Source organism: Phoca vitulina, unplaced genomic scaffold (genome assembly GCF_004348235.1).
Source record: "Phoca vitulina isolate PV1807 unplaced genomic scaffold, GSC_HSeal_1.0 scaffold111, whole genome shotgun sequence".
Classification (NCBI taxonomy): Eukaryota; Metazoa; Chordata; class Mammalia; order Carnivora; family Phocidae; genus Phoca; species Phoca vitulina.
Genome location: NW_022589814.1, coordinates 1,564,975 through 1,637,063, shown reverse-complemented (window position 1 = coordinate 1,637,063; position 72,089 = coordinate 1,564,975). Strand labels below are relative to the sequence as shown.

The 72,089-nt window shown below is 43.8% G+C and overlaps 2 protein-coding genes and 1 long non-coding RNA gene across 4 annotated transcripts; all 3 read left to right on the top strand.

Annotated features, from left to right (window-relative positions):
- Positions 1-14,939: 14,939 nt before the first annotated feature.
- Positions 14,940-38,129, top strand: GPR173 (G protein-coupled receptor 173). The gene is made up of 2 exons (XM_032398203.1): positions 14,940-15,647; positions 34,053-38,129. Exon 2 carries the CDS (start codon positions 34,150-34,152, stop codon positions 35,269-35,271), a length of 1,122 nt encoding a protein of 373 aa, XP_032254094.1. The 5' UTR covers positions 14,940-15,647; positions 34,053-34,149; the 3' UTR covers positions 35,272-38,129.
- Positions 38,130-39,234: 1,105 nt separating this feature from the next.
- TSPYL2 (TSPY like 2) lies at positions 39,235-46,510 on the top strand. Its single transcript, XM_032398213.1, is given in 8 exon segments — positions 39,235-39,747; positions 39,749-40,231; positions 41,500-41,577; positions 41,702-41,813; positions 41,899-42,044; positions 42,181-42,278; positions 42,815-43,653; positions 45,772-46,510. Coding segments are annotated over 8 exon segments (2,265 nt in total). The 5' UTR covers positions 39,235-39,423; the 3' UTR covers positions 45,957-46,510.
- A 4,491-nt stretch (positions 46,511-51,001) lies between these two features.
- Positions 51,002-71,190, top strand: LOC116628095. Of its 2 annotated transcripts, none has more exons than XR_004298571.1 (3): positions 51,002-51,196; positions 51,308-51,381; positions 65,101-71,190. It is a non-coding gene; the product is annotated as an uncharacterized LOC116628095 (long non-coding RNA). The 2 variants fall into 2 exon arrangements; XR_004298572.1 differs by lacking the exon at positions 65,101-71,190 and adding an exon at positions 61,951-63,649.
- The last annotated feature ends 899 nt before the right edge of the window (positions 71,191-72,089 follow it).

Below are 72,089 nucleotides of genomic sequence, written 5' to 3'. Positions count from 1 at the left end.
TTATTGAGGTATGACTGACAAATGGAATTGTGGGCAGATGGGTGGGGGGATGGGTGAAATGGGTGGTGGGGATTAAGTGCAGACTTATTGTGATGAGCCCTGACTCATGTATAGAATGGTGGAATCATTATATTGTACACCCGAAACTATTATAACACTGTATGTTAATTATACTTGAATTAAAAAATAAACAAAATTTTAAAAAAAAGAAAAGAAAAAAATAAAGTGTACAACATGATGATTTGATATAAGTTTGCATTGTGAAGGTATTCCCAGCATCATGTCCATTGCCTCACATATTAACCTGTGTTTTTTTTTTGTGGGTTTTTTTGTTTTGTTTTGTTTTGTTTTTTTGGTGAGAACACTTAAGTTTCACTCTCTTAGCAAATTTCAATTATATAACACAGTATTATCAACTATAGTAGTCACTTTGTTATGTATTATATCCTCAGACCTTATTCATCTTATAACTGAAAGTTTTTACCCTTTTACCAGCCTCTCCCTATTTACCCCCTGCCCCTCAGCCCCTGGCAACCACCAATCTACTTTCTATTTCCATAACTTCAACTTTTTTTATAGATTCCACATATAAGTGATATCATGCATAATGCCCTTCAAGGTCATCCATGCTATTGCAAATGGCAAGATTTCCTTCTTTTTTTTAAAGTAGTTTTCTTTTTTAAAAAAATATTTATTCATCCATTTTTAGAGAGGGGAAGAGGGGCAGAGGGAGAGAAAATCTCAAGCAGACTCTGTTGAGCACAGAGCCCAACGTGGGGCTCGATCCCACTGCCCCAGATCACGACCTGAGCTGAAACCAAGGGTGGGACACTCAACCGACTGCACCACCCAGGCGCCCCAAGATTTTTTTCTTTTTTAAGGCTGAATAATATTCTTTTGTGTGTGTGTATGTATATATAAGTTATATAGGCATACATATGCACATATATAAATATATATAACTTTCATGTATTTGTATGTGTATATATGTATATGTATAATATATGTATGTGTATAATATATATACATATATAACACACACACAAAAACCACATTTCCTTTATCCATTCATCTGTTGATGGACACAGGTTGTTTCCATGCTTTGTCTATTGTGAATAATGCTGCAGTGAACATGGGAGTACAGATATCTTTTTGAGATAGTGGTTTCATTTCCTTTTGGTATATACCCAGAAGTGGGATTGCTGGGTCATATGGTATTTCTATTTTTCATTTCTTGAGAAACCTCCATACTGTTTTCCATAGTGGTTGCACCAGTTTACATTCCCACCAAGAGTGCACAAGGGTTCCTCTTTCTCCACATCCTCACCAACATGTGTCATCCCTTGTCTTTTTTAATAACAGACATCCTAAGATGTGTGAGATGATATCTTATTGTGATTTTGATTTGCATTTCCCTGATGATTAGTGATGTTGAGCATCTTCAAAAAACCTACAGCTAATATCATACTCTATGGAGGAAAGACTGAATGCTTTCTCTTTAAGATCAGCAATAAGGCAAGAATGTCTGACCCCACTTCTATTCAACATTGTAGTGGAGGTTCTAGCCCTTGCAGTATGGTAAGAAAAAGAAATAAAAAGTATCCAGATTGTAAAGAAAGAAGTAAAGCTGTCCTTTTTTCATATTACCATACTGTCTATAGAAAATCCTAAAAAATCTACAAAACAAAAACAAAAAACCTCTACCAAATGAGTTTAGCAAGGTTGCAGGATAAAAGCTCAATGTTCAAAATAAACTACATGTCTATATACTAGCAAGTAACAATTGGAATTTGAAATAAAAATACCATTTATGATAGCATTACAATATATAAAATACTTAGAGATAAATTTGACAAAAAAATGTGCAAGGCCTATGCACCAAAAATTACAAAACATTACTAAGAGCAACTAAAGAAGTTCTAGATAAATGGAAAGATATCCTACGTTCACAGACTGGGAGACCCAATATTACTAAGATGCATAAATTGACAAGCCAATTCTAAAATTCAAATGAAAATGCAAAGGATCTAGAATAGTCAAAAAAAATTCTTTAAGGAACAAAGTTAGAAGACTTACACTACCTGATTTCAAGCTACAGTAATCAAGACAATGTGGTATTGGTGTAAAGATCAGTGAAAAAGAAGTCAAGAAATAGGCCCATATATACATAGTTAATTAATTTTCCACAAAAGTATGTGATTCAATGAGGGTAAGAATAATATTTTCAATAAATGGTGCTGGAACAATTGGGCAGCCATATGCAAAAAAATGAACTTTAACAGTTATCTTACAACATATACAAAAATTAATGCAACATGGATCATATAACTTAATGTCAAACCAAAAACTACAAAAATTTATTAAAGAAAACATAGAAGGAAATCTTAGTCACCTTTGGTTTGGCAAATATTTCCTAACTAGGACTCAAAAAGCATGGGTATAAAATAAGCATTGATAACTTGGACTTCATCAAAACTAGAAATTTTTTCTTCAAAAAGAGATTGTTAAGAAATTCAAAAGAAAAAGAAAGAAAGAAAAGAAATTCAAAAGCAAGCACAGACTGGGAGAAAAATTTTTGCAAAGTATATATGTAATAAAGTACCTGTATCCAGAATATGTAAAGAACTCTGAAAACTCAATAATAAGAAATCAAACAACCTAATTTTTTAAATGGGCAAAAGATCTGAATAGACACTTCTCTAAAGAAAATATACAGATGACAAACATGCACATGAAAAAAATGTTCATCATCATTAGTCATGAGGGAAATGCAAATCAAAACCATGATTAAGTACTAATACACACTTATTAAAATGGCTAAAATTTGAAAGCTGATGTTAGCAAGTTTTGGCAAGGAATGAAGGAACTGGAAGTTTCATACACTGCTGATGGGAATGAAATGCTACAACCACTTTGGAAAACAGTTTAACTGTTTCTTACAAAATGAAACACACATCTACTATACAATCCAGCCTACTCATTCTTATGTATTTACCCAGGAGAAATGAAAGCATATGTCCATACAAAGCTGTGTGCACAAATCTTCATAACAGCTTTATTTGTAATAGACAAAAACTGGAAACAACCAAAATGTCCATCAACATGCGAATGGCTAAAGAAATTGTGGTATATAAATACAATGAAATACTACTCAGCACGAAAAGGAATGAACTATTGACACATGCAACCTCAAGGATGAATCTCAAACTAATTATGCTGAGTGAAAGAAGGCAGGCAAAAAAGAAGAAAACATATTGTATGATTCCATTTATATGGAATCTAGGAAATGAGAATGGATAGGTTAGTAGACTTCAGGATGGATTGCATGTGGGGTGTGAAAGAGAGAGGAGTGAAGAAGAACTCTAAGAATGTGGCCTGAGCAACCAGAAGGATTGGAATTGCCAACAAGATAAGAAAGACTGCGAGAGGAGCTGGTTTTAGGGGTAAGGTCAGGAGATCATTGTTGGTTGTGTTGAGTTTGAGAACGCCTATTAAACATTCAAGTGGAGATGTTGAGTGGAAAGTTGGATATGAGAGTCTAGAGATCAAGAGAGAACTGGGCTGAACAAACTTTGGAAGCCTGACTCCAGGACTTTCACTCTTAACCACCAATATGTCTCCTAGCCTCCTGCTCTTCCGCCTCTAATCCATCATTCCTGCCATGGCTGGGGGTACCCTTCTAAACTGCAAAATAGTCCATATGATGCTCCTGCTTTAAAAATTAAGGGAAAAAATAGGGGCGCCTGGGTGGCTCAGTCGGTTAAGCATCTGCCTTCAGCTCGGGTCATGATCTGAGGGTCTTGGGATGTAGCCCCACATGGGGTTCCTTGCTCAGCTCGGAGTCTGCTTCTCCCTCTCCCTCTGCCCCTCCCCCCCGCTCGTGCTCACTCTCTCTCTCTCAAATAAATAAATAAAATATTTTTAAAAATAAAAATAAAAATAAATAAATATAAAGGAAAAAATGAACAAAGAGGAGAGAAAACAATCTTTCAATAGCGTTCCAATCCCCTAAGGGATAGAGTCTCATCTTTATCCTAGCACCCTAGGACTTTTGTGACACATCCTTTGCCTTACCAACCTACCCTGCAACCTCAGTTCTCCCCTCCACCTCTAAATGCAGCTCCCTCTGACTCAGCCTTGCCAAAATGCTACCAGTTCCCAGATCTTCACCATGCTCTCCCTCTGCCTGGAAGCTCCCTGTCTCTTTCTTTCTCTGTCTCTCTCCCTGTATCTTTTTATTTATTTATTTATTTAACATATAATGTATTATTTGTTTCAGGGGTACAGGTCTGATATTCATCAGTCTTACACAATTCACAGCACTCACCATAGCACATACCCTTCCCAATGTCCATCACCAAGACACCCCATCCTTCCCACCCCCTCCATTCCAGCAACCCTCAGTTTGTTTCCTGAGATTAAGAGTCTCTTATTGTTTGTCTCCCTCTCTGGTTTCATCTTGTTCCATTTTTCCCTCCCTTGCCCTATGGTCCTCTGTCTTGTTTCTCAAATTCCTCATATCAGTGAGATCATATGATACTTGTCTTTCTCTGATTGACTTATTGTGCTTAGCGTAATACCTCTAGTTCCATCCACGTCATTGCAAATGGCAAGACTTCGGGTTTTTTGATGGCTGCATAATATTCCATTGTATATATCTTCTTAGAGAGATCCTATCTTCTCATCCTTCAAAACTTACCTCCAACATCTCAAAGTCCATTTATCCATAACTCCACATATATAACCCTCATGGAGAGCTTGTTCTGCAACTCTGCCTCATTTGTCTGTCTCACCTATGGTGCTGTGATCTGCAGGTTATTTTTTCTTTCTTTTACAAGCCATGTATATACAACTCAAGTTCCCAGCAATGCCAGTGAAGCCGATTTTTTAAATTGTGGTATATTTATACAACGGGATGCTATTCAGCAATAAGAATTAACTATCTTCAGACAACAGTGGATAAATCTCACAAACATAATTAAGTAAAAGAAACACGTACTCAACAATGAATCATGGAACACTACATCAAAAACTAATGATGTAATGTATGGTGATTAACATAACATAATAAAATAAAATTTTAAAAAAAGAAGCACATACTCTATTAGCTTTCCACTTATATGAAGAGCAAAAGTAAACCATGGTCTTAGAAGTCAGAGTAGTGGCTGGGAGGGGACACAGGTGGGGCTTCTAAGGTGCTGGTCATGATCTGTTTCTTGACTTGTGTATACTGGTTTTGTGAAAACTCATCAAGTTGTCAATAATTTTTGTGCACTTTTGTGTGTGTGTGTTATCCTTGAATAAAGGCAAAACTAAACTAAGGTGGTTAACCATAAAGAAAAGCAAAGAAATTATATGTCAGTTATAGTTCAGTAAAAAAAGAAAGAAAAAAGAAAAGCAAGGAAGTAAATACCATAACATTCAGGATGAGAGAGAGGGAGCCATGATTGACAAAAGTCACCCAGAGGACTTTTAGGGTGCTGACAATGTCTATTTCTTAACCTATGTGGTGGTTATATATTTATTCTTTTAAAATGAATGTATGTTCACTCATATGTGAAATATAAGAAACAGTGCAAGTAAGGGAGGGAAAACTGAATGGGAAGTCATCAGAGAGGGAGAAAAACCACGAGAGACTCTTAACCATGAGAAACAAACTGAGGGTTACTGGAGGGGAAGTGGGTGGGGGGATGGGGTAATTGGGTGATGGGCATTAAGGAGGGCATGTGATGTGATGAGCACTGGGTGTTATATGCAACTGATAAATTATTGAACACTACATCTGAAACTAAGTATGTACTATATGTTGGCTAATTGAATTTAAATAAAAATAAATAAATAAAATGAATGTTTTATGTACTTTTCTGCATTATAGTTTACCACTAAAATGTTTTTGTAAGTATATACATTTTCAGGATTTATTTGTAAAGCAAATAGTGCAAAAAAAACCAAAGTGCAAGACAGTATCTATAGTATGCTAAATTTTGTGTAAGAAGTAGAAATGGGGGCGCCTGGGTGGCTCAGTCGTTAAGCGTCTGCCTTCGGCTCGGGTCATGATCCCAGGGTCCTGGGATCGAGCCCCGCATCGGGCTCCCTGCTCAGCGGGAGGCCTGCTTCTCCCTCTCCCACTCCCCCTGCTTGTGCTCTCTCTCTCACTATGTCTCTCTCTGTCAAATAAATAAATAAAATCTTAAAAAAAAAAAAAGAAGTAGAAATGAAAAACACATATTGTTTGTTTGTCAAAAAGAAACACAGTAAGGGTAAACCAGAAACTAGTGGGATTTATTACCCACAGGGGATGAGTGGGAATGGGTTGAAAAAGATTGGAGGATGGGAATGTGGTACAGAGGATGGGAATTATTCCCACTTCTTTGGTTATATTTTTTTGTATAGTTTTGACTTTTAAAATCATGTTAATGTTTTACACAATCAACCAATCAACAATGATGGGGGAAAAACAAAATGGAATACGAACAGAAACAAATGAGCCTAATTCAAATGAATAACATAACTACACTGAAGGGGAAAAACAGAAAGAACTGTAAACAAATATTAAGCCCTTGTTAGTAGCTTTATTTTTCACAGTGGTGTGGGTTGGCAGTTCTGAAACTACTGAATGTGTATACGTTAGAATGTGTATACAATAGAACCGAACAAGTTAGTATATTGTGGATAATGAGAACCAGGTTTCTCACTGTTAGAGAAGGGAGTTAGAAATATAGAAAGGGAGGGCGCCTGGGTGGCTCAGTTGGTTGGGCGACTGCCTTCGGCTCAGGTCATGATCCTGGAGTCCCTGGATCGAGTCCCGCATCGGGCTCCCTGCTCGGCAGGGAGCCTGCTTCTCCCTCTGACCCTCCCCCCTCTCATGTGCTCTCTCTCTCATTCTCTCTGTCTCAAATAAATGAATAAAATCTTAAAAAAAAAAAAAAGAAAAGAAATATAGAAAGGGAGAAGGCTAGAATGAACCTTGAGGTTTGAGATTGGAATTGGAGTACCAGGATGAACTCATGATTTTTAAGATGATAACAGAGATTGGATAGATAGATAGATAGATAGATAGATAGATAGATAGACAGATACATAGATAGATAGATAGATAGATAGATAGATAGATAGATAGATAGATAGATTTTTAATATATATATGAATATATATATATGAATTCCTATACTAGCTCTGTCCACTGAAATGGCCTAGAAGCAATGAGTACACCTAATACCCATATCTTGGTATCTCTAACAAAAGGAACCAAGGCTGAATTCTTGGAGAAGTGGCTGATTCCAGAGCTAGTACAGGAAAAGTACAAGATGAGCCTGGAACATCTTGCTGTTCCAGAAAATAAGGAAGTGTTCAAGGAATGATGGGCATATCAAAAGGACACAAAAGCAAGCATGAAAAGACTCTCCTTGTCAAATTCTGGGACAATTTGGGCATCAAAATAAATAATGAATGTTGCCATTTATAACCCATTGAAAAAAATGAGAATCCACAAATCCATATGACAAAACTAAATAAATGAACAAAGAAATAAATAAAGGAGAAGAAAAAGCTCTTCCTTATTGTAGAATGTGAACTAATAAATGTAGAAGGAATAATGGAATTAGAAAATCACCATTTGGGGGCACCTGGTGGCTTAGTCAGTTAAGCGTCTGCCTTCAGCTCAGGTCATGATCCTGGGGTCCTGGGATGGAGCCTCGCATGGCATCGGGCTCCCTGCTTAGCGGTGAACATGCTTCTCCCTCTCCTCCCTGCTCATGCTCTCCCTAGCTATCTCTGTGTGTGTGTCTCTCTCTCAAATAAATAAATAAAATCAATGAAAAAAAAAAGAAAAGAAAACCACCATTTGGGAACCACCATCGGAATAATTATTTCAGTCAAGTGTAGCGGGATTGGGTGAGAGTGAGGGCAAACAATGGCTTGTTATTTCATACACTTCTGTGTTGTTCAAGCATCTCACAATGTGCATGTTCTCATGCATAACTTGTGGAATTAAAAATATGTTTATTCTTCTGACATGCTGAGGGACAAGTGTTTGTCACTGTCAGTGCTTACTGCAAGATAGTAAGAGATAAACAAGTCACACTGAGGGGCACCCAGGAGCACCGTGTCCTGTGAGACAGAGATAACAGCAGCAGCCTTAATGAACTGTAATACTGAAAAATACACTACAACATGGTGATAAGTGGGATTGCTCCTACCTGAGTTGCTCAGCCCAGTGCTGGAAATATAATAACCACTCAATAGATGCTTGTAGAAGGTGAAAACAGTATATCCAGTCTGCTACCTTTGCGTAAGAACACAGGGAATGCAAAGTGTAAGTATTATATATATATATTCCAGATCTGGGGCAGGAAATGCCCAATATGAGTTCCAGACATCTTTTCATACTAGAAACCAAGAAAACTATCAAAAACTATTAGTGTCACATCAAAAAAGCACAGAAGCAAACTTGAAGGGGTTCCCACTGGCCAAATGAGGGATAATTTGAACATCAAACAGAATGATTACAAGGGATGGAAACACACTAAATATATATTTTTAAAAACCCATAAGTTCAGAGTGACACTAAAAACAAGAAGAAGCAAAAAACAAAGAAATAGTCCAAACAAAAACCTCATTTGAACCACTGGAACCATAAAGCATCAGTTACTCTAAAATTGGCGTTTGTAATGACAGAATTACACCTTCATCTTGTCTTAACTGTATTTTGGGTAACACAATAGCCCAAGTTGATGAAGGAAAGTTTTTACTTACATAAGAATGTAGAAAATTGATAGAATTTTAGAAAAGTTTTCAAAAAATTACTGATTCAGGCAACAATCATCAACAGCTGAGATCATTAGATAAATGGTTGATGGGGAAATTTTCCATGAAGGGATCAGGCTATTACCACCTTAACCCACTGATGAACCTTAACATCATTAAAAGTAGGACCACCAGATATTGTATGCCTCCTGGTGTGATGAAATAGGAATCTCACAGCATCACCTATGAAGTGTTCTTGCAAGAATAATAATGATAATATAAAACCTGAGTGCAATAGAGCCCTCAGGGCTAACTTCTATCTCCAGGAAAAATGGAGAGTAAAGAACATGGTCAATGACACCCCCAGGAAGCAAACAGACAAAATCAGAAGATGAGTCCCTTCTATAGCACAACTGCAACAAGTCAAGAGCATGACACAAAAAAAGCAGGAAGAGAGGACCTGCTCTAGATTAAGGGACCCTCAAGAGACGCATCGGACAGTGCAGTATATTCTGATTAGAACAAGCCCACTGTAAAAAGACATTTAATTATGAAGACAATTTGGTGACTGTGGACTTGCTTATTACTAGACATTAACAAGGAATTGTTGCTATGCTTAAGTGTAATAAAGGCATAGGGGTTTTAAAATTATGTCCCTCTTTAGAAATGCATACTGAAGTATATAGGAATGTGATGTGATGCCTGGGATTTGCTTTGAAATACTTCAAAAAAAAAGAAAGAAAAAAATGGAAAAGATGGAACAAATACGACAGAATCTTATTGTCCAATCTTCCTGGTGTGTGTGTGTGTGTGTTCATGCTATTCTCTTCTTTATATGTTTGAAATGTTCATAAAAAACTAAAGTTTGTTGAGAGAATGAATGAGAGCCCTGACTAAGAAAAATTGTAGAATAAATTGGAAAGAAGCATTTTTATTCAAGCCTGGGGTAAAAGCCTTGTTTAGATTCAGTAACTAGGACAGTTAAACATGGGTGAGAAATGTACCAAACCATTCCCAGCTGTTTAGAGACCAAGTAGAACATTCCTTATGACAGGAAGGTGTTTTATCTTCTTTAAAATAAAAGAATCATTAATGCTAGGGGCTTCTGGATACCATTACTATTCTATTTCTTGAACTGAGCCGTGGTTACATGGGTGTTCACTTTCTATTTGTTAATCTGCATGCATAAATGTTATGTACATTTCTATCTGTATATTACATCTCACACTTCAAACTGTTAAACTTTTTAAAGATTAACTGAGTGGTAAAACATGGCACTCTTTCTCCCAATTCAATACAGACTGGATCCATCAAGCAGAACACAGCAGCCCCGCTAAGATGTTTTTGCCCACCTGGTGGTGGAGTACTGTCATTTCTGAGAAAGGAACAAGAGGGAAAAAAAGAACATCTAAAATCCTCTAAAAATGTGCTTCTGTCCCCACCTGCTCAGGGGGTAGACAGAGGGGCACAAGCAGAAGGAAAGCAAGGTTCTCCCATTCCTAGAATGTTGGAGTGGACTCAAGATGGGAGACTGTGGCTATAAGTGTATGACTCAGTTTCCCCTGTCTATTCCCCCTGTGGCCCTGCCTGTTGGTTCCTATGTGCTTATCTCATAGAGACAGGCCTTTTTGGAGAACCCTTTCTTCCCCCTGCCAAGGGAAGAAGGCTGCTTCAGGGTGAAGGATGGGGGGGGGGGGGGCTTGAATTCAGCTGGTCTCTCCTATGCTCCTTTGTAAGCCCTTCCTTCTTCATTGTTGTTCCTCACCATCTCCAGTGGCCTCACCAGAACAATCCTTTCTGTGAGGGCTTTAGAAGGACATGGGTCAGAGGCTAACTGAGGGAAAACCAAGATAGCAAGAGTCAAGGTCAGGATCTCTGTCTTCAAGAGAAAGTCTGAGATCCTCAGCCTGGCATTCAGGGCCTGGCCTATGCCAGAGTAACATCCCTCACCCAGGCCACAGCAAATTGCTTTCACCGTGCTCCAAGCACATCTTGCCGTCTGGGACCCCCAAACTTTTGCACAGGACGTTCCACTTACCTAGGCCACCACTTTTTTTTATTTAATTAAGATGTGCATGGTACTAATTATATGTCTTGGCGCTATTATAAACACTTTACAAATATTACCTCATCTGTCCTCACAACCCTATACTGTAAGCACTATTATGACCCCATTTAACAGATAAGGAACTTGAGGTGCAAGGAGGGTGAGGGGCATGGATTCAAACCCAAGCAGCCTGGAGCCAGAGTAAATGCTCTTAGCCACTACACTGTATTACCTCTTAAACTTCTTCCAACTCACTTTCACTTCTTCCACACTCATCTTGGGTATCAATACCTCTCCCCACACTGCCCTGACATCCTTGAGCGCCCACAGCTCCCAGTTCCCACCTTTACAGCCCATTAGGATGAAACAATCTGCTTATTTTACTCCCTCATTTTAAAAAACTTTCTTGATTGAAGTATAACACACATAAAGAAAGGTACAAGGAGGCATAAATGCACAGCTCTCAATGAACTGTTACTAAGTAACCACCCATGTAATCAGCACGGAAATCAAGAAACACAACGTTCCTAGCACTCTGGAAGTCTCCTTAGGCCTCCTACTCAGGCCTTAAAGGCAATCACGAATCTGACTTCTATCACCATAGATTAGTTTCACCTGTTTCAGAACTTTACGTGAAATCATACAGTGGGTGCTCTTTTGTGTGTGGTGTATTCTGCTCAGCTTAATGTTTGTAGAATTCATCCATATTATATGTATGTGTGGGGCATTTCTCCTCATCGATGTGTAGTATTTGTGTGAATATACCACAATATATTTCTCATGTTTCTGTTGTTGGCATTTGAGTCGTTTCCAGTTTGGACTATTACAAATAGTGCTTTTATGAGCATTATTGCATATGTCTTTGGTAAACATATATAAGCATTTCTGTTGGGCAGATACCTAGAAGGATTGCTGGGTTATGGGGTGTGCATATGGTCACCTTTAGTTGATATTGCTAAGCAGTTTCCGAAGTGATTATATCAATTTATACTCTCATCAACATTTTATGAGAATTTCGGTCAACTCCACATTCTCAGCAACATTCAGTACTGTCTTTTTCTTTTTAGTCATTTTAGTGTGTTGATTTATTTCATGTTTTCTTAACTAATGAAGTTGTATGTTCTTATCTTCCTTTCTAATCCTTATGTCTTTTATTTATTTTTCTTGCTTTAGTGCACTAGCCAGGACTCCATACAATTTGAATAAAAGTAGTTATTGTGGGCCTCTTTACAGAAAGCATTCAGCATCTCTCATCAGGTATGATATTTGCTATAGGCTTTTTTGTAGATAACATGTATTAGATTAAGGAATTTCCCTTACATTCTTAGTAAACTTTGTCATGATGCTTTTTTGCATATATTGAAGTGATCGTACAATTTTTCTTCAATTTCCTGGAAGAATTTGTACAAAATTAGAAAATTAGTGAATTTCTTTAAGAATCTTGTAGAATTCACCATTGACAGTCTCTGAATCTGGAGGACTATGGAAAGCTTTTTAATTATAAATTCAATTATTGGGGTGCCTGTGTGTCTCAGTCGTTAAGTGTCTGCCCTCGGCTCAGGTCATGGTCCCAGGGTCCTGGGATCGAGCCCCGCATCGGGCTCCCTGCTCCGCAGGAAGCCTGCTTCTCCCTCTCCCACTCCCCCTGCTTGTGTTCGCTCTCTCGCTGTGCCTCTTTCTGTCAAATAAATAAATAAAATCTTTAAAAAAATAAAATAAATTCAATTATTTAATAGTTATAGGATTATTTATATTTAAATTGTTTTCTTGTGTGAGTTTTAGTGTATTGTATTTTTCCAGGAATTTTCCCACTTAGCAAAATTTTCAAATTTGCTCATATAAAGTTCTTCATAATACTGTCTTATATTTTAATGTATCCATGACCCATATCGTACTTCCTCCTTTTGTTCCTGTTACTAGTTATGTGCCTTCTATATACTTTTTTCTGGATCAGTTTTAGTGGTTTATCATTTTTCTAGTTTTTTAAAAGAACCAACTTTTAGGGGTGCCTGGGTGGCTCAGTCATTAAGCGTCTGCTTTCAGCTCGGGTCATAATCCCGGGGTCCTGGGATCGAGCCCCGTTAAGCATCTGCCTTCAGTTCAGGTCATGATCCCGGGGTCCTGGGATCAATCCCCGCATCGGGCTCCCTGCTCAGTGGGGAGCCTGCTTCTCCCTCTCCCTCTGCCTGCCGCCCCCCCCGCTCGTGCTCTCTCTTTGTCAAATAAATAAAATCTTAAAAAAAAAGAACCAACTTTTAGCTTTGTTGATCCTCTCTGTAATAGTTCTTCTTCTATTTTGTCGATTTCTTCTTCTTCTTTTTTTTTTTTTTAAAGATTTTATTTATTTGTCAGAGAGAGAGAGAGAGGACAAGCAGGGGGAGCAGCAGGCAGAGGGAGAAACAGGTCCCCCACTATGCCAGGATCCTGACCACGTGGGACTCCATCCCAGGACCCTGGGACCATGACCAGAGCCAAAGGCAGACATCTAACCAACTGAGCCGCCCAGGCTTCCCATGTCGATTTCTACTCTTATCTGTTATTTCTCTCCTTCTACTTTCTTTAAGTTTAATTTGCTTTTTCTAACTTTTTGAGATGGATTTGCCACCTTTTGAAAAATAATATATAATTTAAGGCTACACATTTCTAAGCATGGCCTTAGCAGCTCCCCACAGGATTTCAAATATAATATTGTCTTTATCAGTCAGTTCAAAATATTTGCTAATTTCCACTGTGAATTTATCTTTGACTCATGGTTTTTTCTCCCTCTCCAAAGCATGGTGTCCAAACTTCCGTAAGCATAAAAATAACCACCTGAGGGCCTTGTCAAAATACAGGTTTTGGAGCCTCATCTCAAACCTCCTAGATTGGTATTTCTGGAAAGTAGGTCTGGGGATCCACATTTCACAAGCTCTGCAGGGGATTCGGATGCAGGTGGGCTGCAGGATTGGTGATAGCACAGCAAGAGTTTCCTAAGGGCAGAGAGCAAGTCTGATTCACCAGTATCTCCAGTGCACACCACTGGGCTTAGCAAGAAGCCATGTTTAAGAGTGAGCCAATGGGTGAGAGAAGGAAACAAAAAAAAAGAAAATTGTTTCTATGGAGAGACTTGGAGTTTTCGAATGCTATGAATTAGCGAACCACTACGGCATCATTTGGTCCCAATTTAATACATTCAGGACAGAAATATTTTTTTCCCTTGTCTTCAAATCTCTGCCTACTAAGCTTTCTCCTCACCTGTCCCATTCCGTTGTCCTGGAACATGGCCTTAGGTATGAGTATGTGCCTGTCTACTGGCACAGAGAAAGTAGGGGTGGCCCGGGACGTGTCCTGAGAGGGGCTGTTCAGGGCTGAGCAGCGTTCCCTGCCCCTCTCCTGCCACCAGCCCACAGGCCTTGGTGGGAAAATGCCCGCAGAACCCATTCTAAAAGAGGTTATCTATCCTACCTCGCGGAGCTCTAAGCATCCTCCCATCCCAAAGCTTTTGAGAAACTTCCGCAGGACCTTTCTGCCCCGACCGGCCCCCGGCCCCCTATCCTTGCCTCCTCCGCACTTGTAAGCCCAGGTGAGTCGCTCTCTCAGCAGCCCCTTGGCCACCTCTCCCCCCCTCCCCGCGTGCCTCCCTCAAGCATCTCAGAAAGGCCGGAGTCTGACTTCCCCAGCCAGCTATTGTCCTGGCAGCACGGCCGCCACGCCAGCATCCCCACCCAGCCGGCCAGCCCGCGAGCCCGCGGCTCCCCAGCCCCGCCAGCCCCCACCCCGCCCCGCCCCGCCCCGCCCCAGGGAGGACCCGGCTGGCGGCTGGGAGTCTCCCTGCCTGCTCAGCCTCCCTCCTTCCCTCCTTCTCCCTCCCTGCCTGCCTTCCTCCCCCGCCCGCCCCTGAGGCAGGGACCGTGCAAATCGAGGAGAGGGGGGGACAGACAGGCCGGGTGGGGTCCAGCTTAAAGCCCTGGGCTCCCCACTGATACCCCGTCCAGGCTGGGGATCCCCAACATCTTGGGACCTGGATTTGTGTGAGCTGGGGTGGTTCCCAGGCCAGGAGCGTGCCTCCGGCAGGCCCACTGTGCCCCCGTTTTGCATCAGGACCCCCCCCCCTCGGATGCTCTGAGCCACCCTCCTCAACCCGGATCTAAAACCCGGGACACAGCTATCAGGCCAGCCTCTCTCTCCACCCCACCCCCTCTTTCTGGCGTCCATCCCCTCCCCAACACCACCTCTGCTGCTGCCTCTGGCTGTGGACCTGCACCTCTTCCCTATCCCCGCCAGGCCTGGGGAGCGGGGTGAGCCTGGATGAGAGCCCCCCAACCTGGGGCTCTCCCAGGCCATGGCCAGAGTGCTCCCAGAGAGGAGCCCTGGCCCCTGAGCATCTGCTAGAGGCTTGGCAGAGGCCCCGCGGGGACCGTGTCTTCTGAGGACAAAAGGCGGCGGCCAGCAGGCAGACGGGGCGGGGGGAGGGGGGACCGGCAGCCAGGCGGGCAGACGGATAGCAGGGGCCAGAGCTGGCCCCCCTCCCAGCTTGGCGGTGGCATGAAGATGGGGGTGGGAGTGTGTAGTGGGGGAAGCACCTGCCTGGACCCTCACCTGCCAGCTAGCTGGGCACCCCAAGGCTGTGTGCTGCCCACTTGGTGTTCCCCAACGCCCCCAGCCCTGCCCGGTGCACCCCTCCGGTGCTTGCTTCCCCTGATGTCTGCGTTTTAGACCAGCCCGACTGGTGTATCCACGGCAACAGAAGCAGGAGTGTCACTGGCCGCCAGATCACTGAGGGTCCCACAATGTGGCCTGGGCTGTGATTTATCCTGGGTGAGACAGCTTGAGCCCCCTCCTGGGATTCCAAGACAGCCCTGCTAAGAGAGCCCAGGTAAGTAGTCAGCATCCCTCCACCCAGGATGGGGGGGGGGCTGAGATTTCTCTTCTGTCTCCCCACACATATTTCAGAGTCTCCATCACTGCCATGCTCTGTCTCTCTCTGACTCGGTTAGTGTGTCCCCAACCCCCCATCCCCACTCCATCACAAGGACTACTTGGGCACCCAAGCCTGGAGAGTCCTCTAGCCATCTCCATCTTCCTCAATCCCAAATGTCCCATGAGAAAGGGAACTACCACCTGTTTCCCCACTCCCCACACAGGGTCTGTTTTTATCATTATGGTCGCGTTGGGGCATGAGGCTGTGTTAATACTCCCTTGTGTGCTAGCAATGGAAGGCATGCCTGGGAGCCCGGCAGTGCTCTCGCGCCTGCACCCTGGGCAGGCTCAGCCTCCTGCAGCTGGCTTCTCCCCCTCTCCCTCCTCCTCCACTCTCCTCCAGGTTCCTTGGCCTGCATGCAGGGTATGTGTGTCTCTGTCTGTGTGTGAGAGCAGGCAGGTGGGTAGACATGACGGAGAAGCGGATCCCAGCCCAGACCACCCCCCACTCTTTCTTTCCTTCTTCCCTCCCTCTCTGCTTCCCTTCCTTTCTACTTTCCCCTGTCTCTCCCCACAGGTAGTACAGACTTTTGCTCCCTCCCCACTGAGGATATTGCTGTGATTCCCGGGGGGAGGAAGCCGCTGTAGGGAAAGTGGGGTGGAGGTGGCAAGCATTTCCAGGCCCCGGGCTGCTTGATGGCTCTGTGGGGGCCAGGACCATGCCACACAACCTGCAGGGGCCACAGTGTGGGCCCCAGCCTCCATCCAAGGCTCTCTATCTCTGTTTCACATGCCCATGTTGTGACTGGGACCCTCAGATCTTATGGCCTTGTGCACAGTGGCCAGTGATCCCTATGTCTGGAAGGGCAGGAAAGCCCGATACATGGAGAACGTGGATTCTCCTGGGATGCTTCCCCCAACTACTAGCTCTGCAACTTGAGTGAGAATGTGCCACTTATTGAACCTCAGTTTTCCCATCTGTCGAAGAGACCGGTAACCCTTCCATCATGGGCGTGTGTGGTGACTAAATGAGTTGGTGCATGCAAGTAAAGGATGTGCATAGTAGTGGCCCTGAAACAGTATCAGCAAAGCTCATGGTCGATATTGCTGATTATTCATGATTAATATTGTTATTGATTATTTGGAGAAGGGACTGGCCCCTCTTCTCCAGGGTATGCAAATGGGGGTTGGGGAGTGGAGGGGAGGCAGGAACAGCTCAGTGTTGGCACTCTCCCTTTGTAGGGAGTGATAAGTGGTGGCTATTGGCACAGCCTCCCACCCCCACTCCACTCCAGTCTCCTTTCCCTGTACTTGCCCCTGTGCACGCGCGCGTGTGCGCACACACACACACAGGCTTGAGCTCCCTTGAGCTAGCAGAGGCCTGGCTTGCAGCCTGCAGCATTCCTGGCCCTGGTGATGTAGGCGTCTCCCTGTTGAGGGGAGACTTGGCAAGAGTTGGGCCTGTGGTCAGTGGTTGGCAGTGCCTGGAGACAAGGCTGAAGCTTCCGAGATCGCAGGGCTTCGGGTAGAGCTGGGGTGTGGCCCATGCAGCAGTCAGACCCATGGGGGGACGGGTCCCAGGGATTTGCTAACCTAGAGCCTGGACTGGGGGGGACAGTGGGGTCTGCTGGCTGGTTTCTGGGTGCGGAGATGTGGTGGAACATTGAGTGAGGGGTGGGTGGCTGGAAGAGGGTCCTTAAGGCCAGGGGAGGAGGAAGAGGAGGGGAGAGTCTGAGACCCAGAAGACCCCGTGGTGAGGGTCGGAAGGGGTAGGGCTTTGGGGTATAGAGTAGACTTTTCTGAAGAAGCATTTGGTGTGGAAGGGAGAGGACCCAGGCTGTGGTTTAGAGGCATCTGGACCTGAGAGTGGGTATATATGTGTAACTGTGAACGTGTGCAGTCTGTGAGCATATGTGTCTGTCCGTGGGAATTATGGATGTATATGAGTCTGTGTGTGAACCAGACCACACGATGGTGTATGCAAGTGTGTGAATGTCTGGATAGGCTTTTGTGTGTACAGGGGAGTGGGTATGACTTTGCATGTCTGTCTGGGTGAGCAAATGGGCATGTTTGATTCTGAGGCTGGGTAAGATCTTGTTTCTGTGAGCCAACAGGCCTGTTGAATGTCTAGTTGTATATGTGTGTGGTATCAGTTTGTCTCTGAGTGTCCATGTCTGGTTGTATGCATATGAGTATGAGGGTTTCAGAGTGCCTGGGTATGCATGCCCAATTAGATGAACGTCTAGCCTTATCTGTGTACATTTGTGTGTGTCTATGTGTGCACGTGAGTGTAGGTATATCTAAATGGTGTGTTTGTGAGTGTGAGGGCGTGTGTGTGTGTGTCCATGCATGTATGGGAGGGTCTGTGTGTGTCAGTATGCTTCTGGGTGGGCATGTCTGGCGTGTATGTATATGAGTAGGTCCGTGTGTTGATGTCCATGTGGATTCTCCAGCATTTTCAATTGTGTGTATGTCTGCGTGTGTGTTTGAGTACATAGGTCTGTAGACAGACCTACAGGTTCACATCTGGTTAGGAAAGTGTTAGTGTAGATGATCACCCTCATATAAAGAGAACTAATTGTGTGGGGGGGGGAGTGTGTGAATACATGTTTTGTGCATGAAAACATATTTTGTGTGCCATTGTGTACACATTTGATTCTGTGTATGGTTATGGCTCTGGGGGGGTCTATGCCTGTGTATACATGCACAAAAGGCTGTGTGCATAGGTGAAAGAATGCATTTGGGTACATGTCTGATTGTGTTTGTGGGTACACTCTTATGTGTGAGTGCAAGTCTGGTTGTATGCATGAATAACTAGATTTCGTAATACCTGGTGCACATACCTCAATATGTGTTTTGTCTGAATTTCTGAGTACAAGTGTGAATGTGTGAGTGTGGATAAGCCTGTGAGTGATCATGAGTGTACATGTGTGTATATGCTAGTATGTGTGAACATCTGGCTGTGTGTGCATTTGAGTGAACATGTCTTTATATTTGCCCATGTGTTCATATACATCTAAGTGTGTGTGTATGTGTGTGTGTGTGTGTGAGAATATGCCTGTGTGTGCCTGTCTGAATGTACAGGTGTGTGAATGTACCAGTCTGTGTAGTTCTAATTATTTGTATATGTGTGTTTGGATTTATTCTGGAACATACATCGTAGAACAGTGTAAGTGGATGAATTTGCACGCCATACATATGTTTGTGTGTGTATGTCTTTGCATGTGTATGCGCTAAGTGTTATCACTTCTTGTGCAGATGTATAAGTATGTGACTGTTCTTCCATGTGTGCATGTGTGTGAACATAGCTTTGTGTCCAAATCTATCTGAGAATTTAAATATAAATGAATCTTCATTTGTTTGCATGGCTTCTCATACGGGTGTGTGAACATGTGTTGAACACACATGGTGTGCATTCTTATTATGATTGTGTGAGTGTGTTTTGTAAGTACATTTGTGTCTCCATGTCTGGTTGTGTGCATATAGGAATGAATGATATACACGTCTGTGTGCATGTGAATGTGCTCATGGGCATCCACTCCCAGTTGTATGTATATGTCTGCGTGTATTACAGCGTCTGTATATGAACACATCGTCTCGTTGACAAGCAGGTCAATGGGTGTTTATGTACATGAGTACACCCACACGTGAGTGTGTGTGAAAATGCTTATGTGGTCACATCTGGGTATGTGTGTGTATACATTTGGGAGCTCACCTCTGTGTGTCCTGTTTGTTCGTTGTCTCATGGGGTGTGATGTTGAGTCTGCCTGTCCGTGGACATGTGGAAGTATGCCTGTGTGTACACCTGTGTTTGTGAGTGAATGTGGGTCATTCGTAGGCGTTATGTCACGTGAATGTGTGCGATGCATGTACGCCTATGTTTGAGAGTAAATGGATGTGCAGGCGTGGGACCAAGTGCAGCGTGAGTGTGCACTGCTGTGAGTGTGCCTATGTGTACGGGTGAGTGTAGGTATTTGTGCATGTGCCGGTCTGATGGTCTGTATGTGAGAGAGAGAGACATTTGGCCTTGGGCCTATGCAGATAGGTCTAATCCCCGAGGGAGTGATAAAGGAGGGTACTTATGAGTGTGATGCTGTATGCACAGCCCAGCATGTACTGATGTGCATGTCTAAGACTCAGTGGCACCCTGCTAGACCATAGCCGGCTCTGGGTAGACACCCTACAGGATGGCGAGCTCTAACACTTGAGCAATCCATGACCCTCTTCTGGGGCCTCCCTGGCCTCAACCATGTGCTGGGCTTTTGCGGGGCGGTGGGGGGAGGGTGTCTCAGGATAATTCTTGTCATCACTCACTCTCAAGAAGTAGGAACCAATCATGGCTGATGTCTTCCTAGGGAAGGGGGCCTGTGACCTTTTAGAAATGGATTTCTTGGGGCGCCTGGGTGGCTCAGTCGTTAAGCGTCTGCCTTCAGCTCGGGTCGTGATCCCAGGGTCCTGGGATCGAGCCCCGCGTCGGGCTCCCTGCTCCGCGGGAAGCCTGCTTCTCCCTCTCCCACTCCCCCTGCTTGTGTTCTCTCTCGCTATGTCTCTCTCTGTCAAATAAATAAAAAATCTTTAAAAAAAAAAAAAAAAAAAAAGAAATGGATTTCTTGAAACTCAAAGACCTCGCTTCCCATCCCCCCACCCTTGAAGGCCCAGGACAAAATGGCATTGTATGTGTCTAAGGTTGGCAAATGGTTTTCACGGAGAGCACCCAAACTATGCCATCCAGGCAGAAATCTAGATGTCAATGTATATGTATAAGTAAAGGTGTATCTGGGTAGAGTGTGGTGTGTGTGTGTGTGTGTGTGGAGAAGGTGGTATATTTGGTAAGAGAATGGGGGGGAGAGAGAGAGAGGGAAGGGATCTGAGTTGTGTGCACATAAGAGAGAGTCTGGGTAAGATATGTATGTGAGACATTTGGCTATATTTGGGAGGGGTGAGTGTGAGTGTGGGTGCATGTAAATGGTGCATTTGTGAGGTGCTATGAGAACATCAGCCTATTTGACTGGAGGATAGTATGAGAGTTTGGGTATGGCTGGGTGGGAATGTGTGAAGCTATGTGTTTTTGAGGAATATGCGGGTATGGGTGTATCTGGATGGTGCAAGAGAGAGTGGGGGGGGTCTGGATGATGTATGTGTTTTATAGTGTAGATGTATCTGTGTTGTGTTAGGAGAGAGCATGGGTGTTTCTGGGTAGAGCGTGTACATGAGGGAGTATGGGTGTGATGGGGTGGGAGCATGGGTATATCTGGATGGTGTCTGGGTGGGTGAGCATATAAGTCTATTAGGCAGTGCAAATGTGTGATGGAATATATCTAGATGGTGTGTGTGTGTAAGAAAGAATCTGGGCACATCTGGGTGATGATGGGGATGTGTGTGAGTGTATATATAATTGGAGTATCTATGGATGGTGTGTGGGAGTGTATGTGGATGAGATGTGTGTGTAGTGTGTGTGAGAGAGTATGGGTGTATCTGCATTAGGTGTGTGGAGCGTGGGTATTCTGGATGATGGTGTTTAAGAGAGGGGGATCTGGATTGTGTGTATGTATAAAAGAGAGTGCAGGTGTTTCTGAGTGTGGTGGGCGTGTGACAGCATAGATGTTATCTGGTGGGAGGAATGTGTAGGTGTAGCTGGATGGTTGTAAGTGTTTGGATTTAACTGGGTTGGGGGATGTGAGTGGGTATATCTGGATGTCGTGTGTGAGGTGTGGATATATCTGGATGGTGTGTAAGACAGAGTGTAGTGGTACATGTGGGCTGGGTGTGAGACAGTGTGTGGGTATAGTTTGGGTAGAGTGTGTTTGGATATGAGTGTATCTAAATGGTGGGTGGGTGAAAGCACAGGTGTATTTGGGTGGTGGAATGTGTAGTAAGGTATATCTGGATGGTGTATTGTAAGAGCTTTGGTTGTGTATCTGGGTGTGTATGTACTTGGATATGTGTGTGAGGGTGTTTATAACTGGATGGGGTGTGTGAGAGAGTTTGGGGGACATATCTGGGTGGAAAGTGTGTGTTTGGAGTGTGAGTGCATCTGAGTGGTGTGGAGGGGATGAGAGCATGGATGTATCTGGGCAGTGGAGTGTTTGGGGAAAGATAAATTGATGGTATGTGTGAGACTTGGATATATCTGGGTGGGATGTGTGTGTGTGAATGCAGATGTATTTAGATGGTAGTAGAGTGTATCTAGTTGATGTGTGTGTGTGTATCTCAATGGTCCATTTGGGATGAATTTGGATGGTGTATATGTTTTAGAGGGTGGATGTATCTGGGTTGGGCTGTGTGAGTGGGACTGTGGGGTGTGTGTGTGAGAGAGAGAAAGAGAGAGAGAAAAATATGGGTGTATATGGATAGGATTTGTGTGTGAACAGGTGTCTCTGGATAATGTGTAGGTATCTGTGTGTGTGAACGTACTTGGTTGGGAATTTGTGAGTGTGAGTATCCGGGTTGGCTGTGTGTAAGTGTAGTGTCTTTGAATGGTGTGTGTGTCATTGCGGGTGTGTATCTTGATACCATGTGTGAAAGAGACTGTAGGTGTGCCTGGGTCAAATATGAGGGCTCTAGGTTAGGGGTGTCTATAGGTTTGAGTATATCTGAATGTTGCATATGAGAGTGTGGGTGTACTGAGTTGGGAGTTCGCATAAGTGTGGCTGTAGCTGGGTGGAGTGGCTGTGAATGTAGGTGTATTTGAAGTGTGTGTGTGTGTGTGTGTGTATGAGGATGGGATGTGTGTGAGAGTGTGGCTGTATCAGTATTGGGTATGTGTGTGAAAGTGGGTGTGTCTGAATGGTGTGTGTAAGAAAGAGAATGTGCACCTATCTGGGTTGGGGTGTGAGTGTGGGTGTATCTAAGAAGTGTGGGCATCTCTCTGGCTGGTGTGTGAGAGACAGATAGGGTATATCTGGGTGGTGTGTGAAAGAGAGTATATAGGTCCATCTGTGTGAGGTGTGTGAGTGTATCTGGGTGAGGGTGTGTGCATGTGAGCATATCTACATAGTGTGTATGAGAGTGTTTGGGTGTGGGAACGTATCTGAGAATGTGGGTGTATCTGCACGTGAGTGTGGATTTATCCAGACGGTTCGCAGGTGGTGTATCTGGGTGTTTTGTGTGTTTGATAGTGTGGGTGTGTCTGGGTGGGGTGTGTGATTGTGGGTGTGTGTAGGAATGTGTGTATCTTTCCTAGGGCATATATGCCTCTGCTAGAGTGCCCGTAAATGTGAGCACATCCATGTTTGTGTATGTGCTGAGCAAATCCATGTTTGTGTAGCCACACATGGGTGTGGCTATCGGTACGTGGCTTGTGTGTGCATGTGTTTGTGCTAGAGTGGTGTGAATCTGTATGTGTGTGTGAGATGAGTGTGTTTCTCCATGTGAGTAAGTTCAGCGGGCAAGGTCTCCGGAGCCAGGCTCTGGCTTTGCATCCTAGTTCTGCCATTTATTAGCTGTGGGGCTTTGGGCAGGTCACCTAATCTCAGTTAAGCCCCCGTTTCTTCTTTGTAAAGTAAGGGTAATAACACTATCTCATAGGGTGAAGATCAGATGAGTTAATATTTGGAAAGTGCTTAGGACAGTGTCTGGCACATAATAAGTCCTCTGTGCCATATCAGACGTTACCTAGTACTACAATTATTGCACGTGCCTGGTGTGTAAGTAACAGTATGTGTCCATCTGCAAGTGCAACAGAGTCGTTTCTATGTGCATATTTGCCCCATTATCTGTATCCGTGTGTATGTGTAAGAAAGTGAGCTGATTCTGTGTGTATGTGAGTGTTTTTGTACATAAAACTAGCTTTATACTTATATGTGTCCCAGTGTGTATATAAAACCCTGAGTGTATGAGAAAGGAAGTATGTGTCTAGGAGGTCAATGGAGGGGTTTGGCCACGCATGTGTATTTCCCAGTGTACATCTGGGTGTATGAATGCACACATCTGTATCTGTGGTGATGTGTGTCCCCGTGAGTGCAGATGTTACCTGTGTTGCTGGTACGCTGCATATATGAGCGTGTGTGTGCATGTGTGCACGCACACACACCAGTATGTTTTTATCGGAATATGTAAACAGGTTTGTAGTAGTCAGGATGTAGATGTGTACGCGTCAATCCCTGTTGAGTCTATACATGTAGGAAGGTTAATATCCAGGTTTATATATGATGATGATGTGTGTGTATAAAGGATTTGTGTCCATATGGCTGTGTACTAGGATCTTTGTATTTGTGTTATAGAAATGAATGCATAGGTGTGAATGGGTGTGTGCATCTGAGGGTTTATGTCTGTGTTTATAAGCCTTGGTGGCCATATGGTTATGTATGCGTGAGTCTGCGTTGCTCTGTCTATGCGTGCCTGCCTCTGTGTGCGTGGCAGTGAACCTGAGTGATAAGCCAGTATGTGTGAGCATGTCTGTACTGTGTGTATAATGTGTGTGTACCAAGGCAAGGTTTGTATAAGATAGTGGATCTTATTTATTTTATTTTTTATTTAAATTCAATTAATTAACATATAATGTATTATTGGTTTCAGAGGTAGAGGTCAGTGGTTCATCAGTCTTATATAACACCCAGTGCTCATTACATCCCGTGCCCTCCTTAATGTCCATCACCAGTTACCCCATCCCCTCAGCAACCCTCTAGCAACCCTCGTTTGTTTCCTATGATTAAGAGTCTCTTATGGTTTGTCTCCCTCTCTGCTTTCGTCTTGTTTTATTTTTTCCTCTCTTCCCCTATGATCCTCTGTTTTCTTTCTTAAATTCCACATATGAGTGAGATCATATGATAATTGTCTTTCTCTGACTGACTTATTTTACTTAGCGTAATACCCTCTAGTTCCATCCACGTCGTCGCAAATGGCAAGATTTCATTTTTTTGATGACTGAGTAGTATTCCATAAAATAGTGGATTATAATCTCTTAATGTAAGAGCCTGGGGTGGGGGAGGATCTATAGGATGTGAATCGGACTTACCCTGTGTGTGAATGTCAGTTCTATGTCTATGCATGCATGATTGTGTCTGAAAGCATGTAGGTCCATATGATTTTGTTATTTTTTTTTTTAAGAGGAGAGAGTGCAGTAGCGGGGGGAGGAGGGGCAGAGGGAGAGAGACAGAATCTTAAGCAGGCTCCCCGCCCAGCTCAGAGCCCCAGTGGGGCTCAATCCCATGACCCTGAGATCACGACCTGAGCCAAAATCAAGAGCTGGTCGCTTAACTGACGGAGCCACCCAGGCGCCCTAGGTCCATATGATTTGGTTTGTATGTGTATGTGTCTGCATGTGCCCATGTGTGTGGTGAGTTTTTCTCTGCCTAGGCCTGTATTTCTAATGAAGGGTGGTTATCTGTATGTGTGTATGTTTGTGTGTGTTTCGTATATCTTTGCATGATTTGCCGGTAGGTGGGTACCTACACACATGCCTAACTTTCTGTGTAGAAGAGGTGTGTGTGTGTGTGTGTGTGTGTACCAGTACACATACACCTGATTGTGCTTATCAGCTGGTGTAAGTCTGGATGTGAGTGCAAATTTGAATCTTGATGTACACATGTTCCTGTGTGCACTTATCTGTCCATGTGTGCTAGTGTGTCTATGCGGTGTGACTGGATGTGAAGGTCTTAGGGCATTCCCAATCTGGCACATGGAAAAAGTGAAATATCTATATGGCACGTTGAAGTACACTGAAGAGGATTTAGGGGTACTGGGGTTTGGCGAAAAGAAATTCCTTACATTTCTTTACATTATACAAATTGTGATGAGGAAAACAAAAAATGCAAAGTTTTAGGGGAGTTATTAAATATTGAATTTGTATACAACTTTTTTGTATACAACTTTCAAGTAAAACATTTTCGGGATTTTTTCATAGCACACTGAACTCACTTCTGGAAACATAACTTTTATTCACTCGTGCAAATTTGTAATGGTCAGCATTCATGCCCACTCCTGAGCCTTTGATTGTGACTGCCTTTATTTATTTTAGGGTAATTTGACTCCTTTATGGACATTTCCATCATGATTTGGTGAAGTAGTTTGTGCTGAGCATCAATGTTCTACATCAAGTTATTGTATTTCTTGGTAAAAACCCAAAGAAAACAAAAGAAACAAATAACCATTAGTACTTTTGACACAGATATAAACTTCTATTGTGACCTGCTACTTCTTGATCTTGAAAAGCCTGTTGATGAAGGTAAGACTGAGTCTGTGGAGGTTGTGCGGGCACCATTTGCCTTAATGTCCTCAGTAATTAGCTTGAATGTGTGACACATAGCTGCATGATTCTGCAGATCAGCAAAGCTCACCTTAAAAGCATTAGCTTTGGGGTCATCAGGTACCATTTTGGTTTCTCTGACACTTTCACACCATACCAACCTTTCTTAAGAAATGCAACAACTAACTGCTTATTCATCCCTGTTTCACCTCCCTTTGATAACTCACTTGTTTTTGCCATGGCCAGGCAGAGACCCAGGTTTTATGCTCGAGATAAATAGCTAATGATCACTTCTGTCTCTTGGTGGTCACCATCAACAGGAAACTGCTTGCATGACTAGGTGGCAGCAAATGGCCAAAGAGGTTTTTTTGGGGGGGGGGAGGGTTACTGGTTAAAACTCCTTTCTTATCAATAATCAGAACTTGGATAATTCATAGTCTTTGAATTTTGTGCTTCAAAGATAGGATCCTTTTTTAAATCTAACACTTCTTTTCTTTCAATCAAATGTGATGTTGAAATTTCTTGTAACAAATGCACATGCATTTTGAATCCAACCAAAAATTTTCATTTTGAGTATTTCAAAATAATTGATGAAACTTTTGCCCTAAGTAGACACAGACATTGCTCTACTCATCTTAATAAGTCTTTTTTAGTAGTCAACTTAATAACACCAACTAATTATCACCCAGGGAACCATACATGACCTCACTTCTAAGTTGAAGTTTGGCTTTGAATCCATAAACCTTGACAGTATACTTTCATATATTTTTGAGTGTCTTAAAAATTTTTTGATGTAATTTTATTCATGTGCTCAAAGAGCCATTTGTTGAAATGAGTAAGCATCAAATCTGCAAATGAGAATCATTCACAAAAAAAATGCTGAAAATTTTCTTTTAGCTCATAAATCTTTTACAGAATCCTTACACACTTAGGTTTAAAACAATAGAGAAAAGTGTACTGATCCCAAAGCTTCACAGAAATCCAACACACGGGTGGGTAGTACCTTGGATTTAATCAAATTCACCTAGCATCATTTACTGTGGAAATTAGACCTACAGGTAAACTTTTATAGGGGAGTGCTCCTTGGTGCATGAATCTCGGCATTTTCAGAACAAATTCCAGATGTAAACTTCATGCCATCTCAGTAGTCCACAGACTAATGCAGAGTATCCACGATATTAGAAAATATTCATGTATCACTTTGAATATTTCAACCTTAGTTTATTTTGGTGCTTCTTGCATTTCTCTTCGGGCTTTCTGACTAGTACTTTGAACTGAGCACAATTAATCAACATCTAGAGATGCATCAATATAAAATGAAAACCCTTTTGATTCAACAGTCTTCTGAGTTAGTGTCATTTCAGTGGTCCTTTGACCCATCATCACTGTGTCTCCTAATAGCAATAATTGAAAGTGACCTCTTTCCTGTTCTTTTTACTTCACTGGTCCCAAATATGATGTGGACAATTTCCTGGCAGACTGCTAGAACGTTCCTGGCAGAACGCTGAGATACTACTGGGAGGGGCATCTTAGCTTTACTTGTTAATCATGCAATCCTGTCACTAGCTTGTTGAGCTCCATCTAGGAATTTTCTAACCCAAATTAAAAAGAAAAAAGAATGTTCTAACCCATCTCATAAAAGAGCCAGGTTTCTTAATTTGCATTTTGAGATGCTTTTAAAAGTCCAAATATTTCTCTTTGTGAGAGTGTTTCATGGCCAGTTGACCAACATAGCCTACTGGGAAATGAAGTTTCTTTTTTTTAAATCTTTTTAATTTAAATTCAGTTAGCCAACATATAGTACATCATTAGTTTCAGATGTAGTGTTTATCAGTTGCGTCTAACACCCAGTATGAAGTTTCTTTTGATAACTTTTCCACACAAATCGGACATATAGGTTGAGGATGAGAGGGCTTACTTGGCAGCTGGATCCAAATTTGGGACAATCCTTATTAAACTGCTTAAATTAGGGAGATCCTGGAGTTTTTGGAGGGAGACTGTGTTTGTCTTGTGAGTCTCCTGATTTTCCAGCTTTAATCAAAAAGTCCATTTTGATGGGAAAAGAAATATCTTAAAAATTAAATCTACTTGAATATGAAGTATTGAAGGGGCCAGCAGATCTTAGTGACTTCTGAAAACTGACTTTTAAAAAAAGCAAATTTGAGGTCTTCTGCATTCTTAAGAGAACAGCACTCTGGAAACAAAGCCTTAAAGGCCTAACTTTCCCTTTAATGAATCAATTCAATTCAACCACAGTCAGGCTTTATTCTTTTAGTGACAAAATATTTTTACCTAAAAACAAAAGGTAATAATTTATTCTGAAATAAATTATGAAATCCCACGAAGAATCAGATTTGGCTAATTTTTAATATTAAAAGCCAGTTGCAAGTAAATCAGTAAATAAACCAAGAAATAATAAAAATTATATTGTAATGTTTTTAAAAGAGTCCTTTTAGAAACACTGTGAAATACTTATGGATGAATGGTATAATAGCTATGCTTCAGAATACTCTGGAAGTGGGGGAAGTGGGTGAGGTTATAGGCAAAACAAGACCCTAAGGGTTGATCATTGATGAATCTGGGCAATGGGTGCACTGACGTTCATTACAGGACTTTTTTTACTTTTTTATTTTTTTTTTGAAGATTTTATTTATTTGTCAGAGAGAGTACAAGCAGGGGGAGCGGCAGGCTCCCCACTGAGCAAGGAGCCCAATGTGGTACTCGATCCCAGGAACCTGGGATCATGATCATGACCTGAGCCGAAGGCAGAGCTTAACTGACTGAACCACCCAGGCGTCCCTCTTTCTACTTTTTTATATCTGAAATGTTCTAGAAGGAAAAAAGGTTTTCTATAAAGAAGGAACAATTAGGGCAATTAACAAAATAGTTATACTCTCTTTAGGAATACCTGCTACTATATAATAATAATAATAATAATAATAATAATAGCAACAGTCATGCAACTATTTTTGTAGGAAAAAAGTTGTGGAAAAATTTAAATAAGGTCAAATTAAAAAGAAAAACAGGTGTTGTACATGTATGGGCAAAACCAAAAAACCTCACTGATGAGCAAGAGTGGCAATCAAAGTAATAATCAGACTATCTGGGATGTTTCAACAGGAAGCAATCCAAACATTTACAACCTCTCTTTGACCCCCTAGAGCCTCTCTTGGTCTGGCTCCCTGCTGTGGCAGGTGCCCACCAGCCAAACAGCTCTGCTAATGTTTCCACCTGTGCCTGAAGGAGTTGGCTGGTATGTGCACGTGTGCGGGTTTGTCTCTGGGTGTAGACCTGTTGCGGTGTGTGTATATCAAGTAATGTGAGCAAGCTTGTGTGTGTACACTTGTCTGTGTGTGCAGGAGTGTTCGTATACATGGGCGATTTTTCTCTTTGTGATTGGTTATGCTTGCACATTGCAGAGGGGGGTGTGTTGGAGCTGGTACACTTCTCTGCATAAGTGAGTACGTACATGAATGGGTATCTGTGTACCTGTGCCAGGATGTACATGTCTGTTTTGGTGAGTGTGCCTAATTTATGTGAAAGGGTTTGGATCAGTCAGCCTCGTGTGTTAGAGTATGTACATGTGTGTATATGTGAGCAGTTTTTGCTTGTAGGTTTTTTTCTCCATACAAATATATCTGTGGATATCTGAGGGGTGTTCTGTCTGTGTGTACATACATGTGTGTGTTTGTGTGTGTGTATGCATGTGGCAGGTTTCAAGTGCATGTGAGTATGGTGGCATATGCAAGTGACTTTGAGTGTCATTATGTGTAACAGCATTTGTATGTGATGATATAGGTATGCCACCGTGTACATGCCTGTGTCACAGAAGTTTGTTTGATTATGTGGGAGGATTTGAATAATCAGGTAGATTGTATGTATGAGTCTCTGCGTGAGTAGGCTTGCATATGTGTATCTATCTGTCAGGATTTGAGTGTTCATCTGTGTGTGTGCGTGTATGTGTGTGTGTGTTAGGGGAGTTTTAATTGTGGGTTTATGAGCCATTACACGTGTGTGTGTGTCTGAGTGTGTGTATATGATCAGTTGTCAGCCCTCTCATACCTAACACCCTCTTTTATGTAACATATTTTGTAACACCCCTTTACTATATAGACATGAAGTTCTTAGATAATATAATCTCTCTGCACATATAATTTCAAAAGAAAACCCATATAGTATTTTATACAATATGCATATTGTATTAACTCTAATACAAATTAATTAAAAGAAAGTGATTTATAAGGTAGTAATTTGTATTTTGATATGTGAATGTTTGGGCATGGCACTCCCCAGGAAATTCAAAAAGGTAGTTAGAGGCTTGTAACATCTTATGAATAAATGTGGATTTGGAAGGGGAAAAAATCAGAAACTGCCCCTTGCTCAAAGTGCAGGAAAATGACAGGCAAAGGCCTAGGGGTGAGATTTTCCGAAATAGTTGACAGCTCAAAGAAAGTGCTCCCCCAAACAAAGTGCAGTCTCCTCTGGACTTACTTGACAGCTATATTCCTGAGTAATTCAGGTTATATTAAACTAGAGGGAAATTTGTATTTATATGTGAAATAGAGTTATTAGGTTCAAGGTTCGGTTCATTACAAACCCAAAGTCCTAGGGCATTCGGGACACATGTTGACTGTGTGGGACTGCCCCACACATCACTGGATGGCCAGCATCATTGCCCTGGACCCCTAAATGTTAGAAGGACGTCCTACACCCCAGCGTTGTGGCAACCAAAAATGCTCCTGCGGTTTTCCAAAATGTCCCCTAGGGGGCAGTAACGTCTTTGTTGAAGACGATGCACTGGTTTAGACAGGGTGTATACACCGTGCCTGCGGAAGAAGGCCCCATAGACTCTATGCCGTGTGTGCGCATGCGTGCGAGGCCATGTCCCTGTGTGTGAGCCGGTTGCTGTCCCTAGGTCTCCATAGCAGGAACCTATGTGTCTGTGTGAGCGTGTGTGTAGCTGCGTATCTTTCTGAGGGCGTCTGGGCACGCGCAGGTGTGTATGTGTTCTGTGCGTGTACTCACACTTTTAGCCTGGGACGGGCCCAAGCTGTGGCTGCCAGTCTGCTCAGAAGAACCCTCTCCTCACTTGTAGAGTCGCCCCAGCTTTCCAGGCAACACCAGGGTTTTGTTCGTTTGCTGCTATTGTTTTGTGTTGTTTTGTTGCATTTTAGTGTGTGTTTTTTTGTTTTGGTTTGGTTTGCTTTCACTGAGACTCTGGGCTACAAATTATCTACCTTCTGGATCTTAGTGTGTTTCCCTGTGTCTCCCTCTCCATCTTTATTTCTGCTTCTCTCTGTCTCTATGTCTGCCTCTCTCCCAACCCGTCTCTTTATCTCTCTATTGTTCTCTCTTTCTTTCCTGGCATTATCCCTCTCCTATCTCTGTCTTTGTCTCTCTCTTTCTCCCTCCCTCCTTCCCTCTCTCCCTTTGTCTCTGTCACTTTTCTCTCTCTCTCCCTCCTTCTCTCTCTGTCTCTGTCTCTACTTTTCTGTCTCTATTTCTCTTTCTACTCTGTTTCTATGTGTGTCTCTCTTTTTTTCACTCTTCTCCTTTTGGTCTCTATTTCTGTCTCTTCCTGTTTGTGCGGAAGGCCTGCTCCCCTTTCTCTGTTTATTTCTCCCCCTTTCCCTCCTATGTCTCTCTCTCTCTCACAACCCTCTCTCCTCTGTCACTCTCTGTGTGTCTCTCTGATTCTCTTTTATATTCAATCTCTCTCTGTCTCTAATGCTTTCCCCCTGCTTCCCCTCAAGGCTAAGGAGTATGTGTGTGCATGTGTGTACAAATTTACACACACCCAGCTGTCCGCTGGTCCACAGTTCTGTGGGAGCTATCAGGCCTTGAGGGGGCTGAAAGGGGGCCCACCAACCCCACTTCTCCCAAGCCCCTGCCCTAGCACCTTCTCATGGCCTATTGGCACTGTGTCTGAGACTTCGGGGTACCATCAAAAAAGCTTGGCCCCTGGTGGCTATGGCAGGCCAGGTTGGAGCGAGCTGGGAAACAATACCGAGGGGTGACTTCCTGGGAGGGAGAGGGTAGAAAGGCTCCACTCAGCCCCGTGTCCCTCAACCTCAAGCCCATCCCAGCCCCAACAGTAGTTCTGAGTTTCTCCAGCTTGCTTCCTTCCCTCTGGGACCTATCATGTTACGTTATCACACTCCTCCCCCGCTAGCCCCCAGCTCACACACACCAGGAACCCTCCTGTTCCCCTCCCCGCAAGCTTGGCCCGTGCCCTCCCACTCCTGTACTCCCCAGGCTGCCTTTCAGCAAATCCCACCTGGATGCCTCCAGGCAGCCCTCCCTGAGCCACCAGCCCCTTTAGTCCCTCAGCCAATTGATATGACAGCCTTTGACCGAGGGCCTACTGTGCTATGCACTGCTCTTCTAGAGGAGAGTATCTGAGTCTCTACTCCCTGCCCTTGTGGTGCTTTCAATCTAATAGGGAGAGGCAGGCAATAAACTGAATTTTAAGTAAATTATATAGTGCATTAGAAGAGATAAGTTCTACAAAGAAAAATAAGGCGGGGCAAGGGACACAGAGTGCTATTAGTTCTCACCTGAATTACTATGTAGTCTCCCTACTTCTGCCTTTGCCCCACCTGGTCTGTGCTCCCCACAGCAGCAAGGGGGATCCTTTTCAACCCCAAGTCATATCACATCTCACCTCTGCTCCCATGGCTCCCCTCTCAGAGTAAAAGTCACAGTCCTCACCACGGCCTCCATGATCTGGCCTCACCGCCTTTCTGACCTTAAGTCCCACTGCTTTCTGATCACTCACTCCGTTCCCTGCACAGTAGCCTCCTTGCTCTTCCCAAATACACCACGTGTGATCCCACCTCAGGGCCTTTGCGCTAGCTGTTCCCTCTGCCTGGACTTCTCTTCCCTCCAATAACCACATGGCTCACTCTCACCTCCTTTAAGTCTTTGCTTAGATGACACCGCCTCCGTGAAGCCTTCCCTGTCCGTTTCATCTAAAAGTATACCTCCCCCACCCCTAGCACTTCCTATCCCCTTTCCCTCCTTTACTTTTCTTTTTAGGAATTTATCATCATCTGACCTCCTATACTTCACCTATATATCTTCTTTATCATCTAGAATATCAGCTCCGTAAGGGCAGGGATCCTTTTCTATCTGGTTCACAGCTGTGTCCCCAGTGCCTGGCACACAGTAGATGCTCAATAAATCGCTTTTCAATGAATGAATGCACACAAGCACACTCATATCTTTATATTCACGATACTCCCTGCCCCACTTAAAATAAAAACCCAAGTCCTTATCATGGCCCACAGCCCTAAACAGTCTGGCTCCAGACACTTCTGTGACTTCCCTTTCTACCACTGTCTCCCCTCCCCGCCCTTTTCCAACCACACTGGTCTTCCCACTCTTTCTTGAGCATGCTAAGCGCATTCCTGATCATGAATAAAAAAGCTCATTTAATGGGTGGCTACCAGCATTAACAAAAAATCGTGAACTAGAATAGAACTAACGGGGTACATTACACATAGGATCAGTACTGTTTTGTGAAACTTTTGGTTCAGTTATGTAGGCACGTATGTGTATGTGTACCAGATTGTGATGTAAAATGTTTGGCTTACTATGGGTAGCAGTCAAAAAAGTTTGAAGAACATAACCTTAGGGCTTTGCAAAGGGGGAGAAGAGCCGCACCAACACCCCCGCCCCACAGAGCCCCCAAGGGAGGAAACAGGTAACGGAGGACATCCAGAGAGGTGAAGCAGCCCCCTCCCCCAGCAGGGAAGGGGTAGGAGGAGTAGTGGGCCAGGGGCAGGGCCTGACACCAGCCAGGGAGTAAGTGCGGAGACCGTGTAGACCCACTAACACTGCCCTTTCTGTTTCTTCCTCACCTTTCTTTCCATCTGTTTCTCGCTCTTTTTCTTGTGTTTCTCTCTCTCTCCCTCTCTCTCTCCATCTCTATCTCTGTCTTCCCTTTCCCTCTCTCCCTGTCTCTGGTTCTGTTTCTTCTTATCTCTTCTCATTCTCATTCCCCCATTTCCCTCTCAATTTGTATCCATTTATATCTTTGTCACCATTTTTGTTTTGTTCTCTCCTTTCTCATTCTGTCTCTGTGCCTCTGTCCGCGTTTTTCTCTCTGGCTCTCTCCTGCGGCATCTCTCTGTCTCTCTCTGTCTGCGTCTCCCCCATTATCCCCATTTGCAGGTGCAGCCCAACAGGACAACTGATGGAGTCCCCCAGGGCCCATCGAATACCGGACTGGCTGATCCCGTAGGGCTGGGAGCAGCCCCCGCCCCTCAGTATGGCCAACACTACCGGAGAGCCCGAAGAGGTGAGCGGTGCACTGTCCCCACCATCGGCATCAGCTTACGTGAAGCTGGTGCTGCTGGGACTGATCATGTGCGTAAGCCTGGCGGGCAACGCCATCTTGTCCCTGCTGGTGCTCAAGGAGCGTGCCCTGCACAAGGCTCCTTATTACTTTCTGCTGGACCTGTGCCTGGCCGATGGCATACGCTCTGCCGTCTGCTTCCCCTTTGTGCTGGCTTCTGTGCGCCACGGCTCCTCATGGACCTTCAGTGCGCTCAGCTGCAAGATTGTGGCCTTTATGGCCGTGCTCTTTTGCTTCCATGCGGCCTTCATGCTGTTCTGCATCAGCGTCACCCGCTACATGGCCATCGCCCACCACCGTTTCTATGCCAAGCGCATGACACTCTGGACATGCGCAGCTGTCATCTGCATGGCCTGGACCCTGTCTGTGGCCATGGCCTTCCCACCCGTCTTTGATGTGGGCACCTACAAGTTTATCCGCGAGGAGGACCAGTGCATCTTTGAGCATCGCTACTTCAAGGCCAATGACACGCTGGGCTTCATGCTTATGTTGGCTGTGCTCATGGCAGCTACACATGCTGTCTATGGCAAGCTGCTCCTCTTCGAGTATCGTCACCGCAAGATGAAGCCAGTGCAGATGGTGCCCGCCATCAGCCAGAACTGGACATTCCATGGCCCTGGGGCCACCGGCCAGGCTGCTGCCAACTGGATCGCTGGCTTTGGCCGTGGGCCCATGCCACCAACCCTGCTGGGTATCAGGCAGAATGGGCACGCAGCCAGCCGGCGGCTGCTGGGCATGGACGAGGTCAAGGGTGAAAAGCAGCTGGGCCGTATGTTCTACGCGATCACACTGCTCTTCTTGCTCCTCTGGTCACCCTACATCGTGGCCTGCTACTGGCGAGTGTTTGTGAAAGCCTGTGCCGTGCCCCACCGTTACCTGGCCACCGCTGTTTGGATGAGCTTCGCCCAGGCTGCTGTCAACCCGATCGTCTGCTTCCTGCTCAACAAGGACCTCAAGAAGTGCCTGAGGACTCACGCCCCCTGCTGGGGCACAGGAGGTGCCCCGGCTCCCAGAGAACCCTACTGTGTCATGTGAAGCAAGCTGGTAGGCAGACAGGCAGGGAGAAGGTCATGGCTACCGTGATGGGGCCAGCAGTAAGGGAAGGGTGGGCCCCATACAGGAGCCTTTCTGAGCTCCAGCCCTAGCCCCTCGAACCACCTGGAATCGAGGCACCTTTGCCAACAGCTCCCCAGGGTTGGAGACCGGGGTGGGGGACTGGGAAAGAGGCGTTTCTAATGCTGTGGGGCCTGCCTCCGCTGCCTCCTTCTCCACTTCTACAATCTCTCTCCTTTCCTCTCTATCTCTCTCTTTCTTTCTCTCTCTTTCATCCGCTCTCTCTCAGAAGTGACAATTCAGAAAAAGAAACTAAGACTGAAAATGCAGGTTTTTCTACTAACAGCTGAGGAGACAGGCTTTCTTGCTTTAATGTCTCTCCTTCTGACATAGTCCAGAAGTGGGAAATTTGTCCTGTAAAATAGACTTCCAGAGCTCTTATTGCCCCCTCTGCTCCCATGCACCCTCCCCTTCCGAGTCCTTTAGCAAGGGCTGGATGTTTAAGGAGAAATTCATCTGCTGACAACCGGGACCAAAGGGGGTGCTGGGTCCCCAGGGAGCAGAGACGTTTAATTGCTATGTTGTGTGCAATGTTGTTTTAAGCTAACCCTGGTCCCAAGCCTGGTTTCCTGTCCCTCCCCACCATGTCCAGACCTCCCAAGTGTTTCTTGAGCATCTGTTCAAGAAGCCAGGAGGGGAGGGAGAAGGACCCCTGGGATGGGCCCAGGCTAGGTGAAGAACGGGATGTGAGCTGCACGCCTCAAGCTGAAGAGACCCGAGCTTGGCTGCATTCTTTCGAGCTGCCTCCTGGATCCCCAGCCCCCAACTCTTCTTCCTGAGGATGGAAATCCACTCCAGCCCCACTAGGGCTGATGTGGGTGCCATACAGGCAGGAGCATTCCCCCAGGGAAGTGTAGGGAGAGAGCCAAACTCCCCAGAGTAACTGGATCCCAGCACCTGGGGTCAGAGCAGAACTCAACCCCAGAATTGTCTCCTGGGTTCACACTATTCTCCTGAGGATGAAAAGTTGGGGGGTGGCCTTGGTATAACACATAGTGGTATAAGCTCCAAGGCACTGTGGACTTGAGTCCATTCCTATCTGACCTCTTTTTGTCCCCTTCAAGCCTCGGGGGCCTCAAGCCCCTCTTGGTAGCCCTTGGCCTTCTGGGCCCTCAGCCCCCAACTTCCTTCCCCTGAACAGCCCTTCTCCCCCTTCCTCCCTCCACCCAAAGTGGAGCAGACTGCAGCCAGATTCTCCAGGTGGGAGAGCCCAAGCCTCCCTCCCAGGGCAGAGTCCACTCTGGGCTCACATCACTGCCAGTTCTTATGGACTGGTGAGCCAAGCTGGCATTCCTTTGCCTGGCCTTGCCCGGATTCTTTGTCCCCCTCTCGTTTCCTGGGGGAGGGGGAGATCTGTATTTATCTACCCCCTTTCCCTTCCTGATAGAAACCGTTGTCCGAAGCTCCCTCCCTACCCCCACGACAGCCCCAAAACTGGGGAAGCCTTGACCCAAGAGGAATGGGGAGGGCACTCTAGGCAGGAGAGACATGAATGAGCCTGGCTGTGGAGTGGCCCTGGAAAGGCAGGCCAGAGTGGCTGAGAGGCTGGGGTGGAGGGTACCTGTTCTCTCAGTGATAGTGATGGGGGTGCCTTTCCCAGGGAATGGGGTGGGGGGGAACCACAGGGGTGGGAGTAGGTAGGGTACATTCTGGAGGGTTTTCCTCCATTTCTTTTTTCTAACTGCCTGGATTCACCATTGGATTTTGTAAATGGAAAACTGAAAAGAACAATGCTATATTGGATGTTTTCTCTTTCTGACTCTCTCTCTGTGTGTGTGTGTGTGTGTGTGTGTGTGTCCTGTCTGCATGACCACATGTGGGGAGGTATGGTCAAGTGGGACTGTGTCTGTGTGACTTTGTGTGGGGAGGCACCACTGCCTGGTGCACACATGTGAGCAAATGCCTGTATGTGGAGACATATGGCGCACACACACACGTACATGTATGCACCTAATTGAAAGGAGACAAACTAGAGTTATGTGCCTGCAGTAGGAAGTAGAGTGGTTGGAGAAAAGAATTTTAAAACCGTACGTATGTATGCAGCAAGAGGGTAGACTCCCATCTCATAAAATCTTCCTCCTTTGGCCCAGGCTCTGAACATGGGGGGACAGGATACTTGAGAACCCCATCTCTTCCCAAAGCCTGGAGCCCCCGGGTACCATTCCAACTCCTGTATCCGTCTCCTCTCCAAAATGCAAACAAGGTGTTCCTGAAAGTGGACCACTTTGGAGAATAGGGACTGGGAATTGGGGATCAAACCTGAATGGGGAACTAACGGGGTTAGAAAATGCCCCCTACAAAGTAATGGCTTCTGGAGGGACTGCTCAGTCGGGGATGGGAGCCCTTCTGAAGAGTCCACTGTATACCGCTGGGACTTTGGTAAGCTTTGACTAAATTCAGAGGAGGGATGTTACAGGGGGGATAAACCTAAGCCTGGGAGTCTACCCAGCTAGCCTGCTCCCTGGGCACTCAATTTACTATTTATTTACTTATTCTCTCAGGTGCACAGAATTGAGTTGACCATACTCCTCAGTTCTTGGCACACTACATCATCGTTGGCCCATGCGAGTCCCTTTTATTCTTTGTTTTGTTTTGTTTCTTCCCCTTCATCACCCATCCCTGATCCAATACCCCCTCCCACATAGGCACCCACTCTCGTGTATTTAATGTATGTCCTTCCAATTCACCGTTCATGTGTTTATTTACATATATGTGTATCTGTGAAAAATATATGGTATTGTTATGTGTTTTGATTTACATAAACAGTATTGTACTATAAATCTTGTTCTGTTTCTTTTTTCACTCAACATTCTGTTTTTGAGAGATTCAGCCTTGTTGCTGTACGTAGATCTAATTCATTCTAGTGGTCCATCTTCTACATATACCACATTTTTCTTATCCATTCCCCTGGTGATGGGTCTCTAGGTTGCCTCCAATTTCCTGCCACCACAGAAAGGCTGCAATGGGCAGTTTCCTACGTGTCTTAAGGATGCCCAATTTAGAGGAGAGGAAACTGAAACTCAGAGAGAGGCAGTGATTTGGTTAGGGCTACAAAGTGAGGAGCACACCCGTGACGTGAATCCCAGACCAAAGCCGGAACCCCACCACCATGCGTCAGGAAAGACCATCAATCTGACCCCCAAAATCTAAAATGCAATTAAAAACGGCATACACTGAGGAAAGGATTGGAAGGAGGGCAAGTATCGAGTGGACGAAGAGATAGAAAACCCTAGAAAAATCTGGCGGACGAATGGAATCACAATCATTTTAATGACGCAGAGGAAGTTACTTTTGTGTGTGTGATTATTTCTAGAGCCATTTTGCAGAGATGCAAAACGCCACGTCAAACTCTGGCCCCAAATCAAAGGTCCTAGGTTTCTAAATTCCAGGCTCCTTTAGGGCAACCCTAGCCCCGGGGGCCACATCACGGTTCGCCACAGGGACAAACGCCGGGAAGAGGGGAACGGGCAGATTTAAGAGGTGCGTAGTTGTTGAGCGGCGGGCAGAGAAGGGGGAAAACGACACCGAGGCTCTCCCAATTTTATTTGAGCACATCCTGCTCAGAGCCTGCGTTTGTTTTTTGTTTTGTTTTTTGGTCTTCAGAGCCACTGGTACTTTTCCCATTGGATAAAACGCTTGAAGGGTGAGGGAGAGGGGCTTCTGCCCCTCAGCTTTCCTTGCAGCCAATCGCCCTGCAGTGTCCCTCTCGTCGCTGGGGGAGTCAGCCCGATGATTGGCGGGCCCGAGAGGAGCCAATCGGAAAGCGATGAGGTGTGGTGTTGGCAAGCAGATTGCGTGAGAGCGGGCAGAGGTCGAGGGAGTGCGAGCGCCTCGGCGGAGGCTGGCAGCCAATGGAGAGGCAGAACGGGCCCTTTGCGTCAGGGAGGGGCGGGTCCTGGACGCTTGGCGCGGAGGGAGTAGGGCAGGCGCTGTGGGAGGGAACGCCAGAGCGAGGCTGTGAGGAGAGCTGGTCGCGTGAGGTGCTGCGGCTGAGCTTCAGGTGTGAGAGGCAGCGGCGGCCTGGCTGAGAGCGAAGGGGCGAGTGCGAGCCCCTGACCTGTGAGCGCGGTCACCATGGACCGCCAGGATGAGGGGCCTCCGGCCAAGGCCCGCCGCCTGAGTAGCTCAGAGCCGTCTCAGCACGACCAGCTGCCGCCGCCGCCTCCGCCGCCTCCGCCGCCGCTCCTGCGACTGCCCCTACCTCCACCCGAGCAGCGCCCGAGGCTCCGGGAGGAAACCGAGGCGGCACAGGTGCTGGCTGACATGAGGGGGGTGGGCCTGGGCCCCGCTCTGCCCCCGCCGCCGCCCTATGTCATTCTGGAGGAGGGAGGGATCCGTGCGTACTTCACCCTGGGTGCTGGGAGTCCCGGCTGGGAGCTTGGGATGGAGTCAGGGTATGGGGGGGGCGCCCCCTCCCACGGAGAGCCTAGAAACCTTCTCTCCTTCGGAGGCTTCTGGGGGAAGTCTGGAAATTGACTTTCAGGTTATAGAGCCCAGCAGTTTTGCCGGAGAGAAGGCCCTAGAAACCTGTAGCGCAGGGGAGTGGGGGTACCAGAGGTTAGCCGGTCCGAGGGGGAAGGAAGAGGCTATCATCATAGTGGAAGATGACGACGAGGATGAAAAGGAGAGTGTGAGGAAGAGGAGGAGGAGGAGGAAGAGGAAGCAGAGGAAGATGAAGAAGGAAAGCAAGGAGAGGAATGCCGAGAAGATAGAGTGCATCCTGCAGGCACTGGAAAACATTCAACTGGACCTGGAGGCGGTGAACATCAAGGCAGGCAAGGCCTTCCTCCGTCTGAAGCGCAAGTTCATCCAGATGCGAAGACCCTTCCTGGAGCGCAGAGACCTCATCATCCAGCATATCCCAGGCTTCTGGGTCAAAGCAGTATCCTTGTCATCTATATTCATGGGCTAGGAGCCCATGACAAAATGGGGGGGGGGGGGGGGGGGGGGGGGGAGGGGTGGGGGGGTGGACCCTTATTGGAAAAATGACTAGGTTTGGTGGAGGAGGAATGGAAGGAGAGGGGCAAAACATCAGAGAAGCTGGACTAGATAGAGATGGTGAAGGGGGAGAGGGGCACACAGCATAAAACCTGGGCCACAGATGGGGAAGAGGGGAGAGGAGGAACATAATATAAAAAAAAATGGATCACAGGCAGTGAAATGGGGAGGGTAACCGAGGGGCACACAGCAGAAAAATTAGACCAGAGATGGTGAAAGGAGGAGGGGAGGGACACACAGAAGATGAACTGACTCAGATATGGTGAAGAGGGAGGGGAAGGTCACATAGCAGAGAAATTGCCCAGAAAGGGTGCCTAAGTCACACCTGGCTCTGCAAGGTTAGGTCTCTGCTTAGATACTAGGGAGACCCCAATCCTGGCTGGAGAGATGGGGGGTAGAAAGGGGCTCAAGCCCCTAAAGGGTCAGGCAAAGGAGTACCTAGAAGTGGAGATCAAGGAGTTAAATGGAGGAAATAAGAGAGTAAGAAGAATCTCATTCACTATTGGTGAAAAGCTTATCTCTGGGGCACGTACATACATACATGCAACGTGTTAGGAACACGGGCTTAACTTCCTGGGGGAATTACATGGATATAGACCATTGGCACTCTCCTACAAAGTATCACATGATCACAGGCTGTCAGCACTCAGGCACACACAGTATTTTATGGCCACAGGTCCTCAGCCTGCAGACACACAGCATCACTTGGACACAAACCCTCAGACCCAGATACACAATATCATGTGGACCCAGACCTATAACACCCAAATAACATCATGTGACTCCAGGCCCTCAGCAACCAGATATAACATCACTAGGGCATGGGCCTTTAGCCCCCAGACACACAATGTCTTCTGAATACAAACTCTCAGCACCCAGGGACACAACATCACAGAGACGTAGACCCTTAGCACCCAGACACACAGCAAATATGAACCAAGGCAAGGCAACCAATACAGAGGTTTGACATCACATAAACACAGGCTCACCACATAGTATCATGGGAAGAAAAGTCCACTTGCTCCACACACATCACATCAACACAGAGGGAATTCTGTTCCAGCCTCTCTTTTGCTCTGCCCTGCCTGGCCTTCCCTCCCTCCTTCTCTCATTGAACAGTCACTCCTTGACCTAAACTGCTCCCTCCATCAGTTCCTCAACCACCCCAAAATTTCAATCTTGATCAACCGACGCGATGAAGACATTTTCCGCTACTTGACCAATCTGCAGGTCAGGCCAAAGATACATTTTTTACTAGGATTGGGCAAAGGATCTGGCCCTTGGAGGTGAGGGGGGTGGGGTGGGAGGGGCCTTGGTGTGGTGGGTATTCCAACGTTACCTATACCCTGAGCAGGTACAGGATCTCAGACATATCTCCATGGGCTACAAGATGAAGCTGTACTTCCAGACAAACCCCTACTTCACAAACATGGTGATTGTCAAGGAGTTCCAGCGCAACCGCTCTGGTAAGAGGCAGTCCTAGGGAAAATCCATACCCCCACCCCATCTGTCCTTGTCCACTGCCCTCTCCATAGCCTCCTTTCCCCCCAGGCCGGCTGGTGTCTCACTCCACTCCAATCCGCTGGCACCGGGGCCAGGAACCCCAGGCCCGCAGGCACAGGAACCAGGACACCAACCACAGCTTCTTCAGCTGGTTCTCAAACCACAGCCTCCCAGAGGCTGACAGGATTGCTGAGGTGGGGCCCCTCCTGGCATTGCCAGAGAAAGCCTTGCTAGGCTTGCCTCTGGATGCTTGGGGAATTGGGAGTAGGCTCTGGGGCTTGTACTCATAACTCTGTTCCCCTTCCCCCCACCCACCCTCTCTTTCAACAGATTATCAAAAATGACCTGTGGGTTAACCCTCTGCGCTACTACATGATGGGAGAAGGGGGCTACAGGGCAAACAAAAAGAAGCAAGAAAAGGAAGAAAGGTGATGGGGGTTTGGTGGCTGAGAGGAGGTTTGTTAGGGATGGGACAAAGATTAGGCTAATGTCACACAGGATTTATAGAGCCAAAGGGACCTTTGAGAGAATCCAGTCCAATATGTTTTTTTTTTTTAAAGAATTTTTTATTTATTCATTTGACACAGAGAGATACAGAGAGAGAGAGAGTAGGAGCAGTGGGGAGAGGCAGAGGGAGAGGGAGAAGCAGACTCCCCACTGAGCAGGGAGCCTGATGCGGGGCTTGATCCCAGGACCTGGAGATCATGACCTGAGCCGAAGGCAGACACTTAACGACTGAGCCACCCAGGCGCCCCCAGTCCAATATGTTTTACAAGTGGGGAATGATGCCCATAAATGGGGTGTGATTGGCCTGAGGTCATGTAGTCAGGAGCAGAAATGGGACTTTCCCCACCCTAACCTCATCCCTGGGATCCCTTGTAGCCTGCTGGCTCCCCAGTTACTACCTTTCAGTGTCTGCCTTGCCTTCCACCAACCCTATACTCAACCTCAGCCTTCTCCACAGTAAAAACAGGGACAAGTGTGAGGTGGTGATCCTGGAAGACTCTGATGACTATCATGTAATGGAAGACATTATCAGCGAGACCTCAGACAGCGATGGTATCACCGACAATGAGACCATTCATGACGTCAAGATCTCTGACTTCATGGAGACCACCGACTGCTTTGAGACCACTGACAATGAGATAACTGACATTAGCGAGAGCCTCTGTGACAGTGAGAGCCCTGACCACAATGAGAGCCCTGACAACGAGACCACCGACAACAATGAGAGCCCCGATGACAACGAGACCACTGATAATAATGAGAGCTCTGATGACAATGAGACCACCGACAACAATGAGAGTGCCGATGACAATAATGAGAATCCTGACGACAACAATGAGAACCCTGATGAAAACAGTGAGAACCCTGAGGACAACACTGATGACAACGAAGAGAACCCTGATGACAATGAAGAGAATACTGATGACGATGAGAACCCTGATGGTGACGAGAACCCTGATGGTGATGATGAGAACCCCAAAGGTGGCAACCATGGCAGCAATGGCAACAACCAGGACAGCAGCGACAGTGACAATGAAGGAGACAATGAGGGCAGTGATGATGAAGATAATGACGGCAATGAAGGCGACAACGAAGGCAGTGATGATGATGGCAATGAAGGTGACAATGAAGGCAGCGATGATGATGACAGAGACATCGAAGATTACAAGAATGACATTGATGACCCTGACAAGGATCAGGATAACGGCAACAACCAGGATGACTATGAGGATGAGGTAGAGAACATCTCTGAAGAAGAATCATCAGTGGAGGAGGAAGAAGAGGGCAGTGAGGAAGGTGAGCCTAGAGCCCCTCTTGTCTTCCCTCCTTTTCTCTTCTCAGAAAAGCTGGCCAGGGTCAAGGCATCAAGGCATGAATACAGTCTGCTCTTGTGGAGAAAAGCAGCATTTTGTGCGACTTTTTAAACAAAGCAAGGCCAGGGAACCTTTAACTTACAAATGTAGCAGAACCAAAGAAATAGATTCCATTTCTAGGTGGTGGGTAGATAGATTGTTACAGAGCAAAAGACACAGGAAGAGTGAAGAGATAGGAGAAGGTGGGTAGAAAACTGAGAAGGACAGGTTCACACAGAAAGAGGGGGGAAGTGACAAACATTATAATTCAGCATACTCTGTACGCAGGCAAGGGTTTCAGGGAACTCTCAGGCTTGTTTGTCTTTTGGGAGGATCCTTCACTAGTCCTGAAAACTGCTTCTCACAAAAAACGTCCAGTAGTCAGTTATGTTGGGGACATACTGCATACATTAATATTCTCGGGTAGAGTCACATGTACATGCACCTTAAAGGCTCTGAAAAGTCCTGCTGTAAGAAACCCATTTAAACATTGTGGAACCCAGCATTTCCCATACTTCTTGACCACAGAAGCTATTGTTTACTCTTCACCAAAGCATGCATTTTAGAAAATGCTGAGAAAGGTTTGCATGTGGGGGTTTGAGGGAGAAGGCAGTATTTAAGATGACTTCCAGGTTTGGTCTGGCCTGGATGACTGGCAAACAGAGGTGCCATTTCTTAGGATGGGGAATGACATGGTGGCAGGATTGATGAGATGCAGGGAGGAACATCGGGTTGGAAAGGCTTGTCGGACATAAGATACAGGTAGCCCAGGCAGGTGATTGGTTATATGTCTGGGAAGTCAGAAGATGTAAGTAAAGGGGGTAACAAGCCAGAGCAGAATCCTAGCCCTGGATTCTGGGACCAGTTAGCATTAATGAAGTGTTTACTATGTGCCAGGCACTATTCTAAGTGATTTACTTATTTTATTAATTCATTTAATCCTCACAGCAACTCTTAAGAGGTAGGTGCTATTATGGATGAGGAAACTGAGACTCTTGAGAGGGTAGAATTAGGAAGAGAACTGAGTCATGGAACGTTCTCAGAAGGAGGGGATTGTCAGCAGTATCCAGTGCTGCTGAAAGGTCAGGTAAAATGAGGACTGGGATGTGTCCATTGGATTCAGGGCTATGACCTTGGCAAGAGTAGTTTCAATATATCAGTGGGGGCAGAGCCAGACCCACAGTGAAATAGGAGGGAATGAGCAAGGGGCAAGGCAGTAGAGTCAAACCTTAGCTAGGAAGGTATTGGTAGAGGGTGGGCAAGGGAGATGTTTGAGCCTGGCTGTGGGCAGGCAGACCTTGAAGAGGCGGGCCCCTGGGGGAGGTAGAAGGGGCTGGAAGACCAACCACTCCTGGGGGTTTTGGCCATGGGGTCTCTGGCAAATTTCCATTGAGGGCAGGGGCAAGGAAGGAGGCATTGAATGAGTGAGTAAATTCAATGTAGACATATATTCAGTTAGAGTAGGGAAACCAAGGAGTTGCCACCGGATGGCATCTTCTTTCAGAGAAGGGGAGGAAGCGCTATCTGCCCAGCCCTAGGGTAGGAGTGGGGGTGGGGAATTGGGCTAAAGAAGACAGACTGGGCCTGTTTGGATCAGACTGTGGAGAAGGAGCGGGGGAGCTGCCTTGGAATGAACAGAAGGTTTATTCAGCTGAGGTCAGAGCTCAGGAAGACACACACATTGACATATTACATGGGGAGAAAAAGCGACTTTCAGAGATGTATCAATTTTGATAGGCCAGAGGCAGGGAGCCCACCCTGCTTTCCTGCTTCCCTTCCACTCCTCCCTCACTCCAGGCTTGCTTGAGTGTACACACATACACACACACGACAGACAGACAGACATACACACACCAAGCAGAGGTGCTTAGCAAGTGTTCCAGGCCCCCCAAAACCCTGGCTATGGGCTCTGTTCCCTGTTAAGAGTGCTATCCTCTAGCTTCCAGAACTGTGAGAAGATAAATTTCTATTATTTAAACAAACAACAAAAAAAGAATGACATCTACCTGTTCATCTAATCACCCTCCGGTTTTCCCCTCCTTGCCTCTCTCCCTCCTTGCAGACAGTGAACAAGAAGGCGAGGAGAGCGATAATGAGGATGGAAGCGATAATGAGGAAGGAAGCGACGAGGAAGGGATCGAAGAAGACTCAGAAGGAGGGGAAGACTCTGAAGATTCCGACATGGAGGAGGTGCTTCAGGTCCAAAATGCTTGGGCCAACCCGGGGAAGAGGGGCAAAACTGGATAAACATTTTACCCTTGCAGGGGATGCCTCTCTGTATCCCCCTCCCCCTGCCCCATTTGCCCTCCCCCTCAGCTAGGGCCGCGCGGCCCCACATTGCACTTCTGGGGGGTGACCGACTTCGTACACGGGTTTAAAGTTTATTTTTATGGTTTAGTAATTGCAGAGTTCTTATTTTGGGGGGGAGGGAAAGGGGGATTACCCCCTTCCTTTTGGCCCTCCTCCCCTGCAGGCTTCTGTGTGCTGCTAAACGTATTTATTGTGATGCCTTGGTCAGGGCCCCTCTATCCCCCTCCTCGTGCTGTGTGGAGTGGACACCCTTGATCCCGAAGCGGGGAGGGCCGCTGTGGCCTTGGGGGGCTCTGCTGCCACCCTGTTCTCCCAAGCCTCTCTTTCCCTCCATCCCTCGCCCCCCGCCCCCCACGCTGTGCCCGCTAGCCCGCCTTGGTGTCTATGCAAGGCCGCTTGTCATTGCGGTATTCCTACCCCCCTCCCCCAGAAGCCCCTCCTTGTTCCTTGTGAACCTTGGTAATCCTAATAAAATTCTGAGCAAATTCAAAGTGCTGCTTCTAGTCTTTTGTCCCGCTTGGCGAGCCATCCCCAGGAGCCAGTCTCTCTTCCACAGACCCTCAAAATCGCTGTCTCCTCTATGCATTGGTCTGCAAGATGGTGGTGTGTGGGTCGGGGGGGGGGGGGGGGGGGGGGGGGGGGGGGGGGGGAGGATGTTTGGCTTTCTCCGGGAGAGCCCTGCAGGCCGCAGAGGTGTTGCGTCAGACCAATGCGGGCCATCCTGGCCAATGGCAGGGCGAGGCTGAGAAAGCCCCACCCCCTACCAGCGGCAGCAATGGACCCCGGCAGGTAGCAAACAGCTTCCCACGCCTTCCCCTCTTGCGCAGGCGCACAGAAACGCCCTGCGCCCTAGAATATCCATTTGTTCAGTGATTCATCTTTTTATTTATCGTGCGTCAAACCTTTCCTCAGGCCTAGTGTGAGCTGGGCATGGGGAGCCATTGGAATCCATTTTTCTCATTTGCATGTAGTTTTTAAAAAATGATAATCTGTCAAGACATTACATCCTAATAATGCAGGAATGCTCTCCCGTTTTAGAGGGTGCAGGATTCCTGGAACTGGGCCTGGAAGAGAAGGCAAGAAAAGATGGCTCGAGCCAAAGAGTGCATAGAGAGAAGGGGAAAGCAGAGGGAAATTACTAGGTAGCTGTGTGATGGGGTGGGGGAGGGGTCGGGAGTTGGGTGTCTGAAAGGCAGACCTTGGAAAGGTTTAGTTGTTTTAGATTTTGGATAGAGTAACTTTATTTCGGCGGACACCAGAAATACCTCCAGATTCTTTGTGGCTCATAATGATAACTTATACAAATATACAGGTTGGTCTTCTGCAATATACCTCCAGAATTTTCCATCCAACACCCATGTTTTAATGGAAAGCGTCAGATACAGTCAGATTTCCGTTTCGGAGAATGCCCTCTGCTGGATGCCAGGAGAATGGATTGGAGGGAGGGAGAGCAGTGAGGAAATTGACGCTATTCCTCAGGTGAGAATGGTGTAATGGGCGGATATGGGAGGTTTTTTAAGTACATTTTTTATTTTAAAAGTTTAAGATTTATAGAATTATTGCGAAGATAATACAGAGAGTACCCATATACCCCACAGCGAGTTTCCTCCATGTTAACATCTTGCATTAGCATGGTACATTTGTCACAATTAATGAACCAATATCAATACTATTAACTAAAGTCCATACTTTATTCAGATTGCCTTAGTTTTTAAGGTAATTTTTCTGTTACAGGATGCCATCCAGAATAGCATATTACATTTAGTTGTCATGTCTTCACAGGCTCCTCTTGGCTGTGACTGTTTCTCAGACTTTCCTGGTTTTTGATAACCTAGAGTCATCAACATTTGAGCAATAATGGTCAGGTATTTTGTAGAATGTCCCTCAATTGGGATTTGTCTGATGTGCTTTCTCATGATTAGATTAGGGTTATGGGTTTGAGGAAGGAAGATCAACAGAAGGAAAATGCCATCCTCATCATATCAAGGGTACATACTATCAATATGTCTTATCACTGTTGATGTTAACTCTGATCACCTGGCTGAGGTAGTAGTGTATGTCAGGCTTCTCCACAGTAAAGTTACTCCGCCTCCCTGCCCCAGCCCCCTTTCCATACCATACTCTTTGGAAGGAAGCCACTAAGTGTAGCCCATGCTTAGGGAGTGGGGAGTTAAGCTCCATCTCCTTGAGGGGGAAGTATCTACATAAATTAATTGGAATTCTCCTGCACGAGAAACCTGTCTGTTCTGTGAAAGCTTTTTAGATGCTGGAATCAATGGGCTTTAGATATGGGAAAAGAGGGGACTGAGAGGAGTCGGGGATGACTGCCAGATTCTTGTGGGACCTTTGGCAAGGCCCCTTCCCTCCCTGGGCCAACTCTGTGAAATAGTTGGAACACCAGATCTTTGACCTACTCCATGATTCTGATAAATGTTTTCGGGGGGGGGGGGGGGGGGGGAGGCTTTTATTTCCTCTGGTTCTGCCCTGGGACTGCACTGTCAGAGGTGGGTAGAGGAGACTCTAGCCTGGCCAGAGCTGAGAGTTCAGGATCCTGAGTCAAAGGCATCTTGTGCGGAGGGAAGAGATACCTACATGCATAATCAGGAGCTAGTCCCAATGACCAGGGGGTGAAGTAGAGGGGAAAACAGCAGGGGCAAAGGGCCTGGAGTGGGCCAGGGGAAGAGGTCAGCCTAGTGAAAGGATCCCAGCCAGTCTGAGAGAAAGACGGCTTGGGTATCCTTCCTTCAGTGTGCTCTGCCTCACAATGTGATTCCATCACCCTCGCTAGAGGGCCTGAGTTTTCCCATCTGCAAACTTAGGTTAATCTTCCTGGGGGATCAGCCCTGGAGAAGCAACCTGCCTAGGATCCCAAGATGGAGATGAGCCTTGAAGCAGACCTCCGAAGCCTGGCCCTTATTATGTCTTCCCTGATTCTTCTCTGCTCCCCTAATCAAATCCCCAGCCCCTCATCCTGGCATTTGAGGCTCCTTTTCACTCACCTTGTCAGAGAAGGCATCTGGCTTCAGGGACACTGTTAGGAGCCAATTTTGGGATTCTAATATATTTGGCTAGGGTGCTCATGTTTTGGATTGAGGCATGGGAGGAGAAGATGTTCTTTGCCTAGAGTGACATCTTTTTCCTGTGTCCTCACTCAGTGTGTAGTGTGGTTTCAGGTCCTGCCCAGTCTGGGCCTCCAAAACCGAGGGCTGTTCTTGAAGGTCTTTAAGGTCACAACCAAGTGCAAAATATAGTCTTTGTGAAGACCAAAGAAGACAGCCCCCCTTTGCTGGGACCCTAAACAGAAACCAGAAGGAGAACCAGGTGGAGGATGAGGAGTCAAGGGCCTGCTGTGCCCCAGGGTCTGTTCCCATGCTGAAGCTACTTGTCTTTGTATCCTTCACAGCTTACCCTACTCCTCTGCAGCAGAGGGCCCTGCACATGGGGATGAGGTTCTCAGGGACCAGGTTCTCCTGGGACCAAACTTTCAAAGTTCCACACACTTCTGTGAACAAAAGCAGATTGTCAGGGACAAAACCAGATTCAGGAATATCCCTCCTTCTCAGGTGACCAAGAGTGCCAGCACTGGCTCCCTTGGTTGAGGAGGAATCCTATTCATTCAGGAAAATTTATTGAACACCAATGTGTGTCTGATACTAAACTGGGTGATAAGGATACAATAAAGAAACATGATAAACCAGGTCTGTCTTCCTTCCCAGAGTTTGACAATCTGTGCCATAGACCTGTTTGGTGATCTGGTGAAGCCTATGGACCCTTCCTCAGAAAACAATATCTTTTAAATATATAAAATAAAGTACCTAGAGTTACAAAAGAAACTATATTGAAATATAGTTATTAAAATATGGAAAAAGCAGATATGTGCTATGGTAGTATATGTGTTCCTCACTAATCCCTTAAATCATAAGATCTAGTGGAGGGTGATGATATTTAATATGATAATGACTATCATATTAAAATAGAGATGAGATTACATGATATTTCAACAGATCTACAACATCTATAATGTGATACGAAAATCTCTGTGATTTCTATTGGTGACAGAACCACAGATACTACTACTCTGTTACATTCTTTACTGAAAAAATACTAAATTTCAATTAAAGATGTATACTTTTTCCCATCCAAATGCAGGGGCCCCTCCAAACCCTGTCCCCAGACCAGACTGGAGGTCCATCGACCCAATTAAGAACCCCTGATAATAGAAATGTCCTTCCCGTCTCCTTCCTTCTTAAATAGCTTTCCTTTGGAGGACAGAACTTGGGTTTTATTCAGGGTCTTATTGCTGTGTGACCTCAAGCCAATCAGTTTGCTTCTCTGGGCCATAGCTTCCTCAGTCTGAAACAATGAGAAAGGCAAGAAATTAAAAGGGGAGACCTTAACTATATATGCTCCAGGCAATTAATTTGTGTACTCTCAATCCTCACAAAGGCATTGTTAGGAAGGATTTTTAAAAATTATCTTCCCATTTCACAGATGGTTAAACTAAGGCTCCTAGCGAGGTTGTCACTTGACCAATGTCTTAGCGGCAGGGGCTGGTGGGTGACTGGCTACACCCCCATAACCACCTCATCCTCCATGGGTGAAATTAGGAACTACGCTCATTTTGAGCAAAAGAAACCTGGCTCAGAAATCCCTGCAGGTGGGAGGTAGAGTCGTGTCTCTTAGAGCGTGGGCTTACGCAAGGTGGCTTACGGAGAGTAAGACGTCAAGAAGCCGGGCATTTACGATTGTTCAGTGACTCCCGCCCAGCCTACTTTGGGCTTCGCGTCTGCGTGTTGCCAACTAATTACCGAAGGCCTGTCAAACGGCCTGGTAAATGTCAACGACAAGTCCTCCTCTCCTGGCCAATCTTATGGAAGGGTGGGCTTGGCTCATAAACCAATCAAAGACCCCCAGGGGGGCGGAGTTTTCTTCGGCCTGGATCCCGGCCTGGGGGGTAAAACTAAAGTGTTTCCATCTCCAGCCAATCCCAGGGAAGGCAGGAGGGCACTCCTCCAATGGGAGCCCGAGAGCGGTCAGTAGCTGCGGAGGCCTGCTAACCCGCTAGCTCTCCAGCCGGCTGGAGGGACGCGTCCAGTGCGTTCGCTAGGTCCAGCCGCCGGCCCCCCTCGAATCTGCTCGCGCTCGGCAGCGGCGGCGCGGAGGGCAGGAGGTGTCTGGTGAGACGCTGTAAAGACGGGGGTGGGGGGTGTGAGGGAAAGAGGCCGGGCTGGAGCGCATGAGGGGTGGGGCCTGGGCGAGCTTTTACCTGGGCGGCCTCTTAACCCTAGGTCAGCGGGTTGCGGAGGATCGTGCGGGTAGCAAAGGGAGGGCGAGTGCCCCTGCAGCCGCAGACAACAACCAGGTGAGTACTCTGCGGAGCCCATCACCCATGCCCACCCCTGTGTTTTGGGAAACGGTTCTGTGCAGGTCTGCAGCTCACGTGATCGTCTACGTGCCTGTAAATCTCCATCTCTCTGCCGCTCTTCTCCCTCTCCTTCTCCATCTTTCTGTGTGTCTCGATATTTCTGCCTGTCTCCTTCTCTGAGACATACTAGACAGCCCAGACCCAGAAGGCTGAACCCTGACGCTACCACTTAAAACTAGCCATGAGATCTTGAGCCATCTACATCACCTATGCCTCAGTTTCTTCATCTGTCAAATGGGAGTCTAATAATCTCCATCTGAGACAATACATATGCATCACTTTGCCCAGTGCCTGGCCCCTAGAAATTTTTCAATAAATGATGACTGTCGTGACTGAAAAGAAAATACATGATCTCTCTTGGTCTTTGGCTTTGTTTTCTCCCTGCCTGTCTCTGACCCTACCCCATTGATTCTTCTTTCTGAATGCTTCTTTTTCTGTTACTGTTTTTCATCTTTCTATCTGTCTCTTTCCCATCTCCCTAAGCAGGTTAGAGGTGCATTGTTTATAGCAATGAGTCTGGCCTGAGAGCATCTGTGAGCTTAGCGTGGGGCTCTGGACTGTTCTGTGGGTAAAAAACAAAAACAAACAAACAAAAAAAAAAAAAATGGAGCCTGGCTTTGGCTGAGGAAAGAACCTTATTTGTTCCCCACCCTACTGTGTTAAACAGGCAGAGACCTCCAGGGTGGGGGGCAACTTAGATGAAACAGTGAACCAGGCCCTTTATCCTTTATTATGTTGGTTACTGCAAGAAGACCAGGATTCTCCTAGTTACATCTCCACACAGCCCTCTTTTCTCTCCCCATCCTGAAATCCTTTAACCAGGCCTTCTGGAACTCACTGTCAGTCACCAGCAAAATCTCCATTCTCACCTTGGCTTCTGAATAGTTCCTTCGTTTTCTTGCCATGCCTTAGTGGTTCTCATACCTATTGGACCCAACACTCCATTTTTATAATTTCTATTTTGAAACGTCCCTTTCACTATCCTGAAATGAAGTGTATAGATAATAGAATCTGTCTCCACACATAATTCCTCCCAAACCAATGTAATGTAATGTCCTAATTGTAATATAAGGGAGAAGTAAAGGAAGAGTAATTTCTAATAAAACAATATGTATTTCAATATGTAAAGGCTGGGATATAATTTCACTAGAAGACATAATGAATGGTCTTGCACATAATGATCCTTGTATCTGGGAATGTGACACTTACATGTGTGTTGATTGCTGACTCAGAAACCATGGGTAGGGCGATGTGATTTTCCGAGTCATGAATAATTCTTCATAAAGTTTTAAACAAAACCAAGTGCAATCCTCCCTCAATTTATATGGTTCATTTGAATTTCTGGGAAGTCAGTACATACTAAAATCCATGATCTGGCCCTCTTAACCTCTCTGACCTTCTCTCCTACCATTCTCCCCACTTGTTCCCTCTATTCTACCCACACTTCCCTCCTTTACGCTACTTGAACATATTAGGCACACTCCCACCTCAGGGGTTTGTACTGGGCCATCCCCTGGACCTGGAAGGAGTTTCCCCCCAATATATACAAGGCTCATGCCCTCACTTCCTTCAGGCCTCTACCCAGATGTCACTTTCTCAGTGAGGCCTACCCTGACCATCCTGTTTAAAATCACAGCTCTCCCCTAGCATATACCCCAATTTTTTCCATAGTGCTCCTCACCCTCTTCTATGATATCTAATCTACACCTTTATTGTGTTTGTTATTTATTGTTTGACTCTCCTGCTGGATTGTAAGCTCCAGAAGGGCAGAGATTTTTGTCTTTTTTGTACCTTGATGTATCCCTATTACCTAAAACAGTGCTTAGGATAGAATAGGCTCTCTCAATAAATGTTTGTTGAATGAATGAATGAATGAATGAAACGAACGGGTTTTTCACTTACATTGTTGTCTGGTAGGATATTCTAAAGTTGTATGGAATGCAGTACAATTCTTTGCTGTGTGGAGCTGTCTTGTGCACTGCAGGATGCTGAGCACCTCTGGTCCATGGCCACTAAATGTCACTAGTGATCTCCAATTATTGTGATAATCAAAAATGCCCCAAAACATCCCTTGACTGTCTACCCCCTGCTGAGAACCACTGCTTGAATAGAAATTGGCTTTCTCCTGAGCACGCTGCTCCCCAGGAGCCCCCTCAAACCCTTCTTGCCAGGAGGCCAAGACATGAAGGTAGGTGTCCTCACTCTAATTGACCTTCCCAGACACTTTCTCTCTCTCCTCCTCAAACCACCTTTTTTTTTAGAATTAAAAAAAGTTTTATTTTAAAATAATTTCAGATTTAAAAACCTCTAGAAATAGTACAAAGAATTCTCATATATCCTTCACTCAGATTCCTTAAGTGTTAATAAATTATGCAACTACAGTTCAATTATCAAAATTAGGGAGTTAACATTGGTAAAATACTATTAATGAAAGTACAGAACTTATTCAGATTTTATCAGTTTTTCCACTAATATAAATTTTCTCTTCTGGGATCTAATTCAGGATCCCATATTGCATTTAGTGGTCATATCTCCTTAGACTCTTCCAATCTGGGACAGTTCTTTAGTCTTTCATGACTTTGATACTTTTGAAGAGTCCTGGCCAGCTATTTTATAGAATTTGGGTTTGTCTGATGTTTCCTTGTGATTATAGTTACGTTATGTAATTTTGGCAAGAAGACCACAGAAGAGATGTGTCTTCAGTGCTTTACATCAGAAGGCACATGATGTCAGTTGGTCCAATACTGGTTTTGTTCACTTTGACTATTTGTTTAAGGTGGTGTCTGCCAGGTTTCTCCAGTATAGTTACTCTTTTTTCCTTTGTAATTAGTAAGTGATTTGTGGGGAGATACTTTAAGATTATGTACATATCAACCACCTTGTTTTTGGGTTTTTTTTTAGGGAGGGAGTTGGGGAGGGGCAGAGAGAGGGAGAGAGAGAACTCTAAGCAGGCTCCATGCCCAGAGTGGAGCCCAACATTGGGCTCGATCTCACAATCCTGAGATCATGACCTGAGCTGAAATCAAGAGTCAGACGCTCAACCGACTGAGCCACCCAGGCGCCCCACAACCACCTTGCTTTAAATTTCAAACCATCAGACTAGACCATTACCCACCCATCTGTGTTATAGTCAGGTATAGACGTATACACATACCTGCCCCCGTCATACTTCTTTCCTAGAATTTAGCTACTAGCTCACTGTCACTCTTTAACACTACCCCAGTCCCACTTCTTGGTGATTTTAATATCCTCATAGATGATCTTTCCAATGTTCTTGTCTCTCAGTTCTGTGATCTGCTTTCCTATAATGCTCTTGCCTTACAACCCCACCTCAACACCCTCTCCAACAGTCTTACCCTTCTTCTTATCAGTACCTATGACTGCACCACCTCCATACTCTGTTTCAGGCATCCTGCCATCCAGCCAGTGCTTCTTATCCTTCTAGTCTACTCCCTCTAGCTCCCCAACTCCCAACAATCCCTCAACACCACCAAGACTGAACATTTTCACTACCCTTTACTTCCTCCGTGTTCCCATGTCCTTCCTTTAATCATCTTAGATTCCATGGTCCATCATGATAATCATTCCTTTGCATACATCCTCACTTCCTTGGCCCTCTACACTTGAGCATGTTTATAGGGCAAAACCCTAGCCCTGGTTAAATTCAACTCTGCCCACCCCACTGCACTTCCCTAGGCCATTCACTCTCCTACGTTCCTAGCTGAACTGTTTTGTATCTTCTCTCTCCTCAAATCTCCTGATACCACTCCTTCCATCCTATGCTCAAGCTGCCTACTTGACTGAAGGATCAAAACCATCAGAAGAAAACCTGCATAGATTCCCATCACCACACACCTAACCACCAAACAGCATCTGTATCTGCATACTCTGCCTTCTTCTCTGTTAATATGGATAAACTGGCCCTGCTGTCATCGAAATCCAGTCCCTCTACTTTGGAACTAGACCCCATCCTCTTTTACCTACTTGAAGACATTGCTTCAGCAATTTCCCCCTCTCTACAAGATCATTCCCATTAGCACACAGACATTCTGTTATTGTTCCCATCTTTTTGTTACAGCTTTATTGAGGTATATTTAACATCATAAAATTCAGCCTTTTAAAGGGTACTATTCAGTGTTTTTTTGTATATTCACAGAGTTGTGCAACCATCACTGCAATCAATTTTAGAACATTTTTATCCCCACCAATACTCATTAGCAGTCCCTCCCCACACCTCCCCTCCCCTCAGTCATAGGTAACCACTATTCTACTTTCTGTCTCTATCTATTGATTTCTCTAGTCTAGACATTGTATATAAACGAGATCGTATAATACATTGGTCTTTATGACTGACTTCTTTCATTTAGCATAATGGTTTTGAGGTTCATCCATGTTGTTGATGTAGCGTTCCTTTTTACTGCCAAATAATATTCCATTATATGGTTATGCAGCATTTTGTGTATCCTATCCATTTGTCAGTTGATGGACATTTCAGTTGTTTTCACATTTGATATTATGAATAATACTGCTCTGAACATTTGTGCACAAGTTTTTGCGTGGATGTGTGTTTTCTTTTCCCTTTGGTAGACACCTAGGAAGTGAGAATTGCTTGGCCCTATGGAAAATCCATGTTTAACTTTTTGAGGAACTGTTCACAGAAGTGGCTGTACCATTTTAAATTCCCATCAGCAATGTATGAGGGTTTCAATTTCTCCATATCCTCCCCAACACTTTTTACTGTCTGTCTTTTTATTATAGACATCCTAGTGAGTATGAAGGGGTACCTCATTGTGGTTTTGATTTGCATTTCCCTAATAACTAATAATGTTGAGCATCTTTTCATGTGTTTATTGGCTATTCGTGTATCTTCTTTGGAGAAATGTCTATTCAAATCCTTAGCCCTTTTAAAATTAGATTGTCTTATTGTTGAGTTGTAAGTGTCCTTTAAATGTTTGGGACACAAGTCTCTTGTCAGATATGTGAGTTGCATATATTTTCTCCCATTCTGTGGGTTGTCTTTTTACTTTCTTGATGATGTCCTTTGATGCACCAAAGTTTTTAATTTGAGGAAAGTCCAATTTATCGATTTTTTTTCTCACTTGAGCATTTTGCATCATAGCCAAGAAAACATTCCCCAACCCAAGGTCTCAAAGCTTTCTTCCTGCTTTTTCTTCTAGGAATTGTATGGATTTTAGCTCTTACCTTTAGGTCGGTGATCCATTGATCCATTTTGAGTTCATTTTTGTGTATGGTGTGAGGCAAGCGTCCAAATTTCATTCTTCTGCCTGTGGATGGCTAGTTGTCCCAGTACCTTTTGTTGAAAAGAGTATTTTTACCCCTTTGAATTGTTTTGGCAACCCTTGTCAAAGGTCAACTGACCATAAATCCTAAATGTAGAGGTTAATTTTCTGGATTCTCAATTCTGCCTCATTGATCTGTAGGTCTGTCACTATGCCAGACCACACTGTCTTGATTACTATAGCTATGTCGTAAGTTTTGACATCAGGAAATGGGAGTCCTCCAACTTTGTTTTTCTTTTGCAAGACTGTTTGGACTATTCTAAGTCCCTTGCATTTCCATATGAATTTTAGGATCAGCTTGTCAATTTCTGCAGAAAAACAGCTGGGACTTTTATAGGGATTATATTGAATCTATATATCCATTTAGGAAGTATTGCCTTTAAGAATATTAAGACTTCCAATCCATGAACATGAGATGTCTTTCCATTTAGATCTTCTTTAATTCTTTTTCTTTTAAAAGATTTTATTTATTTGATAGAGAGAGACAGATAGTGACAGAGATAGCAAGAGAGAGCACAAGCAGGGGGAGAGGCAAAGGGAGAGGGAGAAGCAGGCTCCCTGTGGAGCAGGGAACCCGATGTGAGGCTCGATCCCAGGACCCTGAGATCATGACCTGAGCCGAAGGCAGACGCTTAACGACTGAGCCACCCAGGCACCCCTAGATCTTCTTTAATTCTTTCAGAAGTGTTTTGTAGTTTTCAGTGTACGAGTCTTATACTTCTTTTGTTAAATTTATTCCTAGGTATTTTATTCTTTTTGCTACTATTATAAATGGAATTATTTTCCTAATTTCACTTCCAGAGTGTTCATTGCTAGTGCATAGAAATACGTTTTTTATTTCTTGATCTTCTATCCTGTCACATTGCTGAACTTACTAGCTCAAATAGGTTTTTAGTGGATTCCTTAGAGTTTTCTATATATAAGATTATGTTATCTGCAGATATATTTTTACTTTTCTTTTTCTAATCTGGATGCCTTTTCTTTCTTTTTCTTAACTAATTGCCCTGACTAGATCTTCTAGTACATTGTTGCCTAGAAGTGATGAGAGCAGACATTCTTGTCTTGTTCCTGATCTTAAGGGGAAGGTATTGAGTCTTTCTCCATTAACTGTGATGTTAGCTGTTGGTTTTATATAGGTACCCTTTATCAAGTTGAGGAAGTTCCCTCTTACTCCTAGTTCTCTGAGTCTTTTTGCCATGAATGGATGTTGGATTTTGTCAAATGCTTTTCTGCATCTATTGAGATGATCATCTGGCATTTGTACTTTATTCTATTAATATAGTATATTACATTGATTAATTTTCAGATGATAAACCAACTTTGCATTCCTGAAATAAATCCTTCTTGGTCATGTTATATAATAGTTTCTATACGTTGCTGGACTTGGTTTGCTAGTATTTTGTTGAGGATTTTTACATCTATATTCATACAGTATATTGGTCTACAGTTTTCTTGTGATGTCTGTGTCTGGTTTTGGTATCAGGGTAATACTGGCTGCATAGAATGAGCTGGGAAGTGTTTCCTCCTCTATTTTTGGAAGCGTTTGTGAAGGATTAATATATGCTTTTTGTATGTCATTTGTCTTTTCCGTTCCTTTGTTCTTCAGTTCCTCTCTTCTTTTGTGTTAAGTAGATATTTTCTACTTTAACTTTTTAATTTCCTTGTTAACTATATATATTTTTAGTTAGATTTTTAATGGTTGCCCTGGGAATTCCAATTAACATCTTAACTGGAAACAATCTACTTCGAATTAATTCTAATTTCAATAGTAACTTTGTTCCAGTATGCCTCTGTTCCCATTTCCTTCTTTGTAGTGTTATTATTATACGAATTACTTCTTACATTATAAGCCCATGAACACAGTTTAATTATTATTGCTTTATACAGTTGTCTTTTAAAACAGATAGGAGAGGGCGCCTGGGTGGCTCAGTTGGTTAAGCGACTGCCTTCAGCTCAGGTCATGATCCTGGAGTCCCGGGATCGAGTCCCACATCAGGCTCCCTGCTCAGCAGGAAGTCTGCTTCTCCCTCTGACGCTCCCCCCTCTCATGCTCTCTCTGTCTCTATCTCATTCTCTCTCTCAAATAAATAAAATCTTAAAAAAAAAAACAGATAGGAGAATAAGAGGTACAAATAAAAATACTTTTTTTCATAATACCTATTTCAAGTTACCACTTAGTGTCCTTTAATTTAAGCCTGAAAGTAGTGTTTCTTGTAGGATAAGTCTTCTGGCAACAAATTCTTTCCGTTTTTGTTTATCTTAACTTCTCTTTCATGTTTGAAGAACCAGTTTAGCTAGATACAGAATTCTGAGTTGACAGTCTTTTTCTGTAAATATTTTGAAGATGCCATCACACTATCTTCCGGCCTCCATGGTTTCTGATGAGAAGTCAGCTGTTAACCTTATTGAAGGTCCCATATATGTGATAAGTCATTTTTCTCTTGCTGCAGTCAAGATTTTCTTTTTGTCTTTGCTTTCACCAGTTGCACTATGATGTGTCTAGGTGTGGATCTCTTTGAGCTTATTCTACTTGCATTTACTTCTTAAGTGTACAGATTAATATTTTTCATCACGTTTGCAATATTTTGGCCCCATCTCTTCCTCTTGCCCTTTTGGTACTCCCATTACACATATGTTGGTACTTTTGGTGGTGTCCTATAGGTTTGTGAAGCTCCATTTCTTTTTCTTGGTTCTTTTTTCTTTCTGCTCTTCAGAATGTATAATTTCTATTGCCCTATCATCAACTTTACCCTTTCTCTCTTCTGCCAGCTCAAACCTGTTGTTGAGCCCCACTAAGTGAATTTATCATTTCAGTTATTATACTTTTCAACTCCAGATTTTCTGTTTAATTCTTTTTATGATTTCTGTGTCTTCATTGATATTCTTTATTTGGTGAGACATTGTTCTCAAACCTTTCCTTAATTCTATAGATGTACTTTCTTTTATTTCTTTGAAAATATTTATAGTAATAATTTAAAGTCTTTGTCTATTAAGTTCCAAACATGGACTCCCTCAGGGACAAGTTCTTTTGGCTGCTTTTTTTTGTACATGTAACATACTTTGCTATTTCTTTGCATATCTCATAATTTTTTGTCAAAAACTAGGCATTATTTTAAAGTTTTTATTTGTTTATGTAATCTCTACACCCAACATGGGGCTTGAATTCATGACCCCAAGATCAAGAGTCGCATGCTCTTCCGACTGAGCCAGCCAGGCGCCCCCAAAAGTGGGCATTTTAGATACTCTGTTCTAACAACTCTGGTATCAACCTCTTCTATCCTCAAGGTTTGTTTTTCTGGGATATGTATGTGTATGTGTGGTATTTGTGTGTATGTGTGGTTGTTGTATGTGTGTGTATATGTAGTTGTTGTTATTTTTCTCATTGCTGTTTATTTGTTTGGTGACTTTTCTCAACTAATTCTGTGGATTCTATATTCCTTGTACTATGTGGCCCCTGAGTTCTCTGCTAGCTTATTTTTAAAAAACTTCTTGTTTTTATTTTTAAGCCTGGATTCCTAGGAGATCACACCTGTGTAGGTATATGTTGGTGGTCAGCCAGTGATTGGTTGGATTTCCTTAAATGCCTTGTCCATATGTCTTCCACCCTTCGCCAAGGGGATCTGTGTGAGAAGGCGTGTCTTCAAACTTTAGCCAGTTTACAAGGCAGGCTTAGCTTTCACATTCTGCTTACAGTCAGCCAGAAGTGAGTGACTTGGGGCCTCTCCTTTCCACCTCTTTTTTGTGCATGTGCATAGCCTTGACTATGTGCACAGCCCTTTAGATACCTGGGAATATATCAGGGCTTTTCAGAGTTTCCTATGGTTGTCTCATTCTCTAGGATTTCCTTTTAAATTCCTGGCCAAAGCAGTCAGGCCTCTCTGTTGTCTGCAATTTCGTCAGCCTTTGCCTACTATACTACTGAGCTAGAGAGGGAAAGAGGATGGGAATTAGCTACAAGTTAAAATGTCACAGAACCCATTGTCTCACCGAGATTCAGTAGTTTCTCTTACACAGATGATTTTCACTTCATTCTGTGTCTTTGGTTAATTGCAAGTTTTGAAATGGTTGATTGTAGTTGGTTTGCCCATATTTTCATTGTTTTAAAGGGAAAGCCAGTTCACCAAAGCCCTTATTCTGTCATTCCATTTATCTCCTATGGCTCCCATCTTTAAAGAACATTTAAAACCCGATTTATCACACATCCCCATGTAACTGTGACTTTCTTTATTCCCCTAACAGCAAAACTCTCCAAAAGAGCTGTCATTCCTCACTTTCTCCTACTCTTCTATTCTCTGTTTGTTCATACAAAATATATTAGATATGTAATAAAAAATTATATACATGAGTTATCAAGAACTAATGTAATGAAAACTGAAGAAGTCACAACTCCACCCAAGAGCAACATTAATGATAACATCTATCCCTATGTCCTTTTCTGTCCTATTCCCCGCCATCCCCCCTGCCAGAAATTACCATTCTCTTAAGTCTTATGTTTAACATTCTCTTGCTCTTTTTGATACATTTTTTGCATATTTGTGGAAATGTTTAACCAATACATTATTTATTTGGCTTGGTCTTGAGCTTTGTGAAAAATAGCCTCATACTGTATGTGGTCTTCTGTGACTTACTTTTTTTCACTCATTATTATGTTTCAAAGATTCACCTGGGTTCTTGCATGTAACTGTAGCTTGTTCATTCTCAATGCTGTATAATAGTTCATTGCGTGACCATGAAACACAGTATGCATCCATTTATCTGTTGATTGTTTCCAGCTTTTTGCTGTTAGGAACAGTGCTACTATGAATATTCTTGTGCGTTTCCCCTAGTACACATATGCACCCATCTTTCTAAGGTATGTTCTGAGGAATAGAATTGCTAGTTAATAGGATGTGTAAACATTCAGCTTGACAGTATTATGCCAAAATGTAGGTTGCCAATTTACATACCTTCCAACAATTTATGAGATCCCATTGATCCACACCTTAATCAGTACTTGATATTGTCCCACTTTTTACTTTTTATCATTATAGTGAGTGTAAAATGGTATCTCATTGTGGACTTAATTAGCACTTTTCCAATCACTAATGTGGTTGAGCATTTTTTTCATGTTTATTGGCCATTCATGTTTCTTCTTCTGTGAAATGACTGTTAATGTCTTTTGCCCATTTTTAAAATTGGGATTTTTCTCACTTTTATTGGTTTGTAGGAGTTATTTAATTACTTGGATACTCATCGTTTGCCAATTATGTGGCTTCTTTTTTCCTTTATGGTGTCTTTGCGTGAGCAGGAATTCCTAATTTTTGGTGAGTTGAACCATTCAATCTTTTCTGTTGTCTTTCCTAACCTACGATCATAAAGACATTCTTTATTTTCTTGGAATACAAGTTTAAAAGTTTTATTTTTCCTATTTAAGTCCTTAATCCAAATGGAATTGATTTTTGTGTGGCATAAAGGTATGAGGGAGGGAGCCAGTTTCATTATTTTCCACACGGATAGCCTCGGGATCTGAAGCACCACCTCTGTCATACACCAAAGTTCCATTTCTGTATTGGTCCGTTGCTGGGATCTCTGCTGTTGGCCAGTATTTTGTCCCTGAGCCAGTATCACATGGCTTTAATTACTTTACTACCTGACTACCTTAATTACTTTGGTTTCATAAAGAATCTTGACATTTGGTACAGCAACATCTTCCCCTCTTACTCTTCTTCAGGAATATGATATATTCCTGGCCCTTTGTTATTTCAAACACATTTCAGAATCGTCTTGTCATGTCCTACAGGAATATTGGAATTGCAATGCGTCTATAGATTAGTTTGAAGAGAATCGATATATTGATGATGCTGAGTCTTCCTAGCTACAAACATGACATACCTTTTCATTTTAAATAAATTCTTGAATGTCTCTTGGTACGGTTTACTAATTTCCTGCATAGGGTCTTGCATATCTTGTGTTAGACTTATTCCTTGGTATTGATGGTTTTCCTGCTATTATAAGGGAGATCTTGTCATTTAACATGTTTTATCTCATTTGCAGGTGTAGAGAAATGAAGTTGACTTTTGTGTTAATATTCCAGCCATTCACCTTGTTAAACTTTTATTTTTTTAAGCAAACTTTTTATTTTAGACTGATTTTACAGTTACAGAAAAGTAAGTAAAGAGATAGTACGGAGTGTTCCTGTGTACTCCTCACCGTGATATATTTGTCAAAACTAAGAAAGCCATATTGGTATATTACTATTAAGCAAACTTCAGACTTTATATGGATTTATCAGTTTTCCCACTAATGTCTTTTTTTCTATTCTAGGATCCAGTTCAAAATACCACATTGCGTTTAGTTGTCATCTCTATTGCCCTCTGCTCTATGACAGTTTCTTAGTCTTTCCATGATTTTCATGCCCTTAACAGTTTTGAGGCATACTGTAGACTGTCCCTCAGTTTGGATTTGTCTGAAGTTTGCCTCATAATTAGACTGGGGTTGTTTTTGGAGAGAATACCATAGAGTTGAAGTGCCCTTTTCATCACATTATATCAGAGGTATGTGATATCCCCATGACATCATTGATGTTGACCTTAATCACTGGTTAAGGTAGTGTTTGCCAAGTGTCTCCATGGTAAAGTTGTTATTTTTCCCTTTTTATTTTCTGTTCTTTAGAAGAATCCAGCCAACCCTCAAGGAGAGGGAGGGGATTTAAGCTCCACCTCTGGAAGGGGGTGTATTTGCATGTAGTATTTGGAATTCTTCTGTAAAAACTACTAATTTCTTCTTATTTGTTTATTTACCTGTCTCTTTACTTATTTATTCAGTTGCCTGTTTGTATCAGTATGCACTTGTGTGTATTTATTTAATAATTTTAATTATAAATCCAATACTTTGTCATTTGTCTTGTTGCTCAAATTGTTCCAGCTTTGGCCACTGGGAGCTCTTTCAAGTTGGCTCCTGTGTCCCTTTTCAAATGCCTCCATCTTTTGTTTTTTTAGCACTGCCTTACCTGCTTTGGCGCTACAAGATGCTCCCTACTCATCTTGTTATTTTCCTGCTCCATCCCTGGAATTGGCCATTTCTCAAGGAGCCCTTGTTCCTTCTAGGTTGTCTGTATATTCTTTTTTTTTCTTTCTTTTTTTAATTTAAATTCAACTAGCCAAGGGCGCCTGGGTGGCTCAGTTGGTTAAATTCAACTAGCCAAGGTATAGTACATCATTACTATCTGTATATTCTTTTGTGTTTTCTGTGTTGACAACAATATCAGCTATAAATAATGACAGCTTGGTTTTTCCCTTTCCAATCTTTATGCCTTTCATTTATTCTTCTTGTGTTACTGAGATGGACAGGTCCTCCAGTACGGTGTTCAAGAGAAAAGACAGTAGTGGGCATCCTTGTCTTGTTGGGTATTTATTTTAAAGGAAACACCACTAACTTTTTTCCCTATTTAGAATGATATTTGCTGTAGATTCCTCCAGGTGTTACCAGATTAAAGCAAGTGCCAAGCTGTCACTATGCTAAGAAGTTTTTATTATTGTTTTTAAATCACAAAAGGGTGTTGAATTTTTTTTTGTCAAATACCTTTTCTGTTTATTAGGATCATTATGGGTTTTTTTTTTTCTCAGTAATGTGATAATGTGGTAAATGATGTGTATGGATTTTCCTCATGGTAGACTACCTTTGCATTTCTGGTATAAACACTACTTGGTCATGATCTTTTCCTTTTTATACGGTACTAGATTTAGTTTGTTAATATTTGTTTAGGATTTTTGTATCTGTGTCCATGAGTAAAATTGGTCTTTAATTTTCCTTTCTCATGCAATCATAATTTGATTTTGGCCTCGAGTTCTGCTGGTATCCTAGAATGAGTTAGTGTTCCCTTTTTTACAATATTCTGGAAGATGCTATATGACTTTGGAATGATCTGTTTGGTAGAATTCTCCTGTAAAACCATCTTGCCCTGGTGTTTTGCTTTTTTAACATTGAATTAATATTCAACTTCTAAATAAATTCTTTTCAAAAATTTATTTGAGAAACTTGAAATCTGCTCCCATAACATGTTTATTTTATATCAGGTTTTATGCTTCAAGTGGCTACACACAAATCCTGATCGAGACTTTTTAATGATATGTTTCTTCAAATTCTTAACAGTCACCACCACCAAAAATCTCTCTTTGTACAATGGAAGCGATAAAGTATTTAGAACCGATTTTTAACTTGTTCAGAAATGTTTAATGATTGAAATGATAGCAGCCTTTTTTGTTTTACTGACAAATATATTGTTAGAATTTCTTGAGACAGTGTGATTAGATTTCAAATCCGACTGAACTCTTTCATATTAATTATTTTGAAATAATGATGAAGCTCTTATTTGCAGAACATGCATCACTGTTAGAACCATCACCCTGCAGCTAGCTTGGACACCATTAAAAGGGCTCATCAGCTGCAAACGGATAGAAGTATCTGGTATTCGTGAAGACAGAGTTTTGGGGCTGCCACCTGGAGCTACGCCCTCCAGAAGCCCCTGCTTGGCCTCCCTGCACCCAACCCCACACCAAGCAGTCACAGCTCGGGCTGTGTGTGGTGTTTCTTGGCAATTGGAACGCAGACTCCTCCAGCGGCTCCACAGCCCCGTTGTCCTCAGTGAGCAGAAGACCACAGAAGCTGGCTCCTGAAGAGGCTGTCCAAGCGATAGAGCTCCTCCTTGGCTCTGCTTAGCACATTTACCACACAGGAGTGCTGGATGTTCCTCATTGCTGCTCACTACCCACGGGGACTGTAGAGGGATTTCTCAGGCCCCATTTCACCAAGGGCCACCCTGTAAGGATCTCCACAGGAGGCCGCCCATAGAGAGAAGGGGCCTGCCTGGGTTCTCCACTGCCTTAAGGCCTTCGTGGACACCCTCCAGGGCTGAGGGCATCAAAACCTTTTCACCTACCCGTGATCCACATTATCAGCTGCAAAGTTCTGCCTCCGAGTTTGTGTTCTTTTGTTTGTTTTTTTGTTTTGTTTTGTTTTGTTTTTGGTAGAAAGAGTTTTAACTGCTTCTTCCATTCCTGTAGTAACTAGAGGGCTACTCGGGATTTCTTTTTGCTTCTTGAGTCAATTTTGGTAAGTTATCGATTTCTAGGAATCAGTCCATTTTATCTGCGTTCTCGAATTTATTGGCATAAAGTTCCCTTTTTAAAAAATCCTCTGCTGTATATAATCTGTAACTATGTCTCCTTTTTCATTGCTGATATTGGTTATTTGTGCCTTCTCACTTTTTTTCTTGATCAATCTCACCAGAGGTTTGTCTATTTTATTAGTCTTTTCCAAGAACCAACTTTTGGCTCTGTTGCTCCTCTCTATTGTGTCTTTGTTTTCTATTTCTTTAATTTCCGCTCTTATCTTTTTTGATCTCCTTCCGTCCACATTTTTTGGATTTATTCTGTTGTTCTTTTTCTGATTTCGTATGTTGGACATGGAGCTCATTAATTTTCAGCCTTTCTTGTTTTATAATGTGTGCATTTAAAGATATACATTTCCTTCCAAATACTACTTTTCTACACATTCAAACATGTCATACTTCATTATTGTTCAGTTCCAAGTACTTCAACATTTCCATCATGGTTACTTCTTTGGTGAGTGATATAGAAGTGTGTTTATAAATTTCTAAATGTGCGGGGAATTTTTAATGTATCTCTTTGTTATTGAAATCTATCTTAATTGCATTATGGTCTGAGGATGTGGTCCGTGTGATAACAACTCTAAAATTAATTGAGACTTGTTTTATGGCTTAGTACATGATCAATATTTTTGAATGTTTCCTATGTGCTTTATAAGATGTATGTTCTCTAATTGTTGAACACAGAGTTCTACATATGTCTATTATCAAGTTTGTTAATTGTATTGTTCAAATTTTCTATATCTACACTGATATTTTGGTCGTGCTATGCCAGTAATTTTAAGAGGTGTGTTCATTTTCAACTATGATGGTGGATTTGTCTGTTTCTCCTTACAGTTCTTTTTAAAAATTTTATATATTTTGAGGATATTTTATTAGGAATATTCAAATGAAGAATTGTTATACATTCCTGGTAAATATGTAATGACCCTCTCTATTCTCGATAATGCATTTTTTGAGGTCTGTCTTATCTTACCTTAACACAAGCTTTTCTTCTTGTTCGGATTTGTGTGGTATACAATTTTCCATCCTTTCATTGTTCAACATTTTCATGCCCTTATGCGTTAATTATATCTCTTGAGAATGGCATACAGCTGGACCCTTAAAAAAATCTAATCTGATGATCTCTTTTAATGGGCGAGTTTCGTCTGTTTACATTTTCTATGATATATTTGGACTTGTTTCTACCATTGTACTTTTTTATTTCTATTTCCTACCACCACCTTTTCTATGCTTCGTTTTTCTCTTTTCTGGCCTGTTTTTTAGTTTTGAGATTTGTTTATTTGCTTTCTTATTCAGTTTTTTCCTCTGTACTGTTTGAAATTTACACATTCTTTTTTTTTTTTTATTCTTTCTGTGGTTATCCTTGAACTTTTACCATGCATGTGAAACTTATAAGGTCTAAAGTTAAATAGCATTTTAACCTCCCTCTTGAAGAATACAGGAACCTTTAACTCTGGTCATTCCTCTCTTTGCCACATGCTATTGTCTTGAGTATGTTAGTTTGTTTCTTTTTTTTCCTAACCTCACAAATTCTATATCATCATTAGTATTATTTTATATAGACAGTATTTGTTTGGATTTATATGCATACATTCTTGCATCTCAGACCATCATTCTGGGATCATTTTCTTTTATCATAAATACAATGTTTAGATGTTCTTTTAGTACAGGTCTCTTGGTGTTAAATTCTCCCAGTTTTTGTTGTTATATGCAAATGTCTTTATTTTATCCTCATTCTTAAAAGATAATTTGTTATAAGTATTTAGAAGTCTGCTGTCGGTCTAATTGCTATTTTTGGTAGGTATTTTTGTTTTCTTATACTTGAACTACTTTTAAGAAATTCTCTCTCTCTCTCTCTCTCTCTCGGAGGGGGATCTGCAGGGGGGTATGCAGTTTCATTCTAACATGTTTAGGCATGTATTTCTTTTTTATTCTTCCTTGGAAATGTGCTTCATGCTTTTTAATTCATGTTTTTCATACTTTCTAGAAAATTCTCAGCCATTATCTTTTCAAATATTGTCTTTCTTCCACCCTTTCCATATTTCTTTCTCAGAATCCAGTTAGTCATATTTCAGACCACATTGCATCTTCCATATCTCATAATGTCTTGTTGATATTTTCTATTTCCTTGTCTTCCTGCATTTCATTCTGGGCAATTTCTTCAGATATATCTTTCAGTTTACTGATACTCTCTTCAGCTCTGTCAGCTCTGTCTGTTTAATCTGTCTGCTGAGTTTTTTATTCCAATAAGTATATTTTTCATGTGTACAAGCTGCATATTTTTCGCTTTCAAATCTGCCTAGTCATCCCTAATAGTCTCTTGTTGCTTGCTCATCTTTGTGGTTGCATCTTTTATTTAAAAAGAACATTTTATACACTTTTTGTTCAACCAGTAATCACTGTTTGCATAAGTATGACATTGTCATTATCGTTCACATCTAAACCATATAGTATTCTCTGATCATATATCCTCTGTTGTATACCTTTTTGTTTTCCTAGTAATCGTCTTTGTTTCTTTTGCCTAGTGTTACCATACCTATTACTAATTCTTTGAAATTCCTTTTAAAATCCATATCATATCATGTCTCTCCTCTGCTCAAAATTCTCCCATGGCTCCCAGCTCCCTCAGAAGAAAAGTCAAAGCCCTCACCATGGCCCAAAAGTCCACACAGTGTGGTTCCCATGCCCTTTCTGACCTCCTATCCTGTTAATCTTCCCATTACTCACTCGTTTCCAGCCACCCTGGCCCCCTGGCTGTTCTTCAAACATGTCAGGTAACCCTCCCCCTTCAGAGCTTTTGTGCCTGCTGTTCTCACTGCCTGGAACACTCTTCTTTCCAGATAATCTCATGAGTTTCCCCCCCCACTTCTAGTATGCTGAAATGTCACCTCCCTAGAGAAGCATTCCCTAACCAAATTAGTCCCATTCACCAGTGTTTTCTAACCCCTTATCCTACTTGACGTCTCATGTTTTTGTACCAAACACTGATCACCACCTGATATATGTTCTCTTTATTTATTGTGATTAGTGTTTGTCTTTTCCCAGTAGACTGTAAGCTCCACAAAGCAGGGACTTTGTTTTGTTCACTATTGTATCCCCAGTGCCAAGAAGAACAGTGCATAGTAATATTTAGTAGACACTCAATAAATATTTATGGAATAAGCGGTATTATTAATTGATTAAATAATTAATGTGGATGATAGAGAAATGTTCATTAATGTGGATGATTAATAGTTAATTAATTGATGTGGGTGATAGAGAAATGCATTGAGAACTAGCCTGGTCATGAAGGCCTTTCATGCCATGCTAAGGAGCGTGGATGTCATTGTTCAGAAAGGTGAGGGTTGTGAAGAAGCAGTAAGGATAGCTCCTGGGTTCTTTCCAGAAGTAAGTTCCTGGTTGGTAGGGTGGGGACAAAGACCCGTGTTCTCTATGACTGGCTCTATGCCCTGAGGCTCCTGAAGGTGGACCTGTCTCTTTCTCCGACAGCCCTCAAACTGCTGTATTGTCACGCCCGCCTGGTACCTGGTGAAAACCAAAGCCACAGTTCTCATTGGGCCTTCTGATCCCAGCTAGGATCCCCCTTCCTCCTGCTCTGTGTCCCGGCTCAAGCAAATCACCCCCCTTAGACTTTTTATTTTACTGGGTTAGGAGGTGATGGTGGTACAGAAGCTGATACAGAGCCTGGCACGTAGTAAGTACTATTATAATGGTGGACAACACAAGGAGCTAAGTTTCAGCTCCCCATTGTCAAGACTGCAGTAGGTTGTGAGGTTTTAGTCCTGACTTTCCCCTTAAACTCCTTGGGGACCAACATGGCTCCAGTGTATCTACTTGCCCATGACTGTTGGGATACTAATTCTCTTGTCTTAGGTGTAACCTACTCCCTCAGCTATTTGTCACCCACTGATTTTATCAGAATGTCATCAATATACACAGGGCCCTATAGCATGCCTCTAGAGATTTCCCTCTCCAGGCCAACATGAATTCATTCATCATTACCAGTGTAACCATCCAACTAGTTCTAAGTTCAATCGAGCAAAATCAACTGACCACCTACTATGTGTCAGGCCTCCCGCTCTGCCCTGAGGACCCAGAGATGAACAAGGTGTGTCCCCAGACACAGAACCATAATTCAGTGTGGCGAGTGCAGTGGCAGTGGGTACAATAGACTGTGAGAGCCTCTGAGGAACATAGAAGCCAGGTCAGGGGACCAGGGAAGATTTCTTAGAAGAGATGGCATATCAACTGAGCTTTAAAAAGATGAGTAAGAATCTTCTGGATGACTAACAAGGGGAGAGGAGGGCAGTCCAGGCAAAGGGAACAGCATGGGCAAAGGCCCAAAGATAGGAAGCAGCATGATGTGCACTAACCTGCCTAACTACGATTACTGTTCACCCGTCTTTCTATGAGATCATCCTAAGACACTTTAACACCAAAACCCAGATATGAGGAGTTTGTGGCCCTCCGACATGCTAAGGTGTTCAAACTCTTCAGAAAAGTCATGAAAAGTTGGTCAGACATGACTGTCCATGAGCTTGTCCACACTAGCTTCCAGTGTCCCTGGCTTCCTTATCTAGACCATGATGTTCATGTGACTTGCTTCCTTTAGGCCTCCCTGGGGTTGGAGTCATTCTCACTCTCCTGGAGATTAGAGTCTCCCTCAGCCCTATGTGAGGAGATCTCCTTGTGGAGAGGAATTTTTCTAACTCCTGACACTAACCACCTCTCTCAAGGAGTAAAGAGGGCCTGCCCCATCTTGTCCTTAGATATTGCGATTCATCTCTACTTGGGTTTCATTCACACCTGTAATAATCTAGGACAAGTGGGCTGTGGAGTCTGGCAAGCCCAGTTTCAAAGCCTGGAACCCCCACGTCTTAACTGTGTGACCTCACAACCTATCCTCTCTAAACATCAGTTTTCTCATCAGTAAAATGGGTCTAATGCCTACCTTGGACAGTAGGGTGCTGGGCATGGAGCCCAACACAGGGCTTGAACTCATGACCCTGAGATCAAGATCTGAGCTGAGATCAAGAGTCGGACACTTAACCAACTGAGCCACCCAGGTGCCCCTACCTAGGATAGTTTTCGTGGATGTTAGAATACATGTCAAGTACCTGGCACCTGGCCACCATTTACTGAACATCTACTACAATCAACATTAAAGGGAAAACAGCATAGTGGTTAAGAACATGAGCTGTAGGTCTAGACCAACCTCGATTTGGATTGCTGCTCAACTACTTACTAGCATTGTGACCTTGGTCAAGTTTTCTAATCTTTTTTAATCTTACAGTTTTTTGTCTGTTTTAATTTTTTTTTTAAGATTTTATTTATTTGACAGAGAGAGACACAGCGAGAGAGGGAAGAGAAGCAGGGGGAGTGGGAGAGGGAGAAGCAGGCTCCCCACTGAGCAGAGAGCCTGATCCAGGGGCTGGATCCCAGGACCCTGGGATTATCATGACCTGAGCCGAAGGCAGATGCCTAACCGACTGAGCCACCCAGGCGCTCCAGTCTTAGTTTTTACATTTTCAAAATGAGGTTAATGCACCTACTTCAGAGTTGTTGTGTGTACATATTATAGCAGCGTATAATATGCTCCCACAGGCTCCAGGCCCCTCCCCAGCCTGCCCTCTTCAATGACCCCCTCCCCAGAAGATGTATCCTTTTCTCAGTTCCCCCCGCTCTCTAGGGCTGACAAAGAGGACTGAGCTTCCCCTTCAGAGTCACAAGGACACTTTGTTATGGGACTTTCTAATGATAAACTGCTCTTGCATTTCTGGAATTAGACCCAACCCTTTCATGTTATATTAAGTCTTTTCTTACTCACCCTGGATTTGGTTTGCTAATAAATTGTTTAGGATTTTTGCATCTTTGGTCACTTACTGTATTTGTCTGGTTAGGGCTATAGTGGGCTCATGCAATAAATAAATGAATTTTCTAAAAATTGGTCCAATTTGTCTAAGTTATAAAATTAATTGTATTCTCTTATTTTTTGATTCCTGCTATATCTTTTACATTGCTCATATTAATTATTTGTGCCTTTTCTCTTTTTTCCTTGATTGGTCCCTCCAAAGATTTTTTTAGTGGTTTGTCTTAAAATTTTATCATACATATTTAATCTAAAGTCTAAAGTTAAACATCATAATCTCCCACCCAAACAAGACAAGGACTTCATAAAACACTGTCTCCCAATTTAC

Coding starts and splice junctions, on each gene's coding strand:
- GPR173 (XM_032398203.1), top strand. CDS start 34,150: ATGGCCAACACTACCGGAGAGCCCGAAGAGGTGAGCGGTGCACTGTCC.